The sequence below is a fragment of the Rattus norvegicus genome, chromosome 3 (genome assembly GCF_036323735.1).
Source record: "Rattus norvegicus strain BN/NHsdMcwi chromosome 3, GRCr8, whole genome shotgun sequence".
NCBI lineage: Eukaryota > Metazoa > Chordata > Mammalia > Rodentia > Muridae > Rattus > Rattus norvegicus.
The window spans coordinates 29,531,673-29,599,096 of record NC_086021.1 but is presented as its reverse complement, the minus strand read 5'-3'; the positions used below and the strand labels follow the sequence as shown (position 1 = coordinate 29,599,096).

Below are 67,424 nucleotides of genomic sequence, written 5' to 3'. Positions count from 1 at the left end.
ACAGCTTTCTTATCTAAATAAATCTTGAAGATCATTTATACTGCCTTGTCATTCCTACTTAGATTCGTGCATGAGGGCTGCCCTGCTCTTTTAACCTCAGGGTTTGCACCTCAGGAGGGTGTTCCTGTCATTGCTGGTTTATCAGATCTTCAGGTTCTTGACCTGGAGTCAGCCATATCCAAGAGTCACTGCATTCATTGTCCGTATGCTGGATGAGCCACATCCTAGCTCCATACTTTGAGGCCGGATGGATGGACGCCTAGTAACAAATCTTCAGACAAGGCATTAAAACTTTTGGGCCCTTTAACTTACAAGGGAAGTTTACAGCTTTTTAGAAGTCCCCACTCCCACTGTTGGTGTACATGACAGAGCAAACCAGAGTGCAAGGTGGAAGGACACAGGAAGACCAAGCTAGGTCTGCAAAGCTGCCAACAAGAGCCGCCCTCAGCCTGCCTACACCCCTGCAAGTGAGTGGGATGAAGAGTAGCTGCACAGCAGTTTGTACACTACTCATTTATAGATGAAGTGTACCTAGATAAAAACATTACAAGCACCTCAGCATGGTGTTGTATGCCTTTATTCATAATGCCATGGAGCAAAGACAGAAGGATCACAGTTCTAGATCAGTCTGTTCTACATAGACTGTTGGAAAAAAAAAAAAAAGTACCCTGGGGAAATTTGCCTAACAGTTTGTACCAGGCTCACCCCACACAAGAGGTCCTACACCAAAAACCTACAGGTCTCTTTTAATGCCCTAGATTCACTCTGGCCAAACCCAACTCTGGGCCAGACTTGACACGACTCTTTTTTTGAGACAGGGTCTATATAGTTCTGAAACTTGCTATGTTGTGTATAGGCGGGACTTGAACTCAGATATGCCTTAAAGGGACGCTCTATCACTCTGTTTTCATGACTCTGTCCCCACTCCAGTAGTGTTGCAGGTACTTCTACTCAGTTCTCCGTAAGACCAAGGCCTTTCCCAGGTCCCACAAGTTGTCAAAACTCCAGGCTTGGTTTTCAACCAGCCTTGAACCTCAAGCCACTGCCATGCTTCTGCCACTCACATGCATTATTAGGCACTAGGAAGACCCAGCTTCCTAGGGGTAGTAGAATTAAGGAAGCTGTGAATAATGTGATTGGTATTTTGTTTCGTAAGAGTGAGACCGATACCACCACTCTCAACTCCCCTTAGCCGGCAACTGTGATGTGTTGGCCAAGCAGAATATTCCTCAGTGAATGAATGTCCACTTCTAGCGGTCCCAGGTTGTGGGCTCCAAGGACGCCTTACGCAGGAAAGTACTTGGCGACACGCTGATGATTAACCAAACCCAGAACACCAGGGAACATGACACAGCGAACCTGGAGAAAGTTGAGCGCCTAGATGGGGACCCACCCCCAGCACACATCCCAGCATGCCCTGCACCGCAGCCTGGGTGGGACTTCCGGTGCAAGCCGCCGGACTTCCGTGACTACCAGAAGCGTGATACGCGTGTGGTCGCCTGGGCGACGAAGCTGGCACTGAATTGTAGAAGGGAGGCCTAGCAGGTGAGAACTGGAGGGCAGCAGCTAGCAGGCGTTGTGTCCAGAAGGGGCAGGGCAACCAGCACGGGGAAACCGAGGCCTGGCGTGGCCACGACATTGCTAAAAAGGAAAGCCCGCGTCCGGAGCCCAGCCCAGGTCCTGTAGCTTGGTGAGATGTAGGGCCGGATTTGCACAGCGCTGTGCTCCGAATCGCTGCTCTAACCCGTTGCACGCGCTGCAGCACCAGTTGCCACCCCTGGCTTATCCAATCCAGTCATGAAGGATACACTGGTCCGGAGTTAGGTTATGCCCTTAGAAGGGACAGGCAGAAAAGTGTCTTGTGATGTCAGTAAAGGCGGACAGTGGTTCCCAACTCGGGACTTGAGCGTGCGACTTTTTCTTCCTTCATGTGGACGATGCTGTGGGAAGAGATGGAATTGCTGCTGCCTCAAAACACACGTAACTCTCTCGTTGGAGGCCAGGCATCCAGTGGCAATGGTTATTGCTAGATCTGCAGATCCGACTGCTTCTAGCCAAGTGGTTGACAAACGTTCCCTGTATTTAAGTGAGGAATGTTGTTGAAGGGGATTGTTTTGTTTTAGTCAGTTAAGACTGCTTGCTATCAACTACTTAGTAGGAAGAAGTCAAGCAGGATGTTTCTCTTCATTACTGGGTCTGGGTGTGAACTTGTGTTTGATTTTTGTTTGAAACAGTATCTCACTAACGGTCTGAAATGCAGACATCTACTTAGCTATGCCTCACAAGTGCTGGGATTTAAATTGTGTGCCACCACCCTCAGATTTTTGTTTGTTTAGTTTTATTTTCAAAGATAACATTTCTTTTATAGCCCTGGCTATCCTGGAACTCACTCTGCAGGCTAGGCTGGCCTCAAAGTCAGAGATCCACCTGCCTCTGCCTCCTGATTCTTGGCATTAAAGGCCTGTGCCACTTTGCCGGACTTCTACACCCGTCTTTTTATAATTATTATACTTGTTTATTTACTTGTGTGTATGTGGGTATGCCATGGGGGTAAGGGGAGGTCTCAGGGAAACCTGGAGTAGGGTCTCTTCGCCACTGATTACTGGGACTGAACGCAGGTCATTAGGCCTGGCAGCAAGTGCCTTTACATGGTGAGCCATTTCACCCACCTGAGCTGGTATTTCCTATAATAGCCTTTCACCCTTCTCTTCCAAATTTCCTTTGCCCTCAGACTTTGCTTACATTGTACCAAAGAAAAGGCCCCCTTTGTACTTTAGCAGATAGTTGCTCAGTGTCAGACAGCCAGGTGCTGTTCTGAAAAGATAGATCATGGAGTAAGCAAAGCCTTGCTCTGACAGTTGGGCATTCAGCACTGTGCAGAGCAGGGCACCTACAGCTCTGTTGATAGGTTTAGATCACAGGGGATGAATGACTGTTGCTCTGCACTTTCTGCACTTGGTGACTAGCGGGGCACCTTAGGGGCACAGAGGCAAGTGTTTTTTACCTGTGCTGGTGGTGGCCTCAGAGAAAGTAGGGTTGTTTTTAGGTGTTGAGTCAAGAGTAGGAGTCCCTGGGTGTGGTGAGAGTGTCATAACTTGTAGGAGTTTACACTCAGGGCAAGCCCAAGCTGACTTCCATCTGGGCCCTCCATTGTCAGCATTTGCCGTCTTCAGCAAGTGTGTCTGAAAGGGATGAGGTCCCGCACACTCAGCTTCTCACGCTTCTTAATACTCTGAAGGCAGGCCGAAGCCATGGACATAGATGCCGAACGAGAGAAGGTAACACAGGAGATCCAGGAGCTCGAAAGGATTCTGTATCCTGGATCCTCCAGCGTCCACTTTGAGGTCTCTGAATCCAGTCTCAGTTCGGACTCTGAAGCAGGTCAGTGTGCCTAGCCTAGCATGGCATGGCTGGGCCAGCCGTGTGACCCTTTAGCTACATGAGGCTGAGAGCTGTTCCATGGTCAGACTCTGTTTCTTGCCCAAACCGTTCTCTGCTCTCACCTCATTTAAGAAAGTTAGTTCCAGTCTCTTGGTCTTAGCTGTCAGGACTGTTGACTGTAGGTGCACATCTACCCCCGCGCCCTCTGGCCCGGGGCCCTCTAGGCAATGGTGGATCCTAGTGGGGAGGGGAAGACCCAGAGTTCAGCCTGTCAGCTTGAATAGTCTCCATGGCCCAGATACCCAGAATTTCTTCCCTGAGCTTCCTGGATAGCTCTCCTGTGGAACCCTGTTATGAGTGTTCATTTTTATCTCTTGCTACCCATGCTCCTACTCTAATATAGTGTGCTTTGCTTGTGTTTCTTATAGATCCTCTGCCTGATGAGGACTTGGAGACTGCCGGTGCCCCCGTCTTGGTAATTGTTGCTTACCAGGCTGGGCTGCCGGGGCATATTTGTTACCACCTTCCACACTGGCCCAAGAGGGCTTTGTTTGCATCCCTGTAGGCTTTTCTACAACTAATGCCTATTTTGTGTGAAAGACAAGCATTACAAAGTATTTACTTATTTGTGTGGTGTGTGAGATGGAATCTAGGGGCCCATTCACACTAGCTTACCCTTTACCACTAAGCTATACCCCTGAACACAATTTATTATCAAAACTAAAGCTTATCCCTAGAAGTAACCACTCAAACAGGCTAGCCACTACAGCTGCTGGCTTGTCCTAAGCTCACAGTCAAAACATCACATGTGAGAGGCAGCCTCTCTGGGACCTGCTCCATAGCCAACCCACTGTGCCTCTAGTTCCCAGTCTAGATGACGGTCACCATGGATGACCTAGGAAAATGTCTGGCAGAGCTCAGCCATGCCAGGGCTGCTAACTATGCCTTGTTCATTTTGCTTACCAAACAAACAAGTACAGAACCCCGTGATATTTAAGGACCACGTGTCTGCTCAGTAGACTGACACAGCTCTGCAGTTGTTGGACATTTGACATTCTCAGGGTTTGACCCTGGTTGCTATGCAGGGAATTTCCTGGCCGATATCTGACACTTGAAGTGCTGGGGATGGGGACACAAACTTGCTGTGAAGTTCAGGCTCCACAGAGATGTCTGTTGTGAAAATGGAAGCTGCTGGCTGTGGTACACCAACCCCGAACCCCTGCATACACTTTACAAGAAGATATGTTGGTTAGAAAAGACACACACCCTCTAGATTGCAGATAATGGCTCTGTGTAACCTCTGCCTCCTTCCAGTAGGGCTCCACATTCAGTGGGTACCAGGGCTGCCTCAGAGCCCCTTGTGGGCTTAGGCTTGAGCTTGGCAACATGAAGGTAGCTGCCTATGTTCCTTCTCTTCATGCTCCATTTCTGGCTCCTAACCAGGAAGAAGAAAGGTCAAGCGAGGGCAGCAATGATGACGAGGACCCCAAGGACAAAGCTCTTCCTGAAGACCCCGAGACCTGTCTGCAGCTAAATATGGTCTACCAGGAGGTGATCCGGGAAAAGCTAGCAGAGGTTAGCCAGTTGCTAGCCCAGAACCAGGAGCAGCAGGTGAGATGGCCTACTCAGCCCCTGTGTAACCCTCCTGGCCCTCAGTGCCCCACAGGGTCAAGTCCCCAGAGCAGGGCTCAGTGAATCTGGTACCAGCTGCTCTCCTTCTCTACCTGGCCCACCGATGGCCTTGCTTTTGTCCCAGGAGGAGATCCTGTTTGATTTGGCTGGGACCAAGTGCCCCAAAGTGAAGGACGCCAAAAGCCTGCCCTCATACATGTACATAGGCCACTTCCTGAAGCCATACTTCAAGGACAAGGTCACTGGAGTGGTGAGTAGTGACGAGCCTTCTCAGCCACTGTCTGAGTGTCCTGGGGGCAAGGGCTCTCTTCTCCACGGCCTGCTGTTAGCACTGGTATGTTCCCTCAGGTCTATGGGGTTAACATGCTCCCTCTTCCTGAAAACTGCTTCATCCTTTGATGAGAATCAAGGCTTCCAACTGGACATTGCCCCCTGGGGTGTGTTTCCCTAAAAGAATCACAACATTTAGCAAGTCAGTAGTATAGATCTCAAACTGCTGATGGCCTTGGATGCCTGCATCTTCCTGGAGTCTCTGGCCACTTTCTTCTCCTGGGTGGGTCATGTCCAGAGTTTTTCACTCAGTAGTAGGTTCTCATACAGAGGTCTTGGGCCTGGCCCTACATGTGGGCAGCACATGAGGCGGCTAGAGAGAAGATTCTGAGTTTCTGTGGGTACCCTGGAGGGTGAGTGTGGTTGGTGTGTCATGTTATAACACTGTACACTCTGACAGGGGCCTCCTGCCAACGAAGAAACTCGGGAGAAGGCTGCCCAGGGAATCAAGGCCTTTGAACAGCTCTTGGTGACTAAGTGTAAGAGTCCAGGCAGGCCTTTGGATGGGCGTCCTCCAACCATGGGAAGCACAGAGGGCATCCCCACAGCCTGGCCTCTTCTAGGCATATGCTATAATTCTCAGGCCTATCTGTGAACTCCTTCAGGACTTTATCACTGGGACTGGCCACTCGACATTTGGCCTTTCCAGTGTTGAGTGGAGTGCGGGCTGAGCCATACATGTAGCCTTCCCAACTCTAGCTATTCTCAAAACACCTAACCCTGAAAGGATACCTTGAGCTAGCCTTTGGGTGGAAGATGGACTCATGGCTGGAAGGGGTTCTGGCTAGCCACCTTACTGGCATCCAGAGATGAAGCCACTCCCTTTCTGGAGCAGGGGGCAGTGGGGATTCAGTGGACATGTATGTCTGTGGAGCAAGCAGAAACCTCATGACATCACATTACTCTCTTCCTCCTCAGGGAAGCACTGGGAGAAAGACTTGCTCCGGAAGTCTGTAGTGAGTGACCGCCTGCAACGCCTGCTTCAGCCCAAGTTACTGAAGTAAGTGTGGAAACAGCATCATAGCCGTTCCCAGAGGGGAGAGCCAGGCGGCCACGAGGCTGGTGAGGTTCATGCTAGGTGCTCTGCCTCTTCTGCTGCCCTTTCAGCGCTGTGGTGTCAGTGTCTGTTGATGGGTACACACCATGTGACCATATCGTGTGGTGCTTAGTAGGAGTACGCAGTGAGGAGCACTGTTGTTTGATAGATTGCCAACATCAGTATTGAACACAGAAGTCCAGAAGTGGCTTGTGCCCTCTGGCCCAGCCTAAGAGACATATCAGCTCTGGTGCTGACAACATTAGTGCTCAATACTGACGGTGGGAAAGGCAGTTTTCCTGAAGTCTGAGAGAGCCAGCTCTTCTCTCCCAGATACAAGCAGCTACCACCTGACTGTAAACAACCCGCTCTGGATGCTGCTGTTCTGGTGGTAGGGGTACCCAGAGGTGGGGCCAGGTCTTCCTTTGTGGCAAGGGATCAAGGCAGGAGAGAAAGCACACTCGTATGCGGACTTTCCAACGTTGAGCTGGGAGGCTGGAACAGAAGCAGCCCAGAGAGCAGGGCTCAGCTTACACAGCACATCCCATCCGCAACTCTCCTCCACTCTACCTACCTTGCAGGCTTGAGTACTTACAAGAAAAACAGAGCCGAGTCTCCAGTGAGTTGGAAAAGCAGGCCCTGGAGAAGCAGATTAAGGAAGCAGAGAAGGAAATTCAGGACATCAAGTAAGCTGGGCTGTCTGGGTCCTGGGAAGAGCCTCAGCCTTGCATGGTACCAGCTCCTTGTCCTCTGCTTTAGCCAGCTCCCAGAGGAAGCTTTGTTGGGGAACCGGCTGGACAGCCACGACTGGGAGAAGATTTCCAATGTTAACGTAAGTTAGGAAGACCTGGGAGCCCACTGCTCTAGGAGTGCTTCTAAGCCAAGTGTGGTGGGAGCTTGGTGGTGAAGCCTCACCATCCCTTGTGCCTTAAGCCATTACAACGTCTCCAGTCCAATATGCTTGGCAGTTAGAAGTGGCAAAGGATTTCATGGGACCCTCCCCAGCTGAAAAGGTCCCACTCTTGAGATAGACAGTCTTCAATACTGTTTGGCTGCACAAATGAGTCCACTTGCTTCATGGCCACAGAAGCCACTGGTTGGCAGACAGTGACAATTCAGCCAGGAGCTATCTGCTTGGCACCAGCCACCCCTCTGAAAGCTGTGTTCTCGTGGGTGTAGTTTGAAGGAGCCCGCAGCGCAGAAGAGATCCGGAAGTTCTGGCAGAGCTCTGAGCATCCAAGCATCAATAAGAAGGAGTGGAGCACAGAGGAAGTAGAGAGGCTAAAGACCATCGCTGCCTCACACGGCCACCTCGAGTGGCACTTGGTTGCAGAGGAACTCGGGGTAAGGACTAGGACCTAGGAGACCTTAGAAGGCTGGGAAAACATGGGCTTCTGGACTTGGGTGGTACTCAGTCTCATACTGTGTAATTTGGTACACATGGCAAGCATTAGGAATTGTTTGACAAATTGTGCTTTTAAAGAAATTTGCCTCTTTCATTTTTTAACTTTAAATTCTATCTTGTCTGTGAAAATGTCACCATTTACCCCAAACTCTTGACACCTCTCCTGCTTCAGGATTCTGATGGGATTAACAACAGAACTGTCTATGGCCAAGTTTTCTTTCTATAAGCCATAGAGTCCTCTCTGAGCTGCTACTGTCCTGGGTCCCAGCCATGGCCTAGCAAGCTATCACCTGATAGGAGCCTGGAAGAGGAGAGTTGCCTGTGGCTCAGGCCCACCTGTCTCCTAGAAGCGCTCAGGTCTCCTGGCAGGCTGTTCTGGGTATTTCTGCTTGCGCCAGGTGAAGCCCAGTAATGCCCATTTGTTTCTATCTGGCCTTGGGAAGACGAGCCGCAGTGCCTTCCAGTGTCTGCAGAAATTCCAGCAGTACAACAAAGCCCTGAAACGCAAGGAGTGGACAGAAGAGGAAGACCACATGCTCACCCAGCTGGTCCAAGAGATGCGTGTTGGAAACCATATCCCATACCGCAGGAGTAAGCCCACCACATCCAATAGTATCTTCCAGTTCATTGAGCTGCTCCAAGCCCTGGCGGCTTGAGGCCCCAGGTGCCTGGAAGCAGAGACTTGCAGAAGAGTTTACAGTTAAACTAGGGAGAAGTTGGGGAGGGGAGGTCCTGGTGACAGAGTAACTCTTCCCTATAGCTTCTGGGAGGACCCCGTCCCTGCTTATTGGCTGTATAGGATGGATGAATCCCAGTCTTTCTGTTCCCAGTTGTCTACTTCATGGAAGGGAGAGACTCCATGCAGCTGATCTACCGTTGGACCAAGAGCTTAGATCCCAGCCTGAAAAGGGGATTCTGGGCCCCAGAGGAAGATGCTGTAAGTTCGGCACCCAGAGAAAACTGTTCCGGGAAGTTCGCCTGGTAGTCCTGAGTGCAGTCATATGCCCTTCTTAGCTGAGAGACCTCAGGGTGGGGAGGGTATGGCTGTCTCGTGGACCTTCTTTCTGTTTACTTCTTTACTGCAGAAATTGCTTCAAGCTGTTGCCAAGTATGGGGCGCAGGACTGGTTTAAAATCCGGGAAGAGGTGCCAGGTAGGAGCGATGCCCAGTGCAGAGACCGGTGAGTTGCCCGCACTGGCTGAGGGAGCGACTTGCCTGAGTCACATTTCTGTAGGCAGGCTAGGTGACAGTGGCCCAGAGTGATATGTCCACAGGGGCTTTTCGAACTGGGGCTGGCACTGTTAGGAAGCAGGACTTCGATAATTCTGTTGTCTACCAGGAATTAAATGCTAGTGGTGACTCTTGCAGATGTCCTCCCAAACTGCTAGTGGGAAGGGCTCCTTCCAGAGAGGATCTCTCCTCTCTACTTTCTGTCAGTGATTTGTTCAGACGTATTTCAGTTTACCTTGTTAATGTAAACCATACTGATCACCCTACAAAGAATTTACACTCAGCAGCCCTGCAGAATCCCATTCAAAACAGGCAAAGGTCTTCAGCAAACTTGTCCCAGAGATGCACAAGTAGCCAAAGGCCATGAAAAGATGCTCAGTCATGTATTTCAGGAATGCAAGTCAGAATCACACTGAAGGGGCTGGAGAGATGGCTCAGTGGTTAAGAGCACCGACTGCTCTTCCAGAGGTCCTGAGTTCAAATCCCAGCAACCACATGGTAGCTCACAACCATCTGTAATGAGATCTGATGCCCTCTTCAATGGTAGATTACTGTAGCTGTCTGTCTGAAGACAGCTACAGTGTACTTATATATAAAAATAAATCTTTTTAAAAAAAAAAAACTAAACTAAAACATTTCATACGTGTAGGGAAATTGTTTTAACCTTCTTTTTTTTTTTTTTTTTTTCTTTTTTTCGGAACTGGGGACCGAACCCAGGGCCTTGCGCTTGCTAGGCAAGCGCTCTACCACTGAGCTAAATCCCCAACCCCTGGGAAATTGTTTTAAAACACAGAAACACAGTAACAAGTATTCCTAGGGCACAGATCACAGCCTCCACAAAAACCAGACCACGGGGCAGCATTGTGCTAGGCCAGAATAGTCTATACCTGCAAAACTCATGTCCCAGGAGTCCCAGGAGTTTGTATATTGGACAAGAATGTTTGTAGAACATCCTTCATTGTCAGGAAGAAAGTGTGGGGTACAAATTTGGAGTCCTGGCATTTGCAGGGAAAGTCATTCTTTTTTTTTTTTTTTTTTTTTTTCGGTTCTTTTTTTCGGAGCTGGGGACCAAACCCAGGGCCTTGCGCTTCCTAGGCAAGCGCTCTACCACTGAGCTAAATCCCCAACCCCGGGAAAGTCATTCTTATAGATGCTTTGGATAAGCCTTGAGAACATTCTGAATATTTGGGCAAATATTTATAAAGATGCCCAAGGAATATCCTTGGGTCAGGAATGACTCTTGCGTTTGGCTTTTGGAAGAACTGCCAGACTTTGTGCAAAAAGTCTCTATTTTGTGCTCTCCCAAGCAGCATGTGAGGCTTGTGGCTGCACCCTTCCAAGTGCTGTGGATGGACTCTCTAAGTGTCACCTCACAACAGCCCCTCATGGCTGACTGAGGAGCCTCATTGCTTGTGCCTGCTGGCTTCCTACATGTATACATCTCCTTGGAAAAACATCTGTCAGGATCATTCCCTGGTTTAAATTACCTGTCTTTGGATTACTGACTTTTACATGTTCAGAGTGCAAGTCCCTAGTCAGATGCAGTATCTGCAGACACTCTAGTCAATGGCTCTCCTCTCCTTTCTTTACAAGAGGCCTTAAAGTGGTGGTTCTCAACCTGTGGGTCTCAAACCCTTGGTGGGGAGGGTGTTAGATGACCCTTTCATCGGCATCACCATCAGAAACACATAATTACATTATAATTCATAACAGTAGCAAAATTAGTTATGAAGTAGCAATAAAAATAGTTTTATGGTTAGGGATCACCATGTCATGAGGAACTGTGTTAAAGGGTCACAGTGTCAGGAAGGTGGAGAACCCCACCTTAAAGCAGACAGTTTTGAAAAGTGCCGGTGGGCAGTGGTGGCTCATGACTAATCCCAGCACTCAGGAAGCAGAGGCAGGAGGATCTCTGTAGGCTAGACTGGTCTACACAACAGTTTAAACAGACAGAGCTATACAGAGAAACCCTGTCTCAAGGTAATTTTTGATGAAGTCCATCTTGTTTTTGTTTTTGTTTTTGTTTTTGCTTGTTGTGACATTATCCTAAGAAATCACTTAGAAGGCTGGAGAGCAGTGAAGGGAGTCTTAGTATCTAAAGTGTCCCTGTTTGCACACAATTTTAGCTACATCAGAAGATTACATTTCAGTTTGAAGAAGGGACGGTGGGATGCAAAAGAAGAACAACAGCTGATCCAGTTAATAGAAAAATATGGCGTCGGTGAGTTATTGGACTGCCTGCTGCTGCTGACTCTGGTCATACTGCTCTCGGATCCCGGGCTGTCCTCCTGGGGGTGGGGGAGAGGACGAGGGTGGAATCCAGGACCTCACTACAGCTAAGTAAGCCGCCAAACCCCAGCCCCCCGCACCCCTCCCGCCCACTGCAAACATAAATATTCATACAGAAAGCTGGGAAACCAGACCAAGTGGTGCACACCTTTAATCCTGGCACTCGGGAGGCGTGTGCAAGCCGTGTATTCAAACACATTGACTGGGTCCAGCTCCAGTCCTTTATGACTTGCATTTGTTGTATTTCTCAACTTTTTACTATAGGGCAAAGAGCTAAGTGTGGCCAAATCTTGCTGACACCTCCTCAGGAAAAAAGCTAAATAGGATTCAGGGACTTGCAAAACACAAGGAAATTTTATCACCTGTTGTCTACTGCCCTAGAAGTGTAACGTGTCCCTCTGCAGGACCAGGCACAAAGAGTTGGTGACATCTCTTTAGAGCCTGTGTGCAGCAGATGCACAGGGCCTGCAGTGACTCTCCCTTCCGACCTGTGTGTACCAGAACTTCCTCAGGAGCTGGTCAGCTTGAGTTCACATGCTGACAAGCATAGCTGCTCTGGCCAAGCACAGGAGGGAAGCCCATCCTGATGACCTAGCCTCTGTCCTAGAGGCTGGTCTACTGCGGCTGTCTTTGCAGGTCACTGGGCAAGAATAGCTTCTGAACTGCCCCATCGGTCAGGCTCCCAGTGTCTGAGCAAGTGGAAAATCTTGGCCAGGGTGAGACATTTGTTTGCTTTCTTTGTGCTTTGCTTGAGCCCAGCTAAGAGCCTGTCAAGAGTGCTTGGGCAAGATGAGATGTAGTGGTGGTTGGGAGGGAAGTGCAAAGGTTCTGCTCTCTGCATGTCCTTACTCGTGTTTCAGGGACCTCTCCATAGGGTGCTCTGTTTCTGTTATCTGTATGCCTGGGTATCTGAGACCTGAAGTAGTCTATTCCTCCCCTCAGAAAAAACAGCATCTCCAGAAGAGGCGAGGGCAGAGGTCCCGTCACAGTAGCCAGTGGAGTTCCTGTAGCAGCAGCAGCAGCAGCAGCAGCAGCAGCAGTGGCAGTGAGGACTATGGCGGTGGCAGCAGCAGCAGCAGCAACAGCAGTGAAGACTCAGAGGTAGAACTGGAGGAGCCTTTGCAGAATAGCAGAGCATTGGCTCCTCAACAGTACAGCGTGCCAGACATCGACCTGTGGGTTCCTACCAGACTGATCGACAGCCGGTCACAGAGAGAGGAGACAGGGTGCTACCCAGTACACCCTGCTGTCTCCTGCCGTACTCAAAATCACCACAAGGAAGGTTCTACCGTAGTCTCTGCTCCTGAGAGAAACCAGATGCAGGAGTGCTGTGAGACCCACAGCACTGTTCCCAGAGGAGTCCAGTCCCTGCACTCCTCAGACACTCACGGAGCAAGTGTGAAGGAGCCAGCCTGCAAGGTAGGCCCCGGTACAGCCTAGAATGTGAGCAAGGGGAGTGGTGGGTGCCCTGTGCTCTTAGTGGTCACCAAGGCTGACACTCTGGACAGCTCGGCAGTTTGGTTTCTGATCTGGCAAAAGCTTTGTCCTTTCATTCACTAGAATTGTTGCTTAGGGTTGGTTTCAGAGTTGTGCAATAGCAGTGGCCTTCATAAGAGCTGCAGCCTCCATTGTCTCCTAGTCATTTGCTTTAAAGGTTGTAAGGATATCTGCCTCAAGGCACATCTGAGTGGGCAGTTCCTCACCTCCAACTGCCGTGAGTTCCCGGAGGTGTCCTTGGGTAGTGTCAGTCCAACTTGCCTGCATCTTCCTGGTCCCCTCTGGACTGCACAGGCTGCTCTGCTGCTCTGCACTGGGGATTGCTGGAGAGACAGTGCAGTCAGCTCAGCCATGGTCCTGCCTGCCGTGGGAGCCAGAGCATCTCCCTTAGAGAGGGAGCTAAGCCAGGCCCTACTTGAGGACCATATTAACCTTACCCCAGAGTGCTTTCCCACATAGCAAGTGGGGTTAAACCTGCACAATGGCAGGTCTGTACCAGATCCTGCTGTAGCCAGCCAGCCAGCCTCACAGGGTCTCTCTTGATGTACAGCATGTGTTGAAAGTGCCCCTAGAGAAAATGCTGACGTTAATCAGTACTCGTCCCACCACCCAGAGCCACACACTGGTGAAGGAAAGACGGAGGCAGCCACCTCTGCCTAATTCACGCTCAGGGTCTGACCCTGGTAACAGTATGGCTGGGCCCCATCTACGGCGGCTGTGGCATGGAACTTTCCAGAATAAGCAGAGACGCAAGAGACAGGCTCTACATCGAAGGCTCCTGAAGCACAGGCTCCTGCTGGCTGTGATACCCTGGGTGGGTGACATCAACCTGGCTTGCACACAAGCTGTCCAGAGACCTGCAGCTGTACAGACTCAAGGTACTACCTACCCTGGGCTCTTTGGGGAACTTATTGGAGCCGGGGTGGGAGCAGGCACCACTCCTTACTGATCCACAGCAGAGTAGGCTGATCGGGTCCTTTCAGGGGCATTCCTCAAAAGTGAGAGTGAACAGTGAAACAAGGGGCAGCCAGATTTGGGGTAATGGTAAGATTTGGGGCCCTACTCTACCCTTTGATGTAGTATGGAGCTTCTAAGGCAGCTCTGCCTTCCTCTGCCTTGGGGATCCTTTTCGAGGGGAGCTTCAAAACTGGTGTCCATTTGCCCTTGTCCTCTAGCTGACAGCATCAGGATGCAGCTGGAGTGTGCACGCCTGGCCAGCACTCCAGTGTTCACATTGTTTATTCAGGTAAGCCCTAGCAGGGTGCTGTCTGCTTTGCTGTCCTGGTGAGAATGTGAGGCTTATGTGGGTCACACATTGGGGTCATTACGTCGCCTCCTGTAGTCTGCAGCTTTCAGCAGATTGATGTGAGAGGAATCTTTGGCTCTTCGGCATTTGCCATCTTTTGAGTTAAACAGTGACTTAGAGCTGAGATAAGCACCCAGGCCCAGGTCTAAGATAAGGAGGAGGCAGGCTTGGGACATGGTAGGATCCTGTGTTGCCAGGGACAGCAGCATGGAGCCCAAGTCCAGGCTAGAGGCCATGAAACTGTCATGACTTCCCTGGGCAGTCAGAGGCTTGAGGAGTATGGATCTGCTCCTGAAACAGCCACCATTAGGCCTACTTCCCGTCTCCTTGACCATCTTTGGGCTTGGTCCAGTGCAGGGTGGAGCAGGGAGGCTCTTATTCTCAGATCTCTCAGCTGTTGCAGATTGATACTGCGGGCTGCATGGAGGTGGTTCAAGAGAGGAAAACCCAGCCACCTGCACTGCTCCAGCCTGGCACCCGGAACACCCAGCCACATCTCCTGCAGGTAACATACAGAACAAGAAGTGAGGACAAATGGGGTACGGTGGCATACGCTTTTAATCCCAGGAGGCAGAAACAGGCAGATGTCTATGAGTTCAAAATCAACCTAGTCTACGTAGCAGGTTTTAAGCCAGCTGGGGCCACATGAGACCCTGACTCAAAAAAGAAGTAAGAACAAGAACGGCCCATCCCTGTCCCAGAGTGGTCCAGGTTCAGTGTCACAGTCCTTCCTTGGAGGGGCAGTTCCTAGACATTTCCATAGAACAGTGTTGCCTCCCTGAGAACAGCCTCTGCCATATCATCTCAGGGAGTCCTATCTGTGTGAGCAGCCCCATGGGCGACCTGATTAGAGCCTGAGGCAGGTACCAGGTAGGCTGTGGGTGGGCAGGTGGGCTGGCTGACACAAGCCCTGGTCAGTCTCTGTAGGTCACTAATACCATCTAGTCTAGGAACCAAACTCATGAGCTTAGTCTGGGCAGACAGTGAACCAAAACAGAACTCTGGTTCGCATAGCCCAGAGTCCCCACACTGTCCCACGGTAACCTGATGAGCTATGGTCAGGCAGCTTTTAGTGGCACTGTGTGGAAGGCCTACGGCAGCAGCTGTCCTTTCCCAGGCCCCCCAAGCTCAGTGCAGATGGAGCCCCAGAGTTGGGTGCTGAGTGGGAAGAAGTGCTGGGGTCCAGCAGAGATCCTGCAGTCTGACTCTTCTCTTTACAGGCGTCCTCTAATGCCAAGAACAACACAGGTACCTCATGCCACTTCTGTCTCTCTCATGGGGGGACATGCCATGCATCTGAGCCACAACCTTAGCAGCACAGCCAATGGCCCTGAGAATAAGCTAGAAAGGCCTGAAACTGCTTGGGTATTCCTTTCACCTTTGGGCTGTCACTGGGGGCTTGAGGGGGCTATGCTGCGTCATATTAGGGTTCAGGTTTTAAGCATGCTAGAGGTTTAGAAGCCAGTCTCTCATAGTCGGGCTGCCTCTGGCATCTGCTGCCCTCTCTGTGAACAGAGTGCCTTGGGTTGGGGGCCCATGAGGTGAGCTGGAGCCCATGTGGGGTTGCTGGTGTTCCTGGGCACGGAGCCTGAAGTTCTCATCAAGCTACTTATCTCTTCCCTTAGGCTGCCTTCTTCCAGGCATGCTGGATGAGCAAACTGCAAAGAGAACCAGCCAGAAAGGGCGTCCACGGCTGGGGTCCTGCAAGGCAGAGGCTACTCCCTTCCAAGTTCCTGTGGCAGCCCCACGTGGCCTCCGGCCAAAGCCTAAGACTGTATCTGAGCTGCTGAGGGAGAAGCGGCTCCGTGAGTCCCATGCCAAGAAGGCCACTCAGGCTCTCACTGCCCTCAGCAGCCAGCTGCTGGTCTCCTCACCTGTGCTCCTCCAGCCCCCTCTGCTGCCAGCTGCCCGCGGTTCCCCAGTCGTGGGCCCTGCAGCATCCAGTGTAGAACTCTCTGTACCTGTGGCCCCAGTGATGGTCAGTTCAAGTCCTTCTGGCTCCTGGCAGGTCGGTGGGATCTCAGCCACAGACAAACAGCCCCCCAACCTACAAACCATTCCCCTAAATCCCTCCCACAAAGGGACCCAGATTGCAGCCCCTGCTGCTTTTAGGAGCCTAGCCTTAGCCTCTGGGCACGTCTCCACAGGCTGCCCCCTGAATACTCTAGGACAAACCTCTACCACATCCCAGAAGCAGAGCCTGCCCAAGGTCCTGCCCATTCTCCCAGCAGCCCCCAGCCTCACTCAGCTGTCTGTGCAACCCCTCAGTCTGCCACCAGTTCTTAACCCACCTGCAAGTGGGCAGCCCCCGGCAACCAAGTCCAGCCTGCCTGTTAGCTGGGTTCTCACAACTCAGAAGCTGCTCTCTGTCCAAGTGCCAGCCGTGGTGGGCCTCCCCCAGCCAGTGACGACCCCTGAGACCATAGGACTACAAGCGAAACAGCTACCTTCCCCTTCCAAGACTCCTGCTTTTCTGGGACAGCCTCCAGCTAGCACAGACACAGAACCCAAAGGACCTCAGGGCCAGCAGACACCACCCACACCTGGGCCTGAAAAGAAGGCTTTGGACTTAAGCCTGCTTTCCCAGGAAAGTGAGGCGGCCATCTTGACATGGCTGACGGGGAGCCAAGGTGCTTGTGTGCCCCCACTGGGAAGCAGGATGTCCTATCACCCCCCTTCCCTGTGCAGCTTGCGAGCACTGTCCAGCCTCCTCCTCCATAAAAAGGACTTGGAGCAGAAGGCTTCCTCTCTGGTGGCCGGCCAGGCAGCTGGGGCCCAACCTGAGCCCAAGGCTGGAGCCCTACAAGCTTCCCTGGAGCTGGTACAGAGGCAATTCCAGAACAACCCAGCCTACCTCCTGCTAAAGACTCGTTTCCTGGCCATCTTCTCCCTTCCTGCATTCCTGGCCACTCTGCCCCCCAACAGTGTTCCTACCACCCTATCACCAGCCATGGCTGTGGGTTCTGAGAGTGACAGTGAAGACTTTGGTGACCTGGAGCCGAGGGACGGGGCTACGCAGCTGGACTGCATGGCCTGCAGAGTGCGAGCAAACCTGATGGCCCCAGACCCTGTGCAGGTACGGACGCTGGGCTGCAGCCCCACTTTGGCAACAGGCAGAGGCCGGCAGTGCCATGTTTGCTTGTATGTTTGGCCTGCTGGGAGCGGTGAGCTGGGCAGGTGGAAGTTGTATAAAAGAGAAGGCTGTGGGTTTCTGAAGGAAGAGGAAGTGTGTCCCATCTGCCCAGTTGGGAAAGGGCTTCTTAACAAAAGTTGCCTCTCCTGGGCTGGGCATAGCAGGAGAGGGAGGCAGCCTTCTAATATGGCATACCCCACCCCACACACCTAAACTCAAGGGAGACCGGCCTGACACATGACCGTGGGGTGGGCTCAGGGTACAATGAATGGGTCAGTTGCCCTTGTTCCTGCTCTTGTGGGGACAGAGTTCCTCTCAGACATCTCTCGCTCACAGAGCTTGCCTGGCAAGACAGTCTTTCCCATAGGAGCCTAGGGACAAGATGTCTGGCCCCAATGAGTCCTACCAAGGCTCCTCCCTTGCAGAGGTTAGATATGTGGAGCCTTCTCACAGCTGTCACTCCTTTCCTGGCGGTGCTACCCTAGTTCCAGGGTGACCTGGGAATCTCTAGGATATATTCCTGCCTCTGCCTCCATCGGCCTGCACCTCAGAGCAAGAGGTGGCTCTCATGAATTTTAATGTTGGAGACCCTCCCTGAGGGGCAAACCTGCAGAAAGCTAGGACCTAGTGTCTCCCATGTAACTGTCCTGGGGGAGCAGCTGCCTGTCCCTGATGTTAGCATCGGGGTGGTAGTGGGGGCTGTCCTCAGGCCTCCCTTCCCATCCCTACCTGCTAGAGTCACTCTCATCTCCCCTGGCCTGGCTTTTTTGATGTTTCAGAGAGCTCCAAGTCCCAGTGCAGTGTCTGCTCCCTCCCACCTGGATGCTTCTGATGACCTCGATGACCTTGACGTGCTCAGGACTCGTCATGCTCGGCATTCCCGGAAATAGAGGTTGCTCTGAGCAGCAAGGTGAGTCCTGTGGAGGCTGCCATCCTGCAACCAAGAAGAGGCAGAGTTCTGCCCACGCTGGGATATCAAGTCTGAAGGCCGGGCCATAGGGATACTTGATGCTCCCTGTCCTCTGTCCTTCCCTGCCTGAAGCAAGCTCCATGTCGCCCAGGGTGCCTCTTGGCCTTGGCACTACTCCCCTCTGCCTGAGGGTGTCAGCTCGCAAAAGCACTCTCTCTGATGGCTTTTCAGAGGTGGCACTGCTGACTCAATGTAAGTCTTGGTGTCTTCACCACATGCAGCCCATGAGCATAATTCCCTGCAGTTTCTCTGACCACAAACCCAGGCTGTATACCTTGCTTTCATTGTTGGGTCCCTGGATCTAAGTCGGCAGATAAGCAAGGAAGCCGATGGGACTGAGAGGTGGAGCCACCATAGGCTGAGCTGTCTATCCTCACAGCAGTGCCAGCTTAGTCCTTGCCGTTCCCCAGCACCGTCTGCAGTCTGTCTCCATGTCTAGGGCCTGGTGGACTGCAGGCACTATCAAGAATATTCCTGTGTTGCAGGACAAGGACTCAAGGGATCCAGAAACCCAGGCTTATACCAGGCAAGAGGCAGGGCCCAAGCCTGACCAGAAGCCCACAGCCCTCTGCAAGAAGACGGGAGGCCAGAAAGCTGCAGACTAAGCTGTGCAGCAGCAGCAGCAGCTGTGGGATAGCAGTGGTCATGTGATCACAGGCTTAACTGTTAGCAAACGCCGATCCACATGTGTGAAGGAATAAAGTAATGCCCGTTTCTCACTTCCAAAGCAATGTATAGCATGTTGTGGTTTTGTCTAGTGCTGGGATGTGACTGTCAGTTCTGGGAGCCTCTCACACCCTTTGCTGCCCACACAGCCTATGGAGCCAGCACTTCACCAGAGAGCAGAGAGAATGGAAAAATAGTCCTTCCCATTTCAAGAAAATGTCAGGCTGACTCAGTGGTTAATTAAGAGCACTGACTGCTCTTCCAGAGGTTCTGACTTCTATCTCCAGCATGGTGGATCATAACCATCTATAGTGGGATCTGATACCCTCTTCTGGCACTCAGGTGTACATGCAGAGAGAGCACTCATATACATTAAATAAATAAGTCTTTGAAAAAGAAAAAAAAAGGAACTATGTCAATTGGCCCCCCACCGCCAGGCAAGGTCCCTGGAACCAGCACCCATCCCAGACAGCAGCACCTCTCCCTCCTGACTGTCTCTCCCTTTTAAAAAAAAAATTAGGGGTTGGGGATTTAGCTCAGTGGTAGAGCGCTTGCCTAGGAAGCGCAAGGCCCTGGCTTCGGTCCCCAGCTCCGGGAAAAAAAAAAAAAACAAAAAAAAAAAATTATTTGTTTTATGTGTATGAGTACACTGTTGCTCTCTTCAGACACACCAGAAGAGGGAATCGGGTCCCTTTACAGACAGTTGTGAGCCACCAGGTAGTTGCTGGGAATTGAACTCGGGGCCTCTGGAAGAGCAGTCAGCACTCTTAACCACTGAGCCATCTCTCCGGCCCTGTCTCCTTTTTTCTTAGACACTATTATCGTGACACCAGTCCTAAGCCCTTGGCTCTCCAGGAGTTAGTTCTTGCATGTGTTCATCCATCCTCTGTGGGAAATTTCATAGTAAAATGGCGTGAGCAGCCTAATCCTGCTGCTTGTACCGACTGTCAGCAGGTGGTTGTCCTGCAGCCCAGCTCATTGCCCTCTGTTATGTGTCCAGGGACCAGTGTTTTCCATGGCTCCCTCTAACCTCTTCTCCACTCTGGAGTACTGGGGTTTTTTCAGCTATCCGATTGATTTCTACCTCAGATTTATGGGCAAGAGCTTCCCATTTTATTAACACTTTTAAGAAAACACCATGATCTGTATTTTTACTGTTTGGGGAACAAACTCCACTATGGAGGCCTTGTGATCTCCTTCCTGGAGTAACTGCAAAGCCGTGGACCCCTCTTTGCCATCCTGGAAACCCAGCAAGGCACAGTCCCTAGCAATGCCACTCCCAACCCCACCCAGGCCAAAGAGGACTCCTGACTGCTGCTTTTAGAAGTATGGTCCAAGGTCACTGTCCCCACAGGAGCAACAGAAGGGCAGTAAGCCACGAAAGACGGGGCTGGTTGGGCTCTGCTCTTTGTAGGTCTCCCAGCCTTCCCACTCAGCTTTTGCTTCAACTCCTCTCGAAGACTAGGCAGCAGCACCTGTCTAACAGCTACACTGGCTGGTCAGGGCTAGCAGGTCCCCACGCCCATCTCAGGCTGGGGCACGCAGTTCACGGAGGACTCTAGCTGCCTACAGCCCGTGGATTGTCCTGCTGCACCTACCCTGCACCACCGTCCTCAGACGGCAGGTGAGGATATGGGCGGCCATGAGGGAAGAGCGGCTTTCAGAAGCCTGGATCCAGGAGGGCCTTAGACCGCCCATCCACAACGCCAGATTTTCAGATTCTGTGGCTCCAGGTCCGAGTTCAGATGAGCAGGCGGGGAGGGCTCCTCTGCTCCCAGAGTACTTCTACTTCCCTCTCTCCTGTTCCTGGATGGACCAATCAGAAGGTAGACCAGCAGGGACTGCCCCCCCCCCCCTCCCAGGGAGGACTGGCTGGCTTGTGGCAGCAACCAGAACACATCAGGAAGTGCACAGCCTCCCTCATGGCTCCACCCTTCTCCAGTTAGGGAGCATCTCCACACTCCCAGAGGCTCGCTCCTGGAGTGCCCATAGCCCAGGCAGCATCCAGCTGGCAGGTGGCTCCCACAGGACCCTGAGGTAAGTTCACCTTCCTGGAGGTGGGTGGAAGCCTGTGGTGAGTCTGCTGGGGACCCTGGAGCAGCAGTACCTACAGGCAGGTGGCCTCCTCCACCCTCACCCTTCATTTGATTAACCCTGGCCATGGCAGTATAGTCCTCCAGTGCTGGGCCATGTGGCTGTGGGGCTGGAATGGCAGGCAGTGGGCCCAAGGTTTAGAGAAATGTCTGTCCACTGAAGCCACTCACAAAGGCTTCACTTGTCCACATGCAGCTCCACACGAGTAAGCCCCTATGTTCAACTGGCCTGACTGATCCCCATCATGTGGCCAGAGGCCAGGCCTCATCCGGCAGCAGAAAAGCACAGGACTTGCCTAGCACCTGAAAAACTGGAGGGAAGCCGCAGCAGACGTCCAGTGTACCCCAGCCTAGCAGGGAGGCAGGCATGCTCCCACGGCCAACCCTTACTTGCCCTCCCAGAATAGCACCATGCCACAGGCTGTTGCATCACTGGCTACAACGGAAGGCCTGAAGGACTCGGAGCCTGTCAGGGAATGAGGAAGTCACACATAGGCCTGGCCCCCTGGCAGAGTGAGAAAGCCTCCCACCAACCTGACCCTCTTAGTCCCAATCTGGAGACTGGCCAGCCAGGGTCCACGCCACCCAGGGAGGTACTATGTAGGATGGCCAGTAGGGGCAAAAGCTCCCACCTTGAGGGTGTGCCAGGGCACTCCAGGGTAGAGGGCAGAAGCTAGAGCAGGCCTGTTGTACAAGGGCTATTCTCTTAGACCCCCAACCCATCCCTTCCCTGCATATCCACATGACTCAACGAAAGCTTGGGGTGACAGCAGCTTGGGGAAGGTGGGTTTAACAGGTGGCCTGAGGAGGGGCTTGCCTATGGACCTCTGCTTCCCCTCAGAAACTCTCCATGGAGCTGAGGAGATGAAACTGAGCCGTATATTTCCCTAGACTGAGTCCCTTCTGACCCTGCCCAAAGCCCTGCCCTGGCACTCCCAGGCCTGGGTCCTGTCAGGCTGACTGCGCCAGGCCCAGCAGGGAACAGAAGGTGGGCACTTCCTCAGCTGCTCTCCCCAACTGTACCACAGCCTACAGAGGACATGTCAGACTATGAAAATGACGACGAGTGCTGGAGTGCCCTGGAGAGCTTCCGGGTGAAGCTAATCTCTGTCATTGACCCCTCACGAATCACACCCTATCTGCGCCAGTGCAAAGTCCTGAACCCCGATGATGAGGAGCAGGTGCTCAGTGACCCCAACCTGGTCATCCGCAAGCGGAAAGTGGGTGAGGGCTGCTCCCATACCAGCAGGGCCCAGTCCCTCATCATCCCCACAAGACAGCCAGCCAGAGTCTGCTACCTCAGCCCCACCCAGCTCCATCTCCATGTAGGATATGAGTGAGGTCCTCCTCCCCTCTTGTCATGTCTACCTGCTGCTGCCCAGTGGGGGAAGGGAGTCCCCACCATTGTTCAGATCCTCAGAGCCACCAGAGTAAAGACAGCACCCTGTCCCACCTAGACTGAGACCTGCAGGGTGCCTTATGCAATGGCCCAGAAGGGAAGGGGGTGTCTAGAGCTTAGGTTATCTACCCAGAGTAACCATCCTAGCCAGCCCCAAGGGCCTCTACCTACCCAGCCCTGGGCCCTGACTCTGTCTCTTCTGCCTGAAGGTGTGCTCCTGGACATCCTGCAGCGGACAGGCCACAAGGGCTACGTGGCCTTTCTTGAGAGTCTGGAACTCTACTACCCTCAGTTATACAGGAAAGTCACTGGCAAGGAGCCAGCGCGTGTCTTCTCCATGATCATCGGTGAGAGGCACAGGTGTGGGTTGGTGCTGTGGGTGGACTCGGTGCTACTTGGCCCCGGCTCCTGTGATTGCACTGGAGTGACTAAGTCTGACACGAGCCTTCTGATGTAGATCAGGGTAGTGGTCCCTGGTGCCTCTCCGGTTCTCGGGAGCAGGGCCTTCCTGGATTGCTGAGGCCCTGCTGGTCTCCAGAAGGGGAGCCCTTCTCTGCTTCTCCTACTCACAGCCTAGAAATTCCACTGAAGTGGTGACCGCTCTGCAGTGCCATTTCTGCAGGGCCCAGTTGTCAGCCAAGGGCAGAGTCGTACAGTTTCCAGAGGGGACAGAGGTGTCCTCTCGTGGTGGAATAGCCACAGCCCTATCAATTCTCATCCATCTCACAAAGGTCACTGTAAGAGTAACAGAGGGCAGGCATGATGACACACACCTTTAACCTTTAACTCCAGAGGCAGCGACAAGCAGATCTCAGAGTGAGAGGCCAGCCTGGACTACATACATACAACATAAACACGTAAAACAGGGGCTGGGGGGAGACAGAAGGCCGACTGCAGTCCTGGCATGTGAGTGTTTGAGTCAGAATCTCAGTTCGCCTGTGAGGGACAGCAAGGCAGACTGGGCCTAGTGAGCACACTCAGTCTTGAGGGACCCATCCTACCCTCTGGGAGGCCAGGAGTGCTCCCTCTGTCCCTCAAGCTGCTGGTCTTCAAGCACACACTTGTAGACAAGGACGAGCACAGGGTCTGCAGGTGACAGCCACAGCTCCACCTGACACTGCATGGTCCCCAGACGCATCAGGGGAGTCGGGCCTGACGCAGCTGCTGATGACAGAGGTCATGAAGCTGCAGAAGAAGGTTCAGGACCTGACGGCCCTTCTGAGCTCCAAGGATGACTTCATCAAGGAGCTGAGGGTAAAGGACAGCCTCCTGCGCAAGCACCAGGAGCGGGTGCAGCGGCTCAAGGAGGAGTGTGAGCTGAGCAGTGCCGAGCTGAAGCGCTGCAAGGATGAGAACTACGACCTGGCCATGCGCCTGGCTCACCTGAGTGAAGAGAAGGGAGCAGCACTCATGCGGAACCGTGACCTGCAGCTTGAGGTGATGGCTCACTCCACAGGCAGCGGGGTGGTCAGGAGGAGGCTGTGGCTGACTGGACCACCCGCAGGTGGACCAGCTCAGGCACAGCCTCATGAAGGCAGAGGATGACTGCAAGGTGGAGCGCAAACACACACTGAAGCTCCGGCACGCCATGGAGCAGCGGCCTAGCCAGGAGCTGCTGTGGGACCTGCAGCAGGAGAGGGACTTGTTGCAGGCCCGGGTGCAGGAGCTGGAGGTCTCCGTGCAGGTAGGAATACCACCGGTGCACACCAGGCCTCGCATCTGCATGGGCTTGAAGCTGGGCACACCAGATGGTACAACTGCAGTGGCTGTGGCACTGTGGGCCTCCTCAGCCAGGCTTATTGTTCCCTGCCACCTCCAGGAGGGTAAGCTACACAGGAATAGCCCATACATCCAGGTGCTGGAGGAGGACTGGCGTCAGGCACTGCAGGAACACCAGGAGCAGGCCAGCACCATCTTCTCCCTACGAAAGGACCTCCGCCAGGCTGAGGCCCTCCGGACCCGGGTAAGAGGCCAGGGCAGGCAAGCAATGCCCACTGGGATCCTGGATGGTGGGGTCTGGGACAGCTCACTGTCTCCCCTTTATCAATTCCTAGTACACGGTGGTGTGTCCACAGCTAAGGTCACCCTTTGGGCTTAGGTTAGCCTACTGTGGACTGGGACTCCAGTGTCTTCCTCATTACCCCAGCCAGCCTGGTCTTGTGTGCTCTGGGGCTGTTGTCTGTCCAGCTCGGGTAGGGGAGGGAGTGAGGCTGAGCGGTGCTTCCTGTAGTGCATGGAGGAAAAGGAGATGTTCGAGCTGCAGTGCCTGGCCTTGCGCAAGGATGCCAAGATGTACAAGGACCGGATCGAGGCTATCCTGCAGCAGATGGAGGAAGTCTCCATTGAGCGGGACCAGGTGGGTGCCACACTTGCATTCAGAAACTGAGAACAAGCAGTGCTGGGGTATTGGTGTGGCAGCCTTTGGAGCTGCTGCGGCCAAAGCATTTTTTTTATTTATTTATGCTCAAGGTAACTTGGCAGTGTTGAAAGATAGAACCTGGGGCTGCTCGTACAAATGCAGTCAGGTCTAACCTTACTCAAAGGAAGAGCTTATGTAGCAGGAGAACACTGCAGTCCCGGTGCTGGATAGGGAGGGATAGGTGGGAGGGAGACTTCAGTAGGGGAGAGGAAGCTGCCAGATGCATAGGTTGGGGGTGGGGAGCATTTGGTACAAGAGCTGGTGGTGGTTCCCGGGTAGGGGCAGTGGTGACTCACTCACACCTGTAATCCCAGCACTTGCAGGTTGAGACAAAATAATTACTGTGAATTTAAGGGCAGCCTGATTTACAGTGAGTTCCAAGCCAGTTTGGGGCCCAATGTGAGACCCTGTCTCAAAAAGCCATGTTTAGTAGTACATGCCGGTTCCAGCATTTAGGGGTAAAGACAAGAGAATCATAAACTCAAGGCCATCCTCAGCTACCTAGTATATATGAGGCCAGCCTGGGATAAGAAAGAAAAAACACACATTGTGTTCATTTAAGGACAGCCATGGATCCTGCTTTTGATGTCAAGCAACATCCAGAATTTATAAAATATGTCCCATAGGAGGGACGGAAACACACACACACACACACACACACACACACACACACACTGTCTGCTGGGAATGTAGGACTTCTCAGTTGGGCTTCCTAGGAACTGACTTGTGTGTTAATCACAGAGGTTTTTGGCTGTTTCTTTGCAGTGTTTTTTGTTTTGTTTTGTTTTGTTTTGTTTCTGAGACGAAGTCTCATGCAACCCAATCTTGCCTCCAGATATGGCATTGAACTATTGATTCTGCTTCTGCCTCCCAAGTGCTAAGGTTCTGGGCCTGCCCTATTCCACCCAGTGTTTGTTCACTTGTACTTCGAGCCCCAATGCTTTGAGAATCCCTCCAGTTCAGCAACTCCAGCAGCACAGCAGGGTGGTTGATGTCCCGCCAGGACCTCTGGTAGGGGCCAAGACCTATACTGCCAAATGAGAGCCAAGGTCCCTTGCTGAGGGTGTGGCCTTGGCCATTCCTACAGGCTATGACCTCAAGGGAAGAGCTGCATGCACAGTGTGCCCAAAGCTTTCAGGACAAAGATAAGCTGCGAAAGCAGGTTCGAGAACTGGATGAGAAGGCCGACGAGTTGCAGCTGCAGCTGTTCCAGACCGAGAGCCGATTACTGGCCGCTGAGGGCAGACTCAAGCAGCAGCAATTGGACATGCTCATCCTGGTAGGTCTCTGTGTCTGCTGTAGCTAGGGCAGTCTGGGCGATTCGGGAGCTGGGGAGAATGCGGGGTCAAGGCAAGATTCCTGAGGGACCATGCAGCCCAGAAGCATCCCCAGGCCTAGCCTGGAATGGCTGGTGCTCTGCTTGTGATCTCAGAAGATGCCTGGCCTTCCTGAATCCCATTTTTCCTCTTTAGAGCTCTTCATGGTGAAGTGACAGCCATAAATATAACCCAAGGCCCAGTCAGTCACACCACTCCAAGGACAGTGGCCTTGCCCCGGGAGTCACCTGGTGGCTTGGCAGTGTAGTGTTAAGAAAGACATATCTGGGCATATCTAGAGATATGTGCAGGGCTGCCCTAGAGGATGGAGCTTGGAGGGGGCTCTTATCTTGCCCTACATGCCCCATGCCCAGGTGCTTGGAGCCCCTACCGCCCACTGACCAACTCCCTTTTCTGTGGCCACAGAGCTCTGACTTGGAAGACAGTTCCCCCAGGAACTCCCAGGAGGTGAGTATGGACACAGAGTGGGCCTCTCCCTGTCCTTCAACCTCCACCTGACCTCACACTCATCTCCCATGTGGCTCTTAAACTGGATTGTCCCTTTTCTCTCGTTTTGGGCTGGATACAGGGAAGAGTGCTAGCCACACTCCACACCATTGCTTGTGAGCAAAGTGAAGCACAGACCAGCGCCCATCTTCTGTCCTCTCAGGGCAGAGGGTTTCATTCATGCTAGGGTTTCCTTTGCCTGTTGGCCTGACTGGGACCGAGGCCCTGAGGATCTCTATGCAGTGGGGTGACAGTGATGGCTGTGTCAACTGAGGAGCGAGAGTCAAGCGGGCGGGGGCTGGGCCACACCTCGTCCTGGAAGGGCAGTGGTGGCTTGTGGCCTAACTGGGTGGCATGTCTCTGTCTGGAAGCTTTCACTGCCTCAGGACCTGGAGGAGGATGCCCAGCTCTCAGACAAAGGTGAGGAGGTGGGGATGCCGTGTTCTGCCAGAGGCATCTAGGCTGCAGTCTCCTGGCCTCCCTAAACCCCAGCCCGTCCTCAGCACATAAAGCGGTGTGACTTACCTTGTCTCAGAATCACACCGCTCCAACCAAAGACGATGCTCCCTGAGGCAAGGAGAGGCAGTGGCAAAGGGCTGACCCTTAGGCTCACGCACCTAGAGAATAAGGAATCTGGTTTGAACATGGGTCTTAGATCTTAGGGTCTGTGGCTCAGAGGACAGTGAGTGTGGACGCCCCATCCTGCATCTTTCCCTCCCAGCCTTCTTCCTGCAGAAGGAGATGCTAGCCAGTATCCAGATGAGCTCAATGAGGAAGGGAACGGTAGCGCTATGTGACAGGGTAGCAAGCAAGGAGGTGGGGACCGCGCTATCCACAGTAGCAGGCTGCCAGACAGGCCACTCCTCTGATCTAACAGTTGGGGGACAGCAGTTGGGGCAGCGGAGGGTGGGTGGTGAGAGGGTCTAGTGCAGGGAGGAGCCCTGGGAGCTTTCGTGAGAAGTCAGACAGACTTCCTCAGCTCAGCCTTACCCCAGGCTATAACCAAAGGCAAAAGGGGAACAAGAGGTGTAGATGGAGAAGCATGGGCCACCCACCGCAGTCCCCAAGACCCAACCTGAGGCCACCAAGCTCCACATGGGCATACGAGGAGAATGCAAGAGTAGCCAGCTCTCTTGAAGGCACACCAGCAGTTAGGCACCATGAAAATGAGAGGGGAAGGGGCAGGGCTCTCATACCCCGAGTCCTCTCTGGATATAACTGTTTCTTGATATTCATAGCCCTCTCAGCACACCTTCTGCCTGGAGCCCTGAGCCTTGGTCTGCCTAGGGCCTGGGGCAAGCTGGCTCTGACCACCCGGAATGAACGTTCTTGTAACTAATATGGTGTACTTGCTCTACACTGAGGCTGCCCCTACCCCACCCATGGGAACCACTAGGCACAAAAATTTTGCCAAGCTAATGGACTGGGGACCTGGAGTCTTTCCTACCCATCTGTCCTTGTGTTTGGTGACAGTCAGCTTGGGAGGTATGGGTGAGTGATGGTAGGAGCTCTGTTGATGTAGCAGCCAAGGGCTCAGCCTGTTCCTATCTGTGAAGTGCAGTCTCCACTGGATTCATGTGGTGTGAGGGTCCCAGTCCAGAAGACTGGCCTAGGCCAGTGCTAGTTGGGCTGTGAGCAGAGGAAGGTGGTGACTATGTCAGCAAGCGAGCCACTGTAAGCACAGCTCTTCCTTTCAGGTGTCCTGGCAGACAGGGAGAGCCCAGAGCAGCCCTTCGTGGTTCTGAACAAGAAGCATCTTTCGCAGACCCATGTAAGGCTGACCGGGGTCCCCAAGAGCCCTGATGACTAAATGGCTCATCCTGGGGAGGAGGGTGACTCCACCTGCACAGCTGGGGATCACAAGGTCTTTGTAGTGCATGTGGTGTGTAACATGTGGGTAGTGTTTGGTGCATTAACTGGAGCCCCTCTTCTTGGACAGAACCCTAGATGTAGGGTGGTTGGACAGGGGAGGGAGGCAGTAATGTAAGGACATTCACTGCAAAGAAGTCTTCCACTCAGCCTGGCTGAAAAGGGGTGATTGCCCCATGTTCACTTATCTCGGAGTCCAGTAGACCCCAAGGCCAGCTAGCTTGGCTTCACACCTGCTGGAGTAACAGGGCTGCCGTGGTAAGGCCACGGTGTCCAGCTGCCCGCCCTGTTGTCCAGCTGCTGGCACCGTTCCTTCTACAGGACACGGTGCCCAGCAGCAGCGAGCCCCCGGAGAAGGAGCGGCGGCGCCTCAAGGAGAGCTTCGAGAACTACCGCAGGTGAGGGGCGGCAGGAAGGACGGCTGGGCGGGTGGATTACCTACGCTTACCTGCTCACAACCTGCTCACACTGCGGGTCCCACAGGAAGCGGGCGCTCCGCAAGATGCAGAACAGCTGGCGACAGGGAGAAGGGGATCACGGGAATACGACAGGCAGCGACAACACCGACACCGAGGGCTCCTAGAGGACCACGCCGAGGCTGAGCGTCTGTGTAATTGTGAAGGGATGCTGCGGGTTTTTTTACTGTACGCTACACATACGTTGTACAAGTATTAGAAAAAAATGCAGCCTAATAAAATGACCTCTGAGCTGAGCCTGTTGGTTGGATGTGCAAGCGGGGTGACACCAGGGGGCGACAGAATGCAGCGCGCCGGTGGCGGATGGAAGCTGAAGAGAGCTGCTTCCGGCCGCTGCGCCCATTTCCAAAATGGCGGATACAGCTTCAGTTGTACGGGGCGGTGCAAAAAGAGGTGGCCAAGAATCGTCGTGGTGACGGTGCCCTGGAACGGCATGTTGCGGACAGCGCTGAGCCGCATGCCGACACTACTTCGTAGTGTGAGGACCCGGGATTCCGGACCGCGGCAGCTTTGGGATTTGGGGGCTCGCCTAAAAACCGCGAAGAGACTTCGGGGCTGGGCCTGGGGCTGGCGGAGCTCGAGCTCCGCGCCGGGATCAGAGCATGCGGCGGCGCTAGGGCGCGTGAAAGCGGACCACTACCAGCTCGTCTACACCTGCAAGGTGGGCGCGGTCGGCAGCACCCAGCGCTGGCTGGTTTCCTGAAGGTATAGGGTTCCGGCAGAAGTATCCTTCGGACGGGGAGGGGGCGGGGTCTTTACAAAAGGGCTGGGAGGAAATGAAGCTATCTATGAGGGTCAGGACCTTCTAGGATGTCCCTCCGGGTGGAGTTAGCCCTAGGGAGAGACTTTCCTATGTGTACCTTGCCTGACCACCTCTCTAACCCAACTAGGTCTGTGGGACTCGGTCATCCAAGCACATCTCAAAGTTGGCCTATCACCAGGGTGTGGTCATCGTGACTTGCCCTGGTTGCCAGAACCACCACATCATCGCAGACAACCTAAGCTGGTTCTCTGACCTGAAGGGGAAGAGGTGAGGCCCGCTGGGAGGGGTAGGAGACTGTAGGATTGTGTGCCTTTATGAGCCTGGGTCCATCGCCTCTCCTACCTGGATAGCCCAGCTTCCTCCACGTGGATGATCTGGAAGCGGTTGAATTTGAACTTTAGATAAACTATAATCGGCCTCGAATATGGCAAACTAGTTCTGTGGCTCTACCGCTCTCGCTGCCTGACCTCTGATCTCTCCAGTGGCCTCATAACTTTCTAGTGGAGGCTTTTTGTGTTCTGCTAACTCAGGGCAGATGGAAGGGTATGTGTCAGACTGTGAACTGGCACTGGCCTTCAGTTGGTATTCTCACCTTGGGGAGAGCAGTGGGGAGAGCCAGGAGTCAGTTCGGAGGAGATTGGTCTATGGCTAGGACTGATGGTCACTGAGGAAGGATCAATGGCGGGAGTAGGACAGAGCCACAGAGGAGATAGCCTGTGACGAGTGTGCAGGCCTTGGGTCTCTGGTTTACCTCTTAGACCTGTGCTGCAGAGAAATCTCAGCTCTGATAGGTAGGAACAGGACAGAAGTGCAGGAATGGCCGTTACCTAGTGGCTGTTACCTGGTGAGAGGCAGGGCCAAGGCCCTTGGTGGTACACTGTACAGGATAGATGGCTTCTGAGGTGGGACTTGTTAACAGACACATTTGGTGAAGGTGCCATTAGGTGCCTGCAAGGTATTGGTGTCCTGGATGCTGGGACATGTGTTCCAGGCCCAAGATGACCATGGGATGCCCTTGAGGGAGCCCAGAGGAAGGCTGATGCTGCCCTTACTGTCTTATAGGAACATTGAAGAGATCCTAGCAGCCAGAGGAGAGGAGGTACGCCGGGTGTGCGGTGACGGTGCCTTGGAACTGATTCTGGAGGTGGCTGAACCACCTGCCACCCCAGAAGGGGGTGAAGATCCCACTCACCCCGGCAAGATGGACCAGAGCTGACCCCGTACACTCTTGCAACTGTGGACTCCTCCAACTTCAGACTCCAGTCTTCCCAAAAGTCTCCCCCTTCACTTGGAGCCTCTCCAGCCTGCTGTTCTCTGTCAGTAAACAACTGTCAATCCAGGTGCTGGGCCCGCACTCCTGTCTTTCTCTTCTGAAGTCAGAACAACTCTGTGGCTATAGGCCCCAGCCTCATGACCGTCCACCTCTTCAGAGGAGTCACTCTGTCCCTGTGCAGTGGTTCTCCTTTCTAAGTAGTGCTGGATCTGGGAGTTGAATTAGACTGTGGCCTTGGGCGGTTTTTGTTCCTCAGAGCATCTTTCTACTTCCTCCTCTATTACCTGCATCTCCCCCCACCACCACCACCTCCCACCACACACACACACACACACACACACACACACACACACACACACACACACACAACTGGTGGCTTCTGTTGTGTGAGCAACTGTCCAGCCCAGCACTGAGGCTTGGTTTTTGTAGCAAAAGAGGCTGCTGAGAGGCTTAGAAGGAGAGTGATCCAGGCAGAGATACCACACACACAGACACTCCCCCCACAAGCTGCCTGCACCTCTCAATTCTTCTTCCTGTTTCGAGCCCCAAGAGGAGATGTGTGGAAGTGATGAGGGCCACATCACGATTGCCTTGTGGTGTACTTCATCTCCTAACTTTGCTTGACATGCCTTCAGGATATTCTTGTGTTTAGGAAGTCAAGCCGATGCACAAACAGGCTTTTTGCAGGGGTTTCTGGGCCCTGTGACCTTCAACATTAATCAGCAGTCCATCCGGCAGGGCAAACCCTGGAGCAGGAGGGTGGAGAAGGCAATTGGCAGTGACACAATGCCTCCCCGGCTCCTGGGACCCCAGCTAGTGATTAGCAGTTCACTCTGGGCCGTGGGAGGCCGGGTGCAGTTGCAGTCTGTGCCTTCACTCGATTACCCCCTGTCCTTCTCTCAGCAAACACCCTGCTATTATCCCCACCAGAGCCTCCTGTGCCATTTGTACAAACTGTCACAGTCCTAGAGGCAGAGCCAGCCTCCTACTCCAGCCTGCTCCCTGTGGAGGGCACAAAGGTCAGGGGGCCGACTACGTTGCTTGTGAGCCCTAAGTGCAGAAGGCCAGTGGAGCCTGGCCAGGCGGTCTCATCCTCAAGTGTCAGAATTTCAGGAGGCCCGGAGCTGGCTAGACTGAGTGCACAGCTGGACCTAGCGCATCTCCTGGATGGGAAGCCCACGGTTCGGACTTCTCTCCTCTTCTGTGTCGTCTGCGTATTGCTGCTCCCCACTTGGGGCCTTGCTGCTTCAGAGCCCTTCTTCCCAGGGAGGCTCTCCTGTGTATCAGGCTTTCACCTGAAGATTTACTCCCCACATAGTCCATTCTTGCAGAATCCACACCTCACCCTGTTCTGCAGACTCACCCCGGGGCCATGGTTCCCAATCATATGACCAGGTTCCTGGCAGTTTGTTCTTTTTTTTGGTTCTTTTTATTCGGAGCTGGGGACTGAACCCAGGGCCTTGCCCTTCCTAGGTAAGCGCTCTACCACTGAGCTAAATCCCCAGCCCCCAGTTTGTTCTTACTAGTTTAGTTCTCCACTCCTTCCTCCCTCCCAGTGGAGACTTTACGTAAAGCACCACCCAGTATCCTCCTGGCCTGGCCAGTGCTTTCAGCGTGACTCCTGTCTGGTGGCTTGGCTCTCTCACCACATTCCCTTCTCGTGGCAGCCATCTTCAGCAGCTGGCCTCCCAGTACCTGAGCAATTGCAGCCTGCCCCTAAGTGTGGCTGCCTCCAGAGCAACCATAGCACTCCTGACTTTAGAGAATTCTCTAGGCTAGTTTACCAGTCTAAGCTGTATTGGCCTCTCCTGGCCCAGGTCAGGGCACTCCCTAAAGGGCCCAACCATGGTACGAGTCACATGGGTTACTGCTCACTACATGAACACTGAGAACAAGCCTGGACCGTCTCCAAGTTCCTCTGTTGCTTAGATCACCGTAATCCAGTCAGGGTCGAGGTTGCTCCTGTGCCGGGAGGCCTGTCCCCAGAGTGTTCACCAAGACTGTGACACCGCTGGCTTCTGCTACCTGTCTCTGCAGAGAATGGAGTAGCAGATGCCCTGGCCCAGCCTCCCGTGCAGCAGGGACATCCCTCGTGATCTCAGGTGGCCTCTGTGCTGGAAGACGCTGCACTAGGGAGGCCGATACCATGTCCCGGGAAGGCTGACAAATCCCCACAGAAGCCACATCCACTTGGCAGATTTTTTTATTTTTGGGTAAAACAAAACAAACGTACCTCTCGGGTTGGAAAGGACCCGTGAACAACATGGCAAACACGTGTAAGCAATAAATATGCATGTACATTCAAGTATGCGGGCGGCCACCGTGTCCCGCCCGAGACCCTGTGCTCTGGTTTCCGCTTCTGCCCTCAGAGTGATGGTGTCTCTCTCTCTCAGAAGTTGGGTCCCCAGTTGCCCTTGCCCTGGCTCCCTCCTAGGCTACAGGGTAAGAGGCTCTGGGTTAGAAGGTTGTACAGAGCCCTCCAGGAGGGCTGCCTATAGTGCCTGCAGGCAAGAAATAGGACCACGGTCCCCAAGGGTCTATCTCATGGATGTAGTTCTCAGTTCTGCCTGAGTCTCTCCACCCCAGCTATAGTGCCCTATGTCCAACTCAGATATTGCAGCTGGACCCCTCCTTGGGGAGAAAGCCAAGATACCATCTCCCTAGTAATCCAAGGTAGATGTTCACCAAGAGGCCTGGAGGATCTAGTAGAGCAGATTCCTCATGAATGTCCACTGCCAGCCAAGCACTCCTAGGACAAGACCCTATGCTCTTGGCTTGGAGGCTTGCCTCTTCCCGCTGCCAGAGGCGGGGTCCAGCTTTTCTCAAAGGCCAAGTACAAGTCTGGAGACTATCAGGTCAGGGTATCTGGACTTCACAGCCGCCAATCTCCCACAGCAGGGTTGGGCACAGCCAGGCCTGCCACAACCAGGATAGGCCTGCCCTGGGGAGGTGAGGCAGAGCAGTGTACCTCCTTCATAGCCGTCCCAGGACCAGCTGGGGGACAGAAGATGCCTTGCCACTGTAGCCCCCACCAGAAGTCTTTGAAACCCCTCTGGGGAGCTTGGGAGAGTTGGCAGAATTTCACATTTGGCAGGGCAGGGCTTGAGGGAGAAGACTCTGGACAGCACCGGGGCTTGGGGCCAACATGCTGAAGGCCCGGCCTGGGGCAGGACAGGGCAGGGCAGGGCCTGCAGTTAAGCTGTGGATCATATGGGGACAGAAGCATGCCCTCCCCCATACAGCAGCTCTAGCCTGAGCCCACCACCTAGGGTGGGGGGTTCTTGAGGGGTGTGTGCCCACCATCTGGCTCAGTGGGAGGAAGGGGTTGGGGCTGAGCTGGCTCTCCATCATGGCCTTGGGAGGATTTGGCTTACTGGGGGGTCATGGCCACTGTGGACAACTGTGAGCCTACAGAGTCCAGAGTAGGGCATGGCTGGCTGTAGGGGTGAGGCCTTAGCTGGCACCTGGCGGACATTGCTGCCGGGGATCAGGCAGCCCACTGGCCTCTTGGTCTGGACTCCCAGCCAGGTCCACACGCTGCTCATCCATCCGCTTAGCCTGCACCCTCTGGATAAGGCTGAAGAAATCCTCATCAGGCATGGTGGGGCCTCGGGGCAGCACATCAGGGGGTGGACAGCGCTGGTCATCAATCCTGGAGGACTGGGCAGACACACAATGCAGGTTGGTGGCCTTGCTTTTCTTGGGCCTTTAGGGGACCTACCGTCCTATGCTGGCACTGGGTGGGTGATGGGCTTATTGAAAATCTGGACAGCAAACACCAGCTTGGAAGAATGGTGTAGTCCAAATGGGACCTATTTCAGCCACCTCTTGCCCATGATTCTGGGGTAATGCTAAAAGCCCTGTCTCACCAACATCTCCTGAAGACTTCCCCAGAGCTGTGTGGCTAGCCAACCAAATAAATAGAAAGGGCTGGGTCATATATTCTGCTTGTAGAACAAGTCAGCAGCCACCAGGCCCAACTCCTGGGACTTGCTGATCCAGATACTAGACCCCTAGAAGTACCCTGAAACCTGGCACAGCCCCGGACTGCACTTGGAGGGCCTGGGGGCTGCAGCTCAGAGCTTGTTGCTTGGAAATCACCACCACTGCTCCAAACCCCCAAGCCCACCAAGGGTCTCCTTTGGATCAATCAGCCGACACCACAGGTTCTGCCTGTTCTGATGTGGAGGCTGGGGGGCCTGAAAGGTGTTGGCTTCTCTTCAGGACCCGAAGCAGATGGGAGTGGAGCTGGTGCAGCTGATGGCCCAGGTATTTGAGTGGGTAAGGCTTCTCTGGAGGGGCTGGCTTAGAGGAGGCTGTCTGGATGCTGCTGTGGTTCTCTCTCCTCTGTGAGAATGAACATTGATCTGGAAACTTAGCCTAATGGAGAAGTGGAATGCTGACCCTAGTCACTCCCATGTCTGCTCAAGCCCCACCATGTACATGCTCCTGCTGGAGGGCGCTGGCCAGCAGGGTGAACTTACTACCCCCCCTGCCAGGCCTTGGGTAGGTGGCTCAGACCAAACACCCCAGCCTTACCCAATCCCATTTAGTGAAGCCCACTCACGAGTAGCCCTGCCCTGGTTCTGCCTTCCCATGCCTTCTCCATCTTACCTGTCCACCCATGCTATATGGTCTCTTTCAGAGCCATTTCTGCTCCCATTCCTACAGTCAGCTGCTAACATCCCAGCTCTTCCCCTCTCCTTCCCTCCCAACTCCAGGCTACCACTTGACCCTCAGCTTTCTCTGCCCAGGTATGGAAGCCGGGAATGGACATCCCTGGATTTGGGGACCTGACAACCCCAGGCTGAACTCTGGCACCAAAGTGCACTAAGGCTGTTATCTCTAGAGGTCCTCAGCCCCTTGGCAGAAGTGGGGCTTCAAGCATGGGCATCTGGGAATGGTCTCTCCCTCTCCTCAGGTATCCCTCAGATAAGGCCGGAGACAGCCAAGACAGAGCTTGCTGTGGGGCTGCTAGGTGTCTTTTCTGCAGCTGGTGGAGCCACCACTAGGCTGCCTGGATGAAGCCCCACCTATTCTCTCCTGAACACAGGCCCACCTGGTATTTGATAAGCATGTTGAAAAACTCATCCCCTGGCTCCTGGGGGTCCCCGTCGCCTCGGAGGTGCCCCACGTTGTTGAGGGTGATGCGAAGCCCAGGCAGGCTGCCTACGCTAGCCCTCTGGTCATCCAGCCGGCGGCTCTGGGAGCTGGCAATGAGGTCAAAGAACTCTTCAGTCTGTGGTGAAGCTGTTACAGAGGGCTGAGCTGCGAGGGGCAGAGAATGAGAGCTGGAGAGGGGGCTGCTAGTGGTGCTGCCATCCGGGGCTGCCCCACCCTTCCCCAAAGGGAATATGGCCCTAAGAAATCTCCTATGCTTGCTCCTAACCATCTTGCCCCTGCCCTGCCTCCCACCCCTGCCTCCCAGGACTTCAGGAGCTGACAGGAGAAAGCTCTGGCCTCCCACACGCTCAAAGGCTAGGATGCATAGACGACACTGCGTGTTCTTCAGGGTGGGGTAATTACATACTTCCCAGGACGCAGCCTCAAGGACAAGTGAGGAAGGAGCACTGGATGACAGGGGCCCTTTGCAGCCAGCCTATCCTGCTTGTTGGAAGGCTCCCAGGCTCAGGGCTAGGTGTGCCTGGTGGACCCGACCCAGGCTCTGTACTCACCCGCTCTCTCCTCCAGGGTTGGGGCAGCTGTAGCCTCAGCAGCCCCAGCCTGGCCTTCCTCCAGGGGACAGCGTTGGTCATCCATACGACTGCTCTGGAACTTACTCAGCAGATCGAAGAAACACTCCTCGTCAGAGGACGGGGCCCTGGGGATACCCTGGGTGGGGAGGGAAACACCGATTCAGCCCTCTGTGCCTCAGCCTCCTAGTACTAGGACTAGTACGAGCCTCCTAGGACTGCCCACCCTGACCACATACATTTCTAAGACCTAACTAACACACCACCTCCACGCCTGCCCCGTCTCCTGTCTCCACTCCTGTGGCGGCTACCCTGCAGCCAGACTCAGTCACTTCCCTGCCCTGCTGCTACCTTGGCCTGAGCCACCTCTCCCCTCCCCAGCTTCAAGCCTGGACTATTGTCCTGACCCAGGTCAGAAGCCACCATCTTCAGGAAGCCTCTTGTACTCCATCCCAGAGGGTCCTGTCAGTCATGCTCCACTCTGTGCCTGGCCCTGATCCTGTTACCCTCCACTGTCCGGTGAGCAGGCCTCTGCGAGCACAGAGCTGGGATAGTCACTAGGTGCATGACCTCAGTCGTCAGTCGGGAGGCAGTGATGGGAGAATCATCGGTCATATCTCCAAGGGCATAGAGACCCAAGGGGGAGGTAGAGGCCACACAATGGGTCCTAGACCAGTGTCAAGCTCAGAAGACAGCTGTTTGGGGACCAGTGCATGAGGAAAGATACCAACATCCCTAAATCCCCTGTTAGCTGGCTAGGGGAGGGCCCAGGTGACTGAAGCCTTGCCCAGGAATGGCAACAGCTAGACCTCCATAGGAGCTGAGGGCAGGTATACAGATGCCTACAGCTGAGAGTTCTTCCTCAAGAGGAAGGACTTTCTGGGTTCTGGATTCCTGAGCTGAATGAATGGCAGGATCTGTCTAGGTCAGGGATGACTGTCCTAAGCCCAAGTCCAGGTTCGGGAGGCTTGCAAACTTCCGAAAGGAGAGTTTGGTCCTATGAACCCCAAGCATCAGGTGACTAGAGCAAGCTGTGCCTTCTCAGACTCAGTGACACTTCCTAGGAGGAAAAGGGCCTTGGCTTTGCTTACCCTACAGGCTGGGTCTCAGAAGCTTGGTCTGGGGTCCAGGAGTAGCAATGGATGAGATGGGCTCCAGAACCACTTGCTGTGAGAAGCTGGAACCTGCCCCCAGCCCACCATAGTCCACACAAAGAGCAATGAAGTAATAACTGGGAGTGACCTTCTGACAGGGCACATCCCATGCCTGCGACTGCCCTGTGCAAGGCACAGCGAGGTTTTACGGCCTACGTAAGGTTACACAAAGGTAAGAACAGAGCTGGGATACAGATACAAGCAGACCTGGTGGACTGAGTTCAGGATTCTGAAGCAATGGGAACAGGGCAGTCGCAGGGCAGAGAAGAGACCCTACTGGATCGGGTCCCCAGGTTGACCTTCAGGACTTTTGTCCTTTTGTGGCACTCAACACTGTCAGAGCCAGGAGCAAAAGCAGAGCAAGAGAGGAAAGAACACTGACAGCCCTGGCGGCCAGAGGACAACGAAGACTTGGGCTGAGTGGAGCCTGCAGGCTCAGCAGGGGCTGCACAGGTATCTCTGTGCAGACACCTGCTCAAATGAAGCTGCCTGCCCGCAGGGTCCAAGTGCACCACGGGAAGGGTCTGCTTCGCAACGCACCCCACCTCCTCACCCCCCACACTGCTCCAGACTTCCCAGCTTGACAGAAGCTCTCAAAGGATCTGGATTTGCTCTGAGACCCCTCTTGCCCTCACTCCTGAGACGTCAAGATATAGTGGAATCAAATACGGCTGGAGACTTGGGACTTCCTATGCTTCCTGACCTGCCCCTCTCTCTTATACCCCCTCAGGAACATGATCCCAGGTCTGAGACCATAGGCCCCTGTGTAGGTCCTGTGAGGACTGTGAAGAGTCTCCCTGTCCCCCGTCCACCACCCAAATCTCGCCTTTGCCTCAGGTCCTGGTTCTTTCCCACGGGTCTGAGTTCCTCTTGATGTCTAACCGCAATCTCTTCTGTTTTAGTTAAGCCCAGCTCCTAGAGAAGTGTACAGTCCTAGGCCAGCCCACCTCTACCTCGGCTGACTGTATACCCAAGGACCCCACACTCACGCAGAATCACAGGCTCCTTCCAGCCGCAGCAATCAGGAGCTGTATGGGTGCCAGGCCACGTGCAGCCCAGGCAGGATGCCAAGGTGCCAGGCACAGCGGCTACCACCTGCCCGAAGTGCCAAGTGCCTCCTCACTGCTGTTGCTGGGACCCACGGTCTTTGCCTGATGCTTAAATAGGAGCCAGGGAGAAGGCTGGGCTCTCCTGGTACACGCCCTCGCTGCTGCAACTCACGAGTGCTCCAGCGCGCGCGCGCGCGCGCGCACGCACACACACACACACACACACACACACACACACACACACACACACACTCCCTCACACCCTCACTCCATAAACACTGAGCTGGCTTCCCCCAGCTCAACAGAGCACACCCCTTGAGGCCTGTGGGTGGGCATGCTAAAGGCTGTGGGGGTGGACAGCTTATTTGAAAGCCCTTTCCCACCCAACCCCTGGGCCCCTGGGCTTCCTTCCAAAGCTGAAGCTAGGCCCCTAGAGAACAGTTTCTTCTCTCAGCTTTGCTCCTGAGGCCACCCCAGACGGTCTCTCATTCTGGCCTGTGTAGCCCTTGACATTGGCAGGGTGGCCTCTTGGCTCTACCACAACCTTCCTCTGAGCCTAGGGATAAGAGACTGTGTGTTCCTTTCCTAGCTCCCTGTGATAGGAATAAGTGGGCTGGATTGGGACTGGAGGCAGCCGCCCTGGCAGGAAGGGTGGGCTCCAGGCACTAAGAATAACCAAGGCGTATGCGGCACGGGCCACCTGAGCCCGTGGCAATGTAAGCCTGTGAGGTGCCACTTCTTAGAGCCTCAGGACCTCAGTGCCCAGCACAGAGACTCTTACGCCTAAATACAGACTCTTTCTCTGGATCTCTGGCAGGCCCCACCCTCCACCCACTGGCCACCAGTCTTTTATCTGGCCATTGAGCTACACAGTCTACTATTTCAGGAAAGCCCAGTGCCTCCAGGAAGTCTGAGTTTCCAGGCTATGCAGTGGGTCCCTGCTGGTCCACACCAACTCCTTACCCAGTTTGCAGTCTAGCTTTAATCAGGATGCTAAACCCAGGTAGAGTAGGTGGTACCCCACTGCCCAAACCTGTCAGAACTCTGGGCAGATGCTAGCTCTCTGCCGTCCTTTCCATACTGGGTCTGCAGTGTACCCAGCATGCCCTCCACACGACGCCATGCCCCACAGGTGAGCATGTGCCCCCTCTCACACTCTCCTGCCCCAAGTACTGATGCTCATCCCTTAGGCCCTGCTCTGTGGGCGAGCTTGGGGCCTTCCCATCCATCTCCAGCCACCCCTCACATCCCTCCGCTCAGGGCCATCACTTTGCAACTCAGGAGACTCCCCAGAAGGCCTCTTAGACTGAGACACACTGAGGAGCTACTGGCTGTTCCACTTCTCAGGAGTCCCTGTCTGGGCCTGTACTCAGCCACTCTGGAACCCCGAAAGCGCCTGCTGAGATGTGGAATGTATATCTGGAGTAGGCTGTGTAGCCTGGCTCCTTAGCTTGGGCAGGTCTCAAGGGTCCCAGGAAGGCCATGAAAGGGCCTAGGACAGAGTCACCTGAAGACGAGAGACAAGATGGAAACTGAAGTCCACACAGAGGCAGAGCCTCCATGCAGGAAGGCTGCCTGTGAGGACTCCTGAGCTGCACCACCCTTGGAGTGCCTGGACACACAAGGCTAAGTGGAGGCCCAGTAGCTGACAACTCTGCTCCCTTAGGCACAGATCACCCTGGCCTTGCCTCCAGGCTGGATAGGAAGAGAGGGAAGAAAGGCCGTCGTAGTCATGCTCACAACTGTTCCCTCAACTCAGGAGCACCTACCGTGCGAGGCACCTGTACCCTTACATCAGCACTGTCCAGTGGAGAGTGGCTACCCTCCCGGGGTCTCCTCTCAATGGCATCTGGACCTTCCTGGTACTTCCTGCTCCTCATGGGGAGAGGAAGCGAGTCCCTGCTTGGACCCCTCCAGTCCCCTGTGTGGTGGGTCTCTCCATTTTGCTCCTGGAGAGGGAAAGGCAGGTTGGACATGGGCTATGGTAATTTAAAACCAAAGTCCCCTCTCAGCATGTGGCCCAGCCGCCCCAACTTCATGGATACACACAGAAGGCACTCAGTCTCAGAAGGAATACGAAGTCCAGAGGGCACAAAACAAAGCCAGCCAGACATTCGAGCGGTGCCAACTTCCTTAAATGTCAGCCTTCCAGTGCTAGGCAACATAGATGACCACAGGTGCCCCTGACCTTGAACCCATGTTATGTTCCAAAGACTATTTACTACTAGAAGATCAGAGAGTCTAAGATACTGCCTAGGGCCACACAACACCCACACTAGAGTCCCCCCACCCCATTTGGGGTTTGCCAAAACCCACCAACTACTCCAACAATAACAGCTGTTCTCCACCCCCTCCCCCCAGAGTCCAGGGCATGTCACCCAGGGGAAGGTTCATGCCAGAGTTTAATAAGACCACCTCATGGTGGAATGGTGACAAACAGGTTCCTGTAGGGCCTCAGGCTGCTGAGGGGAGGGACATTTATCTCCCAGGGGACAGGACCCAAAGAGTACTGACAGCTCAGCAAATACTGCACATTAGGCTCATTAGCCTAGAGTCCACATGCTGACTGTGTCTCTCCTGCCATCTGTTCTCAGTCCCCAGCCGCCAGCTTCCATCCCCAGCTCACCCGGTCCAGGGGGAGCCGCAGCAGGTCCCAGGTCTCCGCACTCAGCCTCTGTGTCCTTTTGGGTCTTGCTCCTGGAAGAGATCACAGCCCATCGGCCCACTGCTGACCTTGAGCTCTGAGGCCACTAGCCAAGCAAGAGATCTGGGAGGCCAAGGACACAGCAGTAGGGACACAGGGCTGGAGTTCATACATAGCCTCTTGTGAGGGGAAAATGCAGCCTCTCTCTGAGTGTCCAGAGTCACTGTGGGCACTAGATAAGCCAGGCAAGGAACAAGGAGAGATCTGACCCCGAGGAGCGCTAGCTTTGGTGGTGTCCCCCACCACCCTAATGGGACTGATTCTCTGCCAAGCCCTGCCCTATACTTCCTGTCATCTTAGCTGGCACCGGTCCTTCCGCCTGGAAGTCAGCCACCATACTCCTAGGATCCTCTCCATGAGGCCACACCTGATCTGCCCCCATCCTATCCCCTGAACCCACATGAGGACGGGGCAGGGAGGAACCTCTGGGTCGATGAGGCTCACTGTGGACCACCCAGGCTGGAGTAGCAGTGACATGGTGCATGGCTCAGGTCAGTCCCGCCATAGGGAACTCTGGACTCTGAGCAACCTCAGATGGTTTGAACTGAGTCCTGGGCTACCACAGGAGATATGTCGTCAGCCCCCAACTCCACAAACACAGTTGGCCCCCAGGACACAGACTGCTCAGTGCCACCACCAGCCCTAAGGGTCCCTGGCCTTCATTGTCAGCTGGCTGGGGAAGCAATTCTACCCTGGTCCCCAGGTCCCCTCCTAGGAAGTGAGCCCAGCTTTGGTAGCTGCTCTGACCACCTGTAGGACCTAGGTCCTGGGAGAGTCAGCCAGGTAGTCTGTACCCAGAGCAAAGCCAGGCCAGCCAGCCACAAATGGACAATTCAGGATGGAACCAAGCTGTGAAGAGACCATACAGGGGCACCCTTGGGAAAGGACTGTCGTCCCCAGCCCCCGAGGAGGTATGACAGGAGTGGGGAATGGAGTGTGCCTGGTGATTTGAAGACCCAGCCTCTTCCTGTCCCTGGTGCACCAGTTCTCCAAGGGACTGCTGGCTGCCACCATTCCCACCTCTCATTGGGTCACCAGTCCCCCACAGGTACTGGGTGCCTACGGTTCGGGACCACATCATACAGTGTATACATATCCGAGGCAGGGCTTGTGAGGCAAAAAAGTACACTGAGGGGAGAGCCTGGCACTGGCAAACACTGTCCTGCAGGGCTCGCCCTCTAGGACTATTGAGTGAACACCAGCAGTGGACAGGTACTGGCCACCATCATACCTACAATGCCCACCATGCTCATGGCAAACTGGCCAATACCCGTGACCTATCCATTGTTGCCTTACAGGACAATCTGGCTAGCACTGCACTCACGAGAGCAGCAGATTCAAGATCAGCCTTGGCTACAGAGGGAGTCTGAAGCCACATTCTCTAAAATAAAATAAAATAAAATGGACAGGAATGTATGAGTGGCAGGCAAGCCCAGGGCTCCAGCAGGTCCCACAGGCCTTTAACAGGATGGCTGTAGACCTAAGTGAGAGAATACAGAAGATAGAAGACCCAGCGAGACAGGAAAAGCCATCAGAAGGGCATGACTGACTCTCCCCTGTCCAAGCTGGCACATTTGAGGGAGACAGACTTGTGTCCTAAGTGGTTCAGAAATAAAACATCCCAGGGGGAAAAGCAATCTGGAGGGATATGAGGACTGCACCCAGGGACTACGGAGGGACCCAACAGGGAGGCCACAAACCAGTCCCAACACACACACACACACACACACACACACACACACACACACACACCATACACACTCACACCACACACACCACACACATACCATACACACTCACACCACACCACACACCATACACACTCACACCACACACACACACCATACACACTCACACCACACACACACACCATACACACACCACACACACACACCATACATACTCACACCACACACATACACACCATACACACTCACACCACACACACACACCATACACACTCACACCACACACACACATCCCAACACACACACACACCATACACACTCACACCACACACACACACACATCCCAACACACACACACATATCAACACACACACACCATACACACTCACACCACACACACATGCACACGCGCACACACACACACACACACACACACACACACACACACAGAGGTATGGCTCTGAGCACCCAGGAGGGCCCTGCCTGCTGTCTCTCCTGCCCTTGACACAGGGTCACCATAGCCACAGTCAGTCCCAGCTACAGCAGTCATGGGCCACAGGCCACTTAATGCCCACTCAGTGCCCAGCTTAGAAGAGAAACCCTAAGGCAAAAAGAATGAAGACACACAAAGCATGAAGCCATGTTCCAGGTCCCCGACGTGTACTCACTGAACTACTAGATGTGTCCTCTGGAGAGCAGAGAGGGCCCAAGCAGTCTTTCTGAACCAGAGCCTACAAGCTGGCTCGGGAAGGGCACCTCCTTGTGCACAGACAGACAGGGCGGGAAGCCTGCTGAGCCCAGTTAAATGAATGGATCCTCTGTCTAGAGTCAAAAGTCAGGTCAGGCCAGTGCAAATGACCATGCCTCCTCGGCTGAGCCACACCCACTGAGGCCTCAGACCTTGACCCCTCCTTCAGCTTCCTGCCTACAGTACAAGATCTGGACACTTCTCCATTATGCCTATCTGCCCAAGGTGGATGGTCACTGTCTCGTGGAGGCCCCTGTCCTTTACGTCTGAGGGGGACCATCCAAACCCACGAGTGTTCCTCGTCCAGTCCTCGCTCCAATGCATCCAGAGTTCATGGTGGCTCTTACTGGTAGTCTTAACTATACAGATCTAGACACTGGCCCCTTTCTCCCTGTGTCAGTCCCTCGCCTGTCCTTTTAGTCCCTTCTCCATGCTAGAAGTACAGTGAGCTCCTGGATAGACCTACAGATCTCCCCTCTACTGGGTCTGCAGGCCCATAAGGCCCTCCACAGGGCCCCCAACAGCGGCAGACACTTCTGCATAGGAGGCTCAGCACTCAGGCCGGTTGCCCCTGTCACCCTCAGCACTATTAGTGAACCCTCCTCCTGGATAGGGCACTGAGGTATGGGGACTGCAGCAGACAGGGCCAGGGCTGTAGAGCCCACAGCCTACACCTCCCCTCAGACACCATGCCAAGCATATCCCTGACCCAGAGGTGAAGAAAGGCCTGTAGGACACAGGACCTCAGGGAGCTGCCCTAGGCTGATACTGCAATACTGAGCCCAAAGGATGAGAAGGACTGCAGACCATCAGAGCAGAGGGCTTATATTTTGTCACTGGGAAGGGGGCGGTTTAACCCAGGCCCATCAAGTCTGGCAGGGCTAGCCAGGGCTAGCCAAGGCTAGCATCCCTTCTCCCTTGCATGTTCCTCAAAGGGCAAACAGAAACTGCCTGCATGCTCCTTGTACTACTACAGCCTACGCACGGCACAAGTGTGCCGTATATCAGGGTCTCAGACAGCCACACGACCAGAGAGACTGAGCAGGGGAAGCAGAGGGCAGGGTAGAATCCCCACTGACTAGAACACAGTCTGCTGCTGCTTTATTGACTGAGAATGCACCACCAAGGGGAGGTAAGGCCTCCGGCTGTCAGGATCTATCCTCCTGCACAAGAGTCCCTTGTTTACACCGATCAAATCAGAAAAACATACAAACGAAATAAAAAACAAGACTGTGCCTTTGCCCTGCCTCAAGTCACCATCACACCTACAATGCCCACCATGCTCCAAGTACCACTCTACAAAACACACAGCACTCCCTGCCCAACGCCCACATACATGGTTCTGCCTGCTGCCCACTCAAACCACTCCCACTCTTTCAAGCCATCAATGAGTACCTTGTCCTGAAGTCCCACAGGCCACAGCCTCATGTAAATATCGTACCAGACTGAGCCCAACAACGGAATGCCATGCTCTCTGGCTCTGACTTCCCTCTGGCCCAGGCAGAACGAATTCCCTAACCCCAGGAGGCCATCCATCCCCAACCCTTCTGGGTGTGTGCTCTTTGGGGTGCCCGCCTAGCCCCCTGTACCAGAACCACTCTCACTGACTCTGGATGTGCACCTGCCTAGCCTAGCTCCGGACAGTCCACAGGAGGCGGGCCCAGCCCATCTCAACTGCCTCAGCCAAGCCCAGTTCTCTCCCTGCTTCCCGATCCTGTACACTCCTGGCTCACCTGAGTAGGGGGCTCCCTCAGGACCACTCAGACTCTCACAGTGCCGGCCTGCCTTCAGCAACTGCATCCCAGAAATTCAGGGTAGCAGAGCCCTCTCCCCGATGTCCTCCTTGGACAGACTATTTCCCAGCATCCAGGACCCAGCCGTTGGACACAAGAAGCCCTGCGGGGAGGTGGCTTCCGGGGGCCCCAGCTGGGAAGGGTCTGGCATGCAAGGCAGAGCAGAGGAGCCAACGTGGGGAGGACAGAGCTGCCTTGTCCCTCACCATTTACTTGTGACTTACCCCCCCTTTTCGCTTAGCTTGGAGGTTCAGTTAGGATGAGGAGCTGGCCGCCTCTGTGGGAATCTTTCCAGAAGCTGGCCAGCTCTGCTCAGGCTACGGGGGCTGAGGGCTGTGCTAGAGGCTTTGTACAGATCTATCTACCCTGGGAAACCACAGCCTGTGCAACCCCATCCCACACATTAGCCACTGTATCTCTTGCCGCACCGAGTGGCTAAGGGTCCCAGAAGCCTTTGCTCCTCCCCTCTGTCCCCAGCCTTATTATCCAGGCCAGGTCATACTGAGAAATTCCAGGCTTGAGGAACCAGGGGTTCTCATGGTAGGAAGTGTCCCTTCTGAATGGCCTAAGAGGCTGGAGTCGGTGGGCGCTCCTGGAAAAACTCACGAGGAGCTGGGGCTCCATTCTTGGCAAACTCAATGATAAGCAGGGGGCAGCTGGCTGGGCTCCCTGATGACGCTCGCTTCCTCTTAGAGCCTTATGGGCCTCAAGAAGCCAAGTCAGCATGACACCCTGCATCCACTCAGCCCCTCCTATGTACGTACTAATGTATTTGCTCTGTGGGGAACATTCTGTCCTCTTATTCATTCACTATGGGTCTGACCCGCATGGGGACAGTCAGCAGTCTGAATGAGGTCACTGAAGTGCCTCAGCCTGATTAGTACTCCAGGCAGGTACTGACCGGCTCCCTCCAGCCTCTCAGACGCCCTCCAGCTTCCCAGACGACAGCCCCTTCCCCAGAGTATGATGATGGGCGCTGCCTGCCGGGCTGCTTAGGAAGGTGTCATTTTCTGTCTTCTTACCAGCAGTCCTGTGGTAAATTAGGATCATGGGAGGGAGGGGCTCTAGGAGACCAGCGTCTCTTTCTCTCAAGGGTATGAATAACTGACCACCAGCCCTCTGCCACTGGTGTTACTACCCTATGACCTATCATTCTGGCCCCACCTTTCAGCTGTCCTTTGTGGTGGTTTGAACAAGAATGGCCCTCATGGACACATTTGTATCCCTGATAGTGGAATTGTCTAGGAAAGATTAAGAAGGGTGGCCTTGTTGGAGGAGGTGTGGCCTTGGAGGGGTGTGGCCTTGTTGAAGGGGGTGTGGCCTTGTTGGAGGAGGTGTGGCACTGAGAGTGAGCTTCAGGTTTCCAAAGCCCATGCAAGCCCATTTTTTTTCTCTCTTCCTGTAACTTTTGGGTCAGATGTACACTCTTAGGTGCTTCCCCAGTACCATGCCTTCCTGCCTGTCACCATACTCCCCGCCATTATGATAATGGACCAAACCACTGAAACTATTACATAAGCTCCCAATTAAATGCTTTTTTTCCCTAAGAGTTGCCTTGGTCATGGTGTCTCTTCACAGCGATAGAACAGTAACTAAAATATCCCTGGTCCCTGATATACCCCAGTGGGGTCCATCTGTGGCCCAACACTCTGGACACCTTGTCTCTCCCACATCACACTGCAATGCAATTCTGGGTCCACCTGTCTCTACTCCCACTGCGGTCTCTCCCCAGCTTGGAGCAAGGGTGGGAAGAGCCGGTGCTCAGATTGGGTATAGCCTCTTCTCTTACTGAGTGGCTGTTAGTGGCTCCCTTTCTGGGAGACTCACCCTGTGCCCTGAACCAAGGGCCAGTCCTGTTGATATAACCCTCTGTCTTCCCCCTGAGTTTCTCTCTTGCCATATCTCTGCTCAGACCTGACTGTACCTCATGCTGAGGCTAGAAACACGAGGAAGCCCAGCCCAGCCCCCAGAACCACAACTCACCTTGTGCCTCATAGCCAGCCAGATCTGGCTTCTCTGCCGCCGCAGGGCTAGTCAGCCGGCCCAGTGCCAGCTGCAGGTGAGCAATATTCATGCGGGCCGTGAGCTCTCCATTTCGGTCTCCAATCTGAAGCAAGTGGGGGTGGGGTGGGGGTGGGGTGAGTTAGGCTTGGGACTATGCTGAGTGTTGGTGACAGGATTCCAGCACACCATCCTTAGCCTGCTGGACAGCCTGGGCTAACCTCAGACCCTTGGATTTCACAGACAGCCAGTTCTTCACTACCAGAACTTGACTCTGAGGGTCTATCCCTAGATGTTCTGGACGGCCTCTAGTCCATCCCAGAAGTGCTCAGAGTCTTGGGAAACCCCTGAAAGTGGTCAGCCTGGCCTTGTCTTGGACTAAGCTTGTCTCAACCATAGGGACCTGTCTTCTGAGGCCTGCCAGCCTCAGGTTCCCAGTAATAAGGCTCCACCAGTGGGACCCTTTTGAGTATAAACCCAACATGAGGAACACAGGGAATCACGAAGCTCAGAAGTCTTCGGAGACCTCTGTTTGGACTCATAGAGATGTGGGGCCAGTCCCCTGTGGATCTTCAGACAGAGTCTCCTGCTCTGGACCATCCTGTCCTCATACATGAACCTGGGTGCCTAAGAAGCCCCTTTTGATGCTGTAGGGGCTTGAGGGGCACCCTTAGTTAGGGAGGCCACATTTCTCTGGGATGTCCCTGCACTGTCCATTGCAGGAGGAACCACTCGGCTTCCTAGAGAGATGTCCCTGGGTATGCCTGGGCAAGAGAACCTGTCTCCCTGATTACTCCCAGCATCCCTGATACCCAACATGGCTCCCTGGTCCACCTCTAAGAGGTTACTCCCGGCATCCCTGATACCCAACATGGACCAGTTCCACAGGGACTGGAGGAGGGAATCCACACAGGGGACACCAGCATTCTAAGTGGAAAACAGATCCTTGTTCCCCTCAACTGCCTCTGATACACACAAGTGGGAACTGTCCTCTTAGGTAGCGTGTTCAGAAAGGGCTGTGGGGAACAAGCACAAGGAAGATGATGAGCTGCTGAGGCCAGCACAGACCTGGGGGAGTGGGCCCAGCTTACCTCCTGGGAGATCTGCAGATGTTTTTTGGCAAAGGTCAAGGCCTGTGCGGGGCTCCCCATGGACACGTAGGCGTTCCCCAGGCTCCAGCAAGCTCGGCCCTCTCCCACCCTGTGGATGGTTAGACGATCACACCTGCCTTCCAGGACTGTCGACTGCCCCAAGTCCCTGACCCTCTCCCAAGCCTGGTACATAATGTACCAACAGCACCGTGCTTGCCATGGTGCTCCCTGGTCCACCCCTTGAGGGAGACATGCCGACCAACCACACTTTTGTGCTTTGTTGTGGAAAGAAACTTGATGAACCTAAGCCTGTTACCAGCTTACCCTGGGGCCAGTTGGGCCCTCAGGGTCCAGCAAGTGTGTACCGTTCCTCAAGGCCTGGATCGCCCCCTAGTGGCCAGCAGGTGCCTCCCAGCAGCTTGTCCATGCTCCCTCACCCAGGTCCCAAGTGAATGTGCTCTCAGGGACGTGTAGCTGTTCCTGTTGCTATTCCCACCATCTCTACCTCGTTCCAGGACACTTCCATTACCTGCCCCTCCCACGGAAGCCCCAAGGACAGAACAGTTCTTGTAGGATACCTCCCATCATACCACAGGTCTGTGGCTCTGGAACCCTGCTCCAAACAGATCTACACAGAAGGCTATTCCAGAGTTGGAGGCCACTGGCCCCTTCAGGCCTTTAACCTACCTATTTACTTAAATTGGTTCCCACTGAGGGATTGGCTGAGGGCCTAGGGTGGGAGGCTGCTCTGATCATGCATGCTGTGGTCCGTAGGGTGCGGGTACTCCTACCCGGGCTGTCACTGTAAGGTAGTCCCAGCCAAGGCCGTGTTCTCACACACCTATCAGCCAGCTCCTGGGCAATGACAAGGTGCCGCAGGTGGTACTCAGCAGCCCGCTCGTAGTCCTGCAGCAGTGTGTAGGTGTTCCCCAGACTGTAGCAAGCCTGTGCTTCCACGGCCTGGTCCCGGAGCTGCCGAGACAGCTGCAGCGTCTTCCTGTGCAGAATGGGAGAGTCAGTCAGCAACATCTCTCCTTCCTCAGGAACGCTAATCTTCCCATGGCCGCTGCACTTAATTCACAGCACCGGATGCAAGCGGGTACATGGTTCCCACTGGGGAAGGGGCTGGCTAACTGTGACCTTGGCTAATATCACTAACCACTCTGAGCCGATGATACTTCACAGGGACCCAAGACTTAGTGTCCACACCTCAGAACTGTGAGATGAGCACGCGGGCCCCACAACAGGCCTAATCCTGACTTTCCTGCTCCATCTAGTGGCCAGCCCTCTCTCTACCCAGGAAGCAGCTGACTAAGAACGGTGACAGGTCAGGGACGCCCATGAGCTTCAGGTGCCGGCCTTCTTCGGGGCAGCCAGGGTTTTCCCACTCCTGGGTTTTCCCACTCCTGGGAATGCACCATGGGAGCGGCATCTCTGTAACCTGGTGCTCAGCACCCCGGGGCTGTCTCCCCTGCTCACTTGTAATGTTCAGCAGCCACATCAAAGCGCCCCAGGAAGATGTGAGCATTGCCCAAGTTGCTGTAGGCTCTCCTCTCAGCTGCCTTGTCTCCAAACTCCTTAGCAATGGCCAGGCGCTGCAGACAGATCCAAACCCTGACATCATCACATAGCCCTGCAACCCTAGGAACACGGTGAGGGATGCCTCCCGACCCACGGTGCCAGATTGATTCTGAGTGTCCAGGGGAGCAGACAGGGACCACAAGACCAAACACAACAGGAGCAGGGGGCTCAGTGGCTCTCCGGCTGCTGTGCTGTTGAGGGGGTGATCTTAAGCCTTCCTGTTGTAGCATCCCCACCCCAGCACCCAGGCCCAGCTCACCTCTTTGTGGAAGGTTGTAGCTTCTGTGAAGTTCCCCAGCAGGTAGTGGGTGTTACCCAGGTTGCCATAGGCTCTGCCCTGGGCTGCCCGATCGCCTAGCTCCTTCACCAAGGACAGGTTCCTCCTAAGGGACCAAGTCTTTTAGAGCTGTGTCCTTCCTGGCATCAGGAAGTGGCTACATAGCTTCCTCCTGAGGCAGAAGTAGTAAGTGGCTCTGCCTGGGAGAATGCCAACCACCGTTGCTTGGAATGGGTTCCTTGGCTCAAATGACATCGGAGCCTCAGGGCTGGAAGTTTGGTCAAAGCCTACCATCCATGACAAGTGTGTGTGAGGGGAAGAGTGGTCACAGAGCAGTAGGGCTATCTATATGTAAGGGTGATTTGTGCCTGGGATCCTGCCCAGTCCTTCACCAAGCACGCACTGGCTCAAGAAGTATTTAAGGAATGCAGGGGCATTCAGCCCAGACCAGCCCCATAAGCCCTCACCCCGTGGTGCCAGCCCACCCCACTCACTCACTCATAGAACTCAGAGGCCCTGTGCAGTGTCTCACGGACATCAGGTGGCAGGTGCCCAGGGTCCTGTGCAGCGTTCCAGGATAGCTGTTTGCCCTTGGCATGGTACACATTTCCAATGTTGTAGAGTGCTCTCGCTTCCCCAACCTGTAGGCAGCAGTGAGGTATAGAGGCATGTTCTATAGTCCCTCAGGGAACTCCCTCCAAGGTGTACATGCAGGAGATACGCTCTAGTCCCCAGGCCTGCTGAGTCCCGAGGAAGTGCAAATCCAGCTCTACCCTCTGCCCTCTACACCCCCATCCAAGGGTCCAACCACTCTCACCTTGTCCCCCTGCTCCTGGGCAATGTCCAAGTGTCGCTGGCAACAGACAATTGCCTCATCGAATCGGCCCAGGACCTTGAGTGTGTTGCCCAGGTTCCCACTGGCCTTGGCTTCCCCCATGCGGTCGCCAATGGTCCTGGAGGGCAGGAAGGAGGAAGGAGCCAGTTGGGTTTAGCTGGACCCTGAGTTGAGCCAGAGAAGCTCAGAAGAGAAAGACCGGACGTGCAAAGGTAGCTACACACGCACGGGTGAGCCACCAGCATCAGACTGTACTGCGTGCTGAGGACAGGGAAAGCGGGTGGGTGGGGTCCCCAGCACGGTCAGGGCCGGGAGAATTCTGCCCCCTATCTAGGCAGTCAGGATGGCTCTGAGGCCTAGTAAGAAGCTGGGTTGGATGTGGAGCGAGAGGGAGGCCCTGTAGGACACAGTAGGAACCAAGAGTCAAAGGCTAGATAGGAGTGGAGACATCAAGATAGAAACTCAGGAATGGTGGGAAATTTGAGAAGGGTATTTGAGGAGGGGAGACCACAAACCTCCAAGGAGTTAGAGTTCACAGGGAGACAGGGGGCCCCCAGAGTAAGACCAGAGAAGATGGCAAGAGTAGCCCGAACCCAAGTGGTACAGCTATGGGTGGTAGATACATAATGTCAGGGAGAAAGAGTCACCGAAAGCTAGACAGACACATGGACAGACACACGTTCACACACACACACACACACACACACACACACACACACACACACGCAGGCAAACACACACATACAATTGCATACATATACACATGAAGACAACACACACATATATCTTAACCTGAACACTGACTTTTCTAAGGGATCCACAGATTCCCCCTCCCAGGCCAGACCCTCCTGCTGAGCTCTCCTCAAGGGCAGGGGGACTCCACACGCAGGGGACCAGGCCACTGCCATCAGGTCACAACCCACCAGTACTTACCGTGCCAGCAGCAAGTCATGTTTGTGGAACTGCAGGGCCCTGGCATACTCCTTCAGGTAGAAGTAGGCATTGCCCAGCTGGCTGTAGATAGCACTCAGTGTCTTCAGGTCCTCAGTGCCCACCTGCACGGCAGCCTCAAAGAAGGCCACACCTGCCTTGAAGTCCCCCGCCTTGCACAGCCGCTCACCTTCCAGTGCCAGCTCCAGACAGGAGGCCTCCATCCTGAGCAGAGAAGGGATATCATGGGCCACCCCTTGGCACACACTGTGGTAGCAATAGAGACCATGTCCCTCAGCAGCTGTGGCCCGTCACAGCTGTGTTCACAGATAATGCTGGCCGGGAGTTCATGCCTCAGGGCAGATACTGGATCCAACAGCTCACCTTTGCCTTTTGTTTTTGTTTTTTTCTGAACAGGGTCTCTCTGTGTAGCTCTGGCTGCCCTAGAACTCACTCTGCAGACCAGGCTGGCCTCAAACTCAGAGCTCCACGTGCCCCTGCTTCCCAAGTACTGGGATTAAAGGCATGAGTCACCACTACCCAGAAATCCCTACCTTAATATCTATCCCTCACCACCAGGAACCAAGAGCAGCCTTGCTCTGAAGGTTTCATCCGTAGTTATAAGCTCCTTGGGCTGTGCTGACAAGTGGAGATACCCTTGTGGAAAACTATGTATGAGAAGTCCCTTCCTCAGACCCTGAAAAGCCCCTCACCATCTACAAAGTCCCCATCCTATGCTGCTCCTGCACTCCTGGCCTGGGGACTTGAGCAGGCTGCCCCTGCTTCCGTTTCAGACCAACCTGTCATTTTTCTCTTCACTGTTTGAGTCAGGGTCTCTACGTTGCTGGCCCAAGCAATTCTCTTGCCTTGGCCTTCCCAGAAACTAGAATAACAGACATACAGCATTGGGCCCAGCTCTGACTGAATACTTTTTTTTTTAAAGATTTATTCATTTATTATATATAAGTACACTGTAGCTGTCTTCAGACACACCAGAAGAGGGCATCAGATCTCTTTACAGATGGTTGTGAGCCACCATGTGGTTGCTGGGAATTGAACTCATGAGCTCTGGAAGAGCAGTCGGGTGCTCTTAACCGCTGAGCCATCTCTCCAGTCCCTGACTGAATACTTTTAAAGTCAGCATCAAATGCCTAGTTGTCTAAGACACTGGCCCAGCCTCTGTGTCATGAGGATCAGTCAACTATCCAGAGTATTCAGGGAAGGGGTAAAAAAAAAAAAAAATCAAGGACAGAGATGCTAAGCATTTTAAGCAAAAGTTCTTTGACACAAACCACAAAGCCACACCTCTCTGTGTTCTGTGTTATCAATGGAGCATTTTGAACTTCCCCAAGATGGTGGAGCCGAAGGACCCCTGAGAAGCTGCCCAGGTGTCTGCATCCCTGGGCTCGGAGCATTGCGCTGGGCAAAGTCCCATCCTCCCTGTGCCCAGGTGCCCACACAGCCAACAAGCTTGGAACCAGGCCATGGCGTCCAATGCCCTTGGTGTCCCCACAGCACCGACAACTTCTTTTCTGCAGCACTGAAAATGTTCCTGATTCCCAGAAGCCAACCACTGGCTGCCCCACCTTTCTCTTCTGACACCATTAAGACCATGTCTAAGGAGCTGTGATGCCTGCCTTCGATCTCCCCAGGAAATGGAACATGAATTCTCAGGATAGGTGGGCAGGAGCTTGTCTCCCACCTGCCTCTCAGGCTTCTGGTACCTACAGTCATGCTACAGCCTGGGCTTGTCTTGCTACGGCATCTCTGGCTATCACCAGGTCAGCTCACTCCACCGCCCCCCATGCTGTGCCCAGTTGGGACCCTGCTTCAGTGTGAGTGTCATTCTCTGGGTCTACTGGTCTGACTGCCAGAGGGAGGCTGTGAAGACCTGTCCCTTCTAGACACACAGTCCAGACATTCCTAACCAGAGCTGAGACCCAGGCACAGCATTTGAAGGGGCTTTGGTGAGATGTTGTAAAAACAGAACATAATCACTGAGAAGGGTGTTCCGGACATTAGAAACACACTCGCATCAGGGAGAATGGACTTCTTGTTGGACTAGGGCTCAGGGATTCCCTCCACTTCTCTGTTTCCTCCAGAGACCAGCAGAACCACGTGGCCTCTCAAGGGTCAGGGCAAGGCTTGTGACCTTGAGACCAGGAATTCCCATCCATACCTGCTGGAGTCCTGGACAGCCACCTTACCAAGCCCTCTGGGAAAGGCCATCAGATGCCACGTTGGCCACGAGGGCCATGGTTACTGTGGCAACTGGCCACAAGACATCTCTCCTGTGGCCAATGCCAAGTTCTGGCTTCTTAATTAAGGCCTATCAGTCCCTGCCCCGTGGTTTCTGAGCAGCCAGATGCGTCTCAGCTTTGTCGTTCTCCTAGATGACTGCATAGGAGTATCTGTTACATGGAAATACTATTGATCAGTGGGAACTGTCTTCCTACCCTGCCCTCCTCCTAGACCAGAGAGCTGACACCCAAAGAGCAAAGGTTTGGGAGAGGAGTGGGGAGAAGCCCTGGAGAATATTCCAGAAGGGACATTGTTGTGATGGTTACTCTGTACCAGACGGGGAACTGACTTAGGCCATGACACAAGGAGTCTTTTTCCCACAAGACATCCCTGAATCATGCCAGACACCCATCTCTGACACCTGTCACCTGCTTGTCAACCCCTTTCTCTGCAGGTTCCTGTCCCTCCCCAACTCCAAGACACTCCCAAATCATGAATGGAGCCACCCAGGCACCCGGCCTTGAAGCCTGATACCTGCCTGATCCCCACCTCTTTCTCTGGAGGTTACGCATCTTCTGCACATACAGCCACAGCTCCAGGCCCACAGGCAGCAGCAACGGGCGAGGGCGAGGGGCACCATACACCACCTTGCACACAGCCTTCTCTGCCAAGCTCAGGGCCAGAGGCTGGCCCTCCATGGCAGAGGCCAGCATCACAGGGCTCTAGGCGTAGTCCCAGGGGATGCGCCAATCTCAGGACCTTAAGGCTGGGCTATAGGAGACCCCAGCTCTCTAACAGTCCCTCCGTCTGTCCCAGGGTATAACGTGGATCAAGGGCAGCTCAGGCTGGCTGGATGAATGCTGATGGCAGAGGGGGTGGGGTAGGGAGCCTAAGATAATCCTCTGCTGACCTTCTGTCCTCCTTGGGGGCTGGGCAGGGAGCAGAGAACCAATCCCTCAGCAAACTTTTATACAGCTCAGACCCAGGACCCAGGGGCTTCAGGAGTGCTAGAACTGGATATGCCAGGCGCTGGCAACATTGGTGGTGAGCAAAAGGCAGGGATGAGGACCTCCCAGTCCGGCTCTGCTCCCCACCTGGTGTGACAGGTGCACCTGTCCTAGTGCTGGGCAGTTAGGATTCCAACAACATTGGTACTTGACCGCTTCACTCTCTCCAGCCGCTGCCCTTTGGTCTGCCCTGGACCCTGGCACAGGCAACTGCACTGACCTGGAGCACAGAGTCCTCCTCACCTTGCAGGACTCCTGCCCACGACACACTCAAGCAGCTCTTCAAGGTAAGCTCCAGATTCCAGCTCTAAGCAGGGTGCAGGGCCATACAGGGTCTGTGGAGGCTGATCCCAGCACAGCTGGGCTCTTCCTGTAACTTCTAAGGTCCCACCCACCTCTGTAGCCCTTCCAGGGCAAAGTAAGAGACCCCCAGAGTAGAGAGGAGCTACCAATGTCCTCTGATGGACAGAGGACCACAGAGTCAGGGCCTGATCCAGTGTGTGAGGGCAGTGCACTGGTGGCTTCTCAGAGGCCTTTTCCCGGACACTGCCCCATTTGACCTCATTCCCCCTCCCCCCCATGACAGGACACACACACACACACACACACACACACACACACACACACACACACACACATCACCAGGCTACATGTCTTTGGGCTATGGAGTCCTGCGATGAGAACAGGGTGAGTGTGGCTGCAGCCACAGGAGCTGAGACTACTTTGGGCTCTTTTCAGAGGTAGCAACTCCAGGGCGAGTGGAGACTTCTAGGCCCTAGATAACTTCCTTCCTGCTCTAGGGCTATGTGGGCTGCACTCTGCACACCCTGGCTAAGAGCATCAGTATAGCCTGGAACCCCCAGGGGTGCTCTTTCAGGCCTGCCTGCCTCCCATCAACACCCCTACTTTGCTTTCTACACTCCCCTGCCCTCTGCGGGCAGCCAGTCTGATGCGGCTGAGCTGAGAAGTTCCTGGAACCTCTGTTCCCCAAGTCATCTCTGCAGGACTGTAAGGTGTTGTCTACCTGTCACCTGTCAATGTGTCCCTATGCCCAGGGGGTACAGTCATTTGAACAAATGCTCAGGCCTCTGAAAGACCTGTTCAGGTCACTCTGAGGGTGACCTGAAATACTACTCTTGAGGCTCGAAATCAAATTTATCTTGAGTCTAGAGCTTAGTGTCTCCCACTGGCCATACCACTCCAACTCTGGAAGTGAGCAAGTCTCGGCCTGGGATTTGTCACCTGGCCAGACAGACCTACTGCTGAGCAGGTAAACAGTGACCCTTCACCTCACCAAAGCGGAAGGCACTGCCCACCCAGCTGACCCACCTCCACACTGAGGTCCTGACTCCAAGCCATGTCACCTACGGAGCCACTTCAAAAGGACCACAGCTCTGTGCCACTCCCCTTACAGATGCCAAGAACTTAAGAACCAGGACCCAGGCACTGTCCGCCACAACCCAGTCACCGAAGCAGTAGGTGACTCCCTAGTGGCCAGCCACATTCTGCTCATAGCCTCCTGATCTCACTGTGTGTTCCCTTACGACTCTTGGTGTCCTCTGGGACCCACACGAGCTGGCTCCTTAGCACTCCATGTCTAGCACCCTGAATCTCTGCCTGCCTCCTTCTCTGCAGAGCAGTCACCTGGCACTGGCCTCTGGCCAAAGGCTTGAGAGACCCTTGCTCACAGCTGTTCCAGCCCCCTACTGTCCAGCATCTCATAGGAAGAAGTTATACCGACATTCCCTCAGCAGGCAGGGGAAGGGGGACACACACAGAAAGAGTGGGGGAGGGGTAGAGGGAGGGTAGGCAGTAGAAGCTGCTGGAAAGGAGAGGATAACAGCTTCAGAGCCTAAATAAGGTCAAGTTTGCAGGGATACCTGGGGAACTGGTCCTGTCTGGGACAGTGCTGAGGAGAGGACACAGAAAGAGATAGTTAGGTAGGGGACCAGCATTGTTTGGTCATGTGGCTGCAGAGGCCTTGCCATGCCTGGGCACCAGTAGCCCCGACCTGAGGTGCACCTTTTGTAAGGCCACTCCAGATGGGTTTCCTGCTAACCCTCCCTTCCCAGCTTCACTCAGGACTTAGCCTCTTCCTCGTGGGGCTGGGAGGGCCAGAAGAGGACATTGTAAGGACTTCCCAGCTACTTGTCCCCAAGCCCCTGTTCTGGCCCCGGTGCCAGTGGACCGGGGATTCCCCATAGAGACCCTCTCCACTCTACCCCATCCCTCCCAGTGTTCCTGCCTTCCTGAGCCAGCCCCTCTCTGCACTCTATGAGGAGCTGGTAGTTCAGGGACAAATCTGTGGCTCTTCTCAGCTTCCCAGACCCATTTGATACATATCAAACCCTCTCAGTCAGACGCCAGGAGGAATGGGAATGCTCGCGGACGATGGGTGACGCAGAGAACGGCTCCCGCCAAGACATCCCGTGTCAGCCCAGAAACACCACAGGCATTCTTAGATCAAATGGATGCAGTTCCGCTTGGCCCCCCACACACCTAGGCCGCCACAATTCTCCCATGGCAGCAGGCAAGCTTCCATGCACACACAGGTTCACAAGGGGACAGCACATGCTTGGATTTCTTCTTCAGTCCCAGTGGCCACAGGTTGCTGGGCTTGACGGTGCAGACTTTTCATCTCTGAACCCTAATACCTGCGTCAAAATGCTTCAGGTACTTCACATCTGCCAAGCCTAACGAAGCCAGGGAACTGGCTGTCCGGGACCTGGCTGGGACCCAATAGGTGGAGGCCAAATAGCTCATGGGCCTCCTGGAAGGCCCTGTGGGAAGCCTCTTGGCTGCTCAACTTAAATCTGGTCCTAGCTCAACCCTCTGAGCTCAGCTTGGGTTTCAGCTTGGAGGGATGCCAGGCTGAGCACAGGGCCTCAACCAGCATCCTGAATACAGTTCCTAACCAGTGAGGGCTACACAGGGGCCAGCACTCTGCCTAGTGAGTCACCTCAAGGGGGAACTTGGAGCAACTGACAGAGCTTGGAGACCGGTGTTCTGAATGTCCACCTCTCTCTCTCTCTCTCTCTCTCTCTCTCTCTCTCTCTCTCTCTCTCTCTCTCACACACACACACACACACACACACACACACACACCACACACGCTGCAATCTGCCTAGTAGACACCTCCTTCTCACAAGTGACTGGTCCTGAGGTAAATTCGACCCCACACAGCCTTTGTTCTCAGGGGACTCCAGGAAGAAGCTGCTAGCAAACCTCTGACCCCGGCACCAGAACTGGGAGACAGTGTGAGGCCAGGCGTGATCTTCAACATCACACAATGGGAACACTGTCTCTGCGCTACAGTAGAGTAGAACAGGAGGGCAAGGGCTCTGTTCATCAGGCACCAAGCCCTCATTTTGCTCTTTGGGGGGTACTAGGCAGTGCTTGGCTAGCCGATGAACCACCTCACCTGGGGTAGATTGGGGAAGGTTAGAAGAGGTGGGAGTCAGAAGCGCTGGGCCTTCCTTTGGGGCTGATGACAACTACCCAGCACTCAGGCCCTTCCAGCTCAGCCTGAGGCCAGAGTGAACTGACAGCACTGGTCCACTTCTGCGACCAGCATCACACTGGGGAACACCCTCATCAGGCAGGAGTCACCAGGGAGGCATGGAGCCAGGGACAGGGCTATCCCGTCATTCCCAGTGGGCGTGGGCACACAACGCAGACCGCTGGATCACCTGTGAACCTGCCTGGAAGGCAGATGCCTTTGTAGGGAGGCACACACCCACCTGCCTGGCTCAGGCCCAGCTCCTTCTAGCCTAGGGCTGGGGATAGCTAGTGAAGGCAGGGCCCCATCATGACAGCTTGGGTCATGGCCATGCTACACCAGCACCGGATCGTAGCAGTATCGGGCTAGAGAAGAGAACTCCAAATAACGAAGACTGACATCCATGCTACTCAGAGTCCCGCAGAGCCGAGTGGTGGAGTGCCCGCCCCGTAAGCCCTTCTGGCACCCGGACACGGTTGCAGGCAGAACCCAGCCCCAGCCCCTCTGCCGCGGGGCCGATCTTAGGGCCCCGCGCCCCCACCGCTCCCTACGCAGATCCAGGGAGGCGCGTCCCCGGCCACGTTGCGCGTCGCCGCTGCAGCCTTTGTTCTGGGCCGGCAGCCTCCCGCCCGCGTCCGCCGTTTAGGTCCCCGTCCCCATCCCGGTCCTCGAACTACCTGGAGTAGAGGCGCCTGGCGGCTGGGCCCGGGAGCTCCTCGGCCGCGGGCGGGGCCGGGCTCGCCATGAGTCGGGGACGCGCCGAGCAGGAGCACCGCCCCGCGCTGCGGCCGTCCGACTGCCGATCTGCCCGCCTGTCCGCGCGTCCGTCCGCCTGTCCGCGCGTCCGCGCGAGACGCCGAGGAAGTGATGTGCTGGGGTGCCGCCGCCCCTCCCGCCAGAGCTGTGATGTCACCGCCGCCAGGCGGAGGGAGGTTGGGGAGGGGCAAGCGCCCACCGGCCACCACTGCGGCGGTCCCGCCTACAGCGGGGTGGGCGGGGCTCTGCCTTTGAGGTCCAGTGCAAGGAGAGCCCTGCTCTAGTCTGGACAATACTGTGCTTCCTTTTATTTGGGGGAAGACCTGCTAAGCCCCTGGAGTTTAGTGCCGAGGTGCTGTCCTCCTTTTCTTACACACACATACACACACACACACACACACACACACACGACTTTGCTGTCACACACACATCCTGTTCCTTTCCTGTCACCTCTTGTAGGGTACAGGCCATGCAGATGCACCCGGGGCTAAAGAGAATCCAGGTCTTCCTGGATGGAGTAAGTGTGGGAGGATGCTGTCCGGCCCTGGGCAAGTCTCTACCTTGCTAGGGCTTTCACCACCAGTCTTCATGTTGTCACTACCTGTGAAATGCAAGCGTTTGGAAAATATACTGGAAGAACACCAGGGGCCCCTGTGGGAGACTGGCGGTGCTCATTCACCTGTCTGCCCTCCTCTGAGTGCTCCCAGGATCCTGAGGATCTGAACCCCGGAGCGATTTTTCTTCACCCATACTTGAGTAGCCTAGGAGACTTCGCCCCAGCCAACTCCCAGCACCCACAGGGCACCATCTGGACAGCCAGCCCAACTGGGACTCACCTAGGTCCCTCCTGTCCTCTCCAGCCCTGTCCAAATGTTCTTGAGGAAGTAGCTGTTACCTTCAGTGGGACAGGGACGAGTCAGGGTGCAGAGATTGGCAATGCCCTTGGCAGTTTTCCTGCACCCTGGCCCCTGGCCTAAAGATGGACACCATGCCAAGGTCACCCCAGACAGACCCTGCAGACGCAGCCCACAGTACAGTGGCTTCAGGCAAAGAGAATGGCAACAAAAACAAACACAAGATAAAACTGGGCTTCAGCCGGAGCTGGTTTGTTTTCCTAGGAAAGAGCAGGGGCGAGCAATGAGAACCATCTGTGCCTGGGGCGAGGCCCAGGCTTGCTGCTGTCCCCACACCTCCCCCGAAGACCACAGGAGCCAGGTCTTGCTCTGGCTTGGCTAAGGCAGAGTGTGTGTTGTGGCTGGCCAGGCACCACCCAGTCTCACACACAGACACACACAGACAGACACACACACACAGAGACATACAGAGGCGCGCGCGCGCACACACACGGCCTGGTCTCTAGCAGACCCTGGCTCTGGAATGCAGGCACTTCCTGGTTGCCCTCAAAGGACACTACATGCAAGCAGAGGCTGCTGCGACCCATTTGGTGTCAGACTGAGCTTAGATTCCCAGTTCCTGACTTTAGGAGGCCCTTAGAGACATACTGCAGCAATGTAAGCCCCTGTTGGCCCTGGGCTTTGCCAAGGACCAAACCAATGAATGAATCCCATATGTGGTATTTGTTGCAGTGTTCTGTAGTTAAGGGATGTGTGGCCCACAACATTCTCACTGGGGACAAATTTGCTTCTTCCCTGAGGCAGGAGGAGGGGCACGGATTGTGAGTCCCAGGTTTGTAGGGATGCTCTGAAGCAAGCTGGCTGAGGATTCGGGTTCTGCGTTAGAAAGATCTGGACTTGAACACTATCTCTGTCCCTACTGACCAGGAACAAGCTGCTTTCTCCAGCCTTCCATTCTGTCTCCCGCAAAGGGTCCGAGATATGGGGCCCGTGCGTGTAGTGCTTATGGCACATAATGAGCACCTCTGGTCCAGAGGACGATCACAATTGTACTACAGTCACTCCTGGCACACACGCCACCACACAGACAAGGGAGCGTCTCCCACCAAGGCCCTTCAGAGGAATAAATGTAGTAAGAGTAGGCACAGGGAAGCAGGCCCAATGTAGGCTACTTGTGGGAAAGTGCGAGGCGGGCCTAGAGGAGGAGGGAACCTTGGGATATCAACCCACATCTCTGTGGGTCTTCTGCCAGCTCTGAACATACACACACAGACACACACAGACACACACACACACAGACACACACACAGACACACACAGAGAGACACACACAGACACATACACACAGAGTGACACACAGACACACACAGACAGACACACACACACAGACACACAAACACACAGACACACACAGACACACACACAGACACACACACGACACACACAGACACACAGAGTGACACACAGACACACAGAGTGACACACAGACACACAGAGACAGACACACACACACACAGAGACATACAGAGGCGCGCGCACACACACACACACACACGACACACACAGACACACAGATACACAGAGTGACACACAGACACACACAGACAGACAGACACACACACAGAGAGACATACAGAGGCGCGCGCGCGCACACACACGACACACACAGACACACACACAGACACAGAGTGACACACAGACACACACAGACAGACAGACACACACACAGAAACATACAGAGGCGCGCACACACACACACACACACACAGACTCTGTTCAGCCTGAAAAAGAGCTCCTTCCTCTCACCCCTTCACACACACACACACACACACACACACACACACACACACACACACACACACACAGACTCTGTTCAGCCTGAAAAAGAGCTCCTTCCTCTCACCCCTTCCCTGCTGCGACTTCCCTGCCTATCACAGCTAGGAACCTGTTATCCTCCACCTGTAAAGTCTCAGCAGCAGTTGAATGGTTGTATTTTCTTCCCTGTGGGACATTGGAGAGAAAAAAATTATTTGCCATGTGAGAATAACCACTGGCTGTGCTGCTGACAAGGGTGGATGACAGGTGGCTTCACCACCACCCCATGCCAGGTGAGTGCTAAGGGGTTCATGTCATCTTCAGTCACCTTCATGCCGCATCACCAGATGACATCCTACAGTCACCTACCTGTGCCCGCTGTGGTCACTTGATGGTCTGTGGCATGCACAAGGTGGCAATAGTGACTCACTCCAGGTCATCTCAGGCCTAAACCTCACCTTGTCCTGGGCCCTTCACCCTGGGTCGGGAGTGGGTTAGAACACCCTTGTGATGGGTGTCTAGACCCTGCCTTCCACCTGATGCCGCCTAGGGCCTCCCTCCCAGCAGAGCTGGTTCTGTAGGGCTTTGTGGGGAGAGGCTATAAACATCCTAGAGACCATTGCTGTGGTATCAAGTCCAAGTCTAACTGAGGACAAGGGCTCGTAGAAGCCTGTGCCACGAATCCCAAACTGTTGTGAGAGAGAGACAGGAAGACAGGAGGAGGAGGAAGAGGAGGAGGAGGAGGAGGAGGAGGAGGAAGAGGAAGAGGAAGAAGAGGAAGAGGAGGAGGAAGAGGAGGAAGAAGATGAGGAGGAGGAGGAAGAGGAGGAAGAAGAAGAGGAGGGGAAGAAGAGGAGGAGGAAGAAGAGGAGGAAGAGAGGAGGAGGAAGAAGAGGAGGAAGAGGAGGAGGAAGAAGAGGAGGAAGAGGAGGAGGAAGAGGAGGAAGAAGAGGAGGAAGAAGAGGAGGAGGGGGGAGGAGGAGGAGGAGGAGGAGGAGGAGGAGGAGGAGGAAGAAGATATGGGGTGGGGGTGGGTATACCTGTAAGAAACTGCACTCAGTTTTACCCTGGTCTACAAATAAGTTCACTGGTCTGAGGAAAGGCTTGCTTCCTAAATGTAGGTGTGAGTTCCTCTCTGTTGTCCTGATGGAACACAGACACAGATGATTCTGTGGCAGAACCAACCACTGCTGCTCCCTTGGGAGCTTCAAAACACTGGTGACTATAGTAGCAATAGATAGCTGGATCTACGTCACATCCCCATAGGAGCCAAGGCAGAAACAGTCTGTCCCCTCACGAGAGCCTCAGGAAGATGACATACACACACAGACACACAGGAAAATAGCTCTCAGGCCATGTGAGGCAGAATGCACTGTCGGCATGAGACACCTAGCCATGCAGCATTCCTGAGCCATGGCTGTTACAGGCTCTGTCACCCAGGTTGTCCCCAGGGCCTGCAGGAGCAGGTAGACCACACAGGAAGTGGTCATGCACTCATGCACTTCCTCCTTGTTTGTGACTCTTGTCTTTGCCCTGCTTCCCACCCATCTGTGCCCTAATAGGTGGGGTCACAGGCAAGTGACCAGAGAGTGCCAGGGAGTAACACAGAGGGGGACACTTACTAGGACCTCATGTGTGTTGCTTCAGATAAGGGTGTAAGGTGGGAAAGACTTGCAAGGTGCCTAAACCCAGCAGAGTTAGGGAGGTGTGCCCCTCTTCTGGGACAGTCCCTGCATAGCAGCAGAGCCCAGTAGGTTCCTCCCTCCTCCAGGCTCCAAATCCCCCAGGCTAGTGCGATGGTTGAGTGTGGACTGGAGGGGAGTGTGACGGTGAAGTGTGCACTGGAGGGGAATTGTGTTACGGATCTTTCGTATTCCTACTGGCCCTCCTATACGCGTGGTCAAGAGTGCACCACCCAGCTCTCATTCTGACCTCTCAGAATCGTGAGATGGAGAGCCCTAGGAAGGGGTTGTAGTGGTTGATAAGTACTCATTAAATGTGACCAGGGAGAGGCATGTGCCACATATGGTTGTCCCACTGCTGGTACCATCACAAACCGGGTGGCTTAAAACAGACACTCAGACACTCCACAATACTAGGGCCAGATGCCCCAGGTCTAGATGCAGCACAACCCACTCCACGCAGAGACTCAGAGCAGAAGCTGTCCTTATTAGAAGGGGTTTGGGGCTCTGCAGAGCTTGTGATCACATCCCTCCCTGTGGTCTTTGCTCCTCCCCATGTCTTACAATGACACACGCCTTGGCATTTAGGGCCGACCTAATCCAGGTTGATCTCTGGAGATCCTCTCTTTTATCTTCAAACACTTTTCTCCAAATAGATCACACTCGTGGATGCGGAGGTGCCTCTGAGGTGGAACTGTTCAGCTGCTGTGCCCTCTGTTCAGTCCACTCACCCACACTGGCTATTACAGAACTTGGGCCATGGATTGACTGCTAGTAGGTATTCCCACCTTTCACTTATGCTATACTGTGATTTTTACCCACATCAGTACAACCTGATTTGGCAGTATTAAGAGGTGGGACCAGGACCTGGAGAGGTGGCTCAGCAGTTAAGAGAACTGACTGCTCTTTTGAAGGGCCTGGGCTCAATTCTTAGCACCCACATGGCTGCCCACAACTTCAGTCCCAGGGTATCCAATGCCTCCTTTTGGCCTGCATGATCAGTGCACACACATGATGCGCATACCTACCTGCAGACAAAACACGCAGACACATAAAAATAAAGGAAGAGATGCCAGGATTACACCTGTGATCCCGCACTCGGGAGGCAGGCAGATCTCTGAGTTAGAGGCCAGCCTGGTCTACAGAGTGAGTTCTGGGACAGCCACGGATACAGAGAGAAACTCTGTCTCAAAAACACAAACAAACAAAAAAGTAAATAGATAAATAAATAAACAAACAAATAAAATAAAACAAAGGAAGAAGTGGGTTTATAGGCTATGGTCAAATCAGGAGGGAGGGACTTCTTACCATCAATAGGATTAGGCCACCTCACCAAAGTATTCAGAGGAGCCAGCTGTCCTTTGCCCTTTGCCCTTTGCCCTTTACATGTGAAAAGCATTGGGTTGGGAGCAGAGAGCAGTTTTCGACAGACACCAAATGTGCAGGTGTCTCTCTTTTTATTTTTTTTTTGGTTCTTCCCCCCCCCCCCCCGAACCCAGGGCCTTGCGCTTCCTAGGCAAGTGCTGAGTGCTCTACCACTGAGCTAAATCCCCAACCCTGTGCAGGCATCTTAAACTCAGACTTCTTCCCAGCCTCCAGGCAGAAATCCAGAGCCAGCCTCTTTCTGTTTGGACAGTGTCCTGTATGGAATGTAGAAAAAATGGTTTCTGCTGTCCCTGAGCTGTGGGAGACCAGATTCCTGAATTTAGCATCGTTACCGAAACTGGGATCACTTCTGGACTGTGGCATGAGAATGACCCAGGCATTTTTCCTCCCCCCACCCCCTTTTGAAGTTTTGGTCAGAATGTTGGAAAGCCTAGGTTGTGTCTCTGTGAAAACTCACATGGAAATCTTCAGGATAGGTGTTACAGGAAGGAAAGTAGGCCACACTAATGTAATCTGTCTGAGAGAAAAGGACAAATTGGGGTCTTGGTCCAAACTCACCTCTGATATTTCCATCCTGAAACCCCACCCAGAGGCCCCATCTATGGGCTCAGTGGTTACCTCCCCTCTGGGACAGCTGCTCTGCCTGATGGAAAAATCACAGGGAACCTGGCCACCTCTCGAGCTAACAGGCAAGAATCTTTTGGCCAGGATCCTGGAAAAATTCTGGCTGCACAAGGAAGCCATCTGGCCCTTGGTCCTCCCACAACTGCCCATCTAATCTCACTCAGGTTCCAGCCCCAGCTGTTTGGGAGCAAGGGCCACCGTGCTGCAGGATGGAATCTAGGGGTAGGTGTTGGGCAGGACTGAGCTCGGGTTGGTGGAGACCTGTGGGGACAGTTGAAGGACTTTGAGCAGGACAGGTAGGCTGCAGAGAGGTAGGGACCCAGGATGCAGGAGCTGAGGAGACAAGGTTCTCAGGATGTAGCTGGGATGCCCCTTACATTCCCCTGAAGCTACAAAACTCAAGCCTCAATGTCCTACTGGCTGTGTGACACTCTCCCCTAGTCATGTGAGACAGGGCATCCCTCAGTGGTTGCACATGCTTTGTAAAGTCCCTGTGCAATGTCTGTCTGTCTGACTAGCTGACCTCAGGAAGGAGGACTTGTACTCTGTCTCGCCTCAGAGGGTCTCTTTCCTCAGTCTCTTCTTCCCGACCCCTATGTCTGGTGACCAGCTACTGGCTGTTCTTTTTACAGCAGTCCCTTCTCTGCTCTCTTTCAGTCTGCCTTCGAATAACAAGTCAAAGCTGGCCAGCTGGCGTGGTCTTCAGTTTCTCCTCACTGGTTGGTTTGGATGAGAATGGCCGGGCCCCACAGGCTCATGTGTTTGAGTGGTGGATACTTAGTTGGTGAAACTGTTTGGGAAAGATTGTGAAGTGTGGCCTGGTTGAAGGAGGTGTGTCGCTGGGAAGAGAGGTGGGATTTAAAAAGACCTCACCCACTTGGACACACGCTTCCTTCTTGTGGTGGCTCTGCCTGGAGATGTTCCTTTGGGTTTGTGAGGTTCTGTCAACTGCTAGTGCTGACGCCATTCTATATAACCTATCTCACTGGCAAGAATAGTGTTGGGCTTTTAGACCCCTAGAACAAA

The 67,424-nt window shown here is 54.3% G+C and overlaps 5 protein-coding genes across 26 annotated transcripts in view; 4 read left to right on the top strand and 1 right to left on the bottom strand.

Moving 5' to 3' along the window:
• The window catches only part of Entr1 (endosome associated trafficking regulator 1), a 6,722-nt gene extending 6,684 nt beyond the window's left edge, over positions 1-38 (top strand). For all 10 annotated transcript variants that reach the window (NM_001013135.2, XM_063283534.1, XM_006233681.5 and 7 more), the window contains one exon: positions 1-38. This exon is cut by the window's left edge and continues 936 nt beyond it. The gene's annotated coding sequence lies outside the window, so the exon portion shown is untranslated.
• A 618-nt stretch (positions 39-656) lies between these two features.
• On the top strand, positions 657-18,940 carry Snapc4 (small nuclear RNA activating complex, polypeptide 4). 2 transcript variants are annotated; one of them, XM_006233716.4, is made up of 23 exons: positions 657-1,545; positions 3,243-3,381; positions 3,810-3,856; positions 4,825-4,992; positions 5,138-5,263; positions 5,744-5,822; positions 6,262-6,343; positions 6,961-7,065; positions 7,139-7,211; positions 7,559-7,723; positions 8,228-8,375; positions 8,615-8,721; positions 8,870-8,964; positions 11,141-11,235; positions 11,940-12,019; positions 12,246-12,722; positions 13,414-13,678; positions 13,976-14,046; positions 14,501-14,611; positions 15,327-15,354; positions 15,732-17,182; positions 18,019-18,149; positions 18,695-18,940. In XM_006233716.4, the coding sequence occupies exons 2-22, from the start codon at positions 3,252-3,254 to the stop codon at positions 18,127-18,129; spliced, it is 4,014 nt and encodes a 1,337-aa protein (XP_006233778.1). In that variant the 5' UTR covers positions 657-1,545; positions 3,243-3,251; the 3' UTR covers positions 18,130-18,149; positions 18,695-18,940. The 2 variants fall into 2 exon arrangements, with proteins under 2 accessions (XP_006233778.1, NP_001102044.2); NM_001108574.2 differs by having other exon boundaries at positions 1,487-1,545; positions 3,239-3,381.
• Positions 18,941-20,694: 1,754 nt separating this feature from the next.
• Positions 20,695-29,190, top strand: Card9 (caspase recruitment domain family, member 9). Of its 3 annotated transcripts, NM_022303.3 has the most exon segments (13): positions 20,695-20,912; positions 21,997-22,192; positions 22,577-22,714; positions 23,500-23,804; positions 23,872-24,051; positions 24,187-24,330; positions 24,598-24,723; positions 25,874-26,065; positions 26,529-26,570; positions 26,981-27,029; positions 28,307-28,380; positions 28,800-28,876; positions 28,962-29,190. In NM_022303.3, coding segments are annotated over 12 exon segments (1,611 nt in total). In that variant the 5' UTR covers positions 20,695-20,912; positions 21,997-22,008; the 3' UTR covers positions 29,062-29,190.
• Dnlz (DNL-type zinc finger) lies at positions 29,160-31,056 on the top strand. 3 transcript variants are annotated; one of them, NR_024073.2, is made up of 3 exons: positions 29,277-29,659; positions 29,845-29,984; positions 30,780-31,056. NR_024073.2 is itself a non-coding variant. In NM_001130990.2 (3 exons), exons 1-3 carry the CDS (start codon positions 29,388-29,390, stop codon positions 30,931-30,933), a joined length of 522 nt encoding a protein of 173 aa, NP_001124462.1. In that variant the 5' UTR covers positions 29,277-29,387; the 3' UTR covers positions 30,934-31,056. The 3 variants fall into 3 exon arrangements, 2 of the variants coding, with proteins under 2 accessions (XP_063139540.1, NP_001124462.1); NM_001130990.2 differs by having other exon boundaries at positions 29,277-29,615; XM_063283470.1 differs by lacking the exon at positions 30,780-31,056 and having other exon boundaries at positions 29,160-29,619; positions 29,845-29,969.
• A 2,119-nt stretch (positions 31,057-33,175) lies between these two features.
• Gpsm1 (G-protein signaling modulator 1) lies at positions 33,176-60,168 on the bottom strand. 8 transcript variants are annotated; one of them, NM_144745.2, is made up of 14 exons: positions 59,959-60,144; positions 52,538-52,759; positions 51,587-51,722; positions 51,268-51,410; positions 50,752-50,875; positions 50,391-50,506; positions 49,753-49,908; positions 48,912-49,020; positions 47,803-47,926; positions 41,513-41,583; positions 40,656-40,835; positions 36,666-36,822; positions 36,050-36,258; positions 33,176-34,650 (listed from the first exon to the last, which is right to left on the bottom strand). In NM_144745.2, the coding sequence occupies exons 1-14, from the start codon at positions 60,024-60,026 to the stop codon at positions 34,444-34,446; spliced, it is 2,022 nt and encodes a 673-aa protein (NP_653346.2). In that variant the 5' UTR covers positions 60,027-60,144; the 3' UTR covers positions 33,176-34,443. The 8 variants fall into 8 exon arrangements, with proteins under 8 accessions (NP_653346.2, NP_001138941.1, XP_006233732.1 ...); XM_006233670.5 differs by lacking the exon at positions 59,959-60,144 and adding an exon at positions 55,325-55,550 and having other exon boundaries at positions 33,178-34,650; XM_039104257.2 differs by lacking the exon at positions 33,176-34,650 and adding an exon at positions 34,657-35,337 and having other exon boundaries at positions 59,959-60,168.
• Between the last annotated feature and the right edge of the window lie 7,256 nt (positions 60,169-67,424).

What these genes read in the sequence shown, in the direction of transcription:
- Snapc4 (XM_006233716.4), top strand. Translation starts at nt 3,252, where the DNA reads ATGGACATAGATGCCGAACGAGAGAAGGTAACACAGGAGATCCAGGAG. An exon ending in AGGACAAGGTCACTGGAGTG is followed by an intron (nt 5,264 to 5,743) that starts GTGAGTAGTGAC and finishes ACACTCTGACAG; the next exon opens with GGGCCTCCTGCCAACGAAGA. An exon ending in GATGCCCAGTGCAGAGACCG is followed by an intron (nt 8,965 to 11,140) that starts GTGAGTTGCCCG and finishes ACACAATTTTAG; the next exon opens with CTACATCAGAAGATTACATT.
- Dnlz (XM_063283470.1), top strand. Translation starts at nt 29,160, where the DNA reads ATGCAGCCTAATAAAATGACCTCTGAGCTGAGCCTGTTGGTTGGATGT. An exon ending in CGTCTACACCTGCAAGGTGG is followed by an intron (nt 29,620 to 29,844) that starts GCGCGGTCGGCA and finishes TAACCCAACTAG; the next exon opens with GTCTGTGGGACTCGGTCATC.
- Card9 (XM_063284517.1), top strand. Translation starts at nt 22,009, where the DNA reads ATGTCAGACTATGAAAATGACGACGAGTGCTGGAGTGCCCTGGAGAGC. An exon ending in TGTCTTCTCCATGATCATCG is followed by an intron (nt 22,715 to 23,499) that starts GTGAGAGGCACA and finishes CATGGTCCCCAG; the next exon opens with ACGCATCAGGGGAGTCGGGC. An exon ending in AATTGGACATGCTCATCCTG is followed by an intron (nt 26,066 to 26,528) that starts GTAGGTCTCTGT and finishes CTGTGGCCACAG; the next exon opens with AGCTCTGACTTGGAAGACAG.
- Gpsm1 (XM_006233670.5), bottom strand. Translation starts at nt 55,488, where the DNA reads ATGCTGGCCTCTGCCATGGAGGGCCAGCCTCTGGCCCTGAGCTTGGCA. An exon ending in CGTAACCTCCAGAGAAAGAG is followed by an intron (nt 52,760 to 55,324) that starts GTGGGGATCAGG and finishes TTCTCTGCTCAG; the next exon opens with GATGGAGGCCTCCTGTCTGG. An exon ending in CATGACTTGCTGCTGGCACG is followed by an intron (nt 51,723 to 52,537) that starts GTAAGTACTGGT and finishes CCTGCCCTCCAG; the next exon opens with GACCATTGGCGACCGCATGG.